The sequence below is a fragment of the Hyla sarda genome, chromosome 4 (genome assembly GCF_029499605.1).
Source record: "Hyla sarda isolate aHylSar1 chromosome 4, aHylSar1.hap1, whole genome shotgun sequence".
Taxonomy (NCBI): Eukaryota; Metazoa; Chordata; class Amphibia; order Anura; family Hylidae; genus Hyla; species Hyla sarda.
Genome location: NC_079192.1, coordinates 89,828,243 through 89,895,742, shown reverse-complemented (window position 1 = coordinate 89,895,742; position 67,500 = coordinate 89,828,243). Strand labels below are relative to the sequence as shown.

The window sequence follows — 67,500 nt, the reverse complement described above, 5'->3', positions numbered from 1 at the left end:
GTGTATATGTATGTATGTGTATGTATGTATATATGTGTGTATGTATGTGTATATGTGTGTATGTATGTGTGTCAGGGATGTGGAAATCCTATAGTCCGACGCCCGGGACAAGTAGTTTTGGGCGCCGGGCAGGTGAATTGTTTATAGATTTAGCCCTGTATCGGGCAGGGACAGACAGACTTCCCCCCCCCTTATTTTTCTTTAATGTCGGTGTGAGGCGCAGGAGCCGATGGAAGTCTACACCTCACACCGGCGCTCAGAGTGTATGGAGGGGGCGGCGGCCTCCAGCTGACTGCAGAGCCCCCTTATCTCCCCTCCCGGAGGATGGACGGAGCTCAGAAGACAAAGCAGGGGGAGAGAGAGGATGTAGACAGCTCCGTGCACAGCTCCATCCTCCGCACACAGCTCTATCCCTCCCCCTCCCCCTGTCTCCACAGGACCTAATCCACCACGGGGAGGTTGCTTGTTTGCACGGGGAAAACACAGAGCAGGGGGGGAGGGGGAGGACGGAAATCTGACCTCACACCGGCCGGGACTACAGCTCTGATGTCCACTCATGGCGGCTCAGGTGAGGAGACCGAGAATACAGGCGGCGGCGGCGGCAGGAAGGGTGGTTGTATATGTAGGGTGTGAGTGTATGTGTGATGTGTGTATGTAATGTATGATGGGGGGCAGGTGTATGTATGATGTATATGATGTATATGATATATGATATGTATGATATATATGATATGATATATATATGTATATGATGTATATGATATATATGTATGGTGTATATCAGTGTTTCCCAACCAGGGTGCCTCCAGCTGTTGCAAAACTACAACTCCCAGCATGCCCTGGGCATGCTGGGAGTTATAGTTTTGCAACAGCTGGAGGCACCCTGGTTGGGAAACACTGGTGGATATGTATGGTGTGAGTGTATGTGTGTATGATGTCTATGTGTGATGTGTATGTAATGTATAATGTGTGTATAATGTCTATGTGTGATGTGTATGTAATGCATGATGTGTGTATGATGTCTGTCTATGTGTGATGTGTATGTAATGTATGATGTGTGTATAATGTCTAAGTGTGATGTGTGTGTATGTGATGTATGATGTGGGGGGGCAGCGGCAGGTGTATGTATGATGTGTGCATATGTATGGTGTATATGTATGGTGTGAGTGTATGTAATGTATGATGTTGGGGGGGGGGGGTGCAGTGGCGGGTGTGTGTGTGGCGGGTGTAGGAGCGGACTGTCACGTCGGGCCATCTAATTTTATTTATTTTTAGTGGCACCCGCACTAAATTGCACCCCCAGAATCCCCCAGCTGCAGAGCCATAGGCTGCATCAGGGCATGCTGGGTGTTGTAGTTATTAACTGCAATTCCCAGTATTCCTTGACACATCCTATGGCTCTGCAGCTGACACAAACCAAAACTACAACTCCCAGCATGTCCCCCAATAACCTTAACTGTACTATACAGTGCAACATGCTGCAACACCCACAGAACCATAGGCTGTATCAGGGCATGCTGGGAGTTGTAGTTATCTAGTAACTAAATGCAACTTCCAGCATTTTCTGACACAAAATGCAGCACATAAACTGGAGAAGCAGAACCCCCCCCCCCCCCCCCCAGTAACACATAAGTCCCTATTGAGACTGAAAAATAGTGATTAAAATATTTTATAAAGTGCGTATACATGTGAATAAGCCCCTTTCCTAATAAAAGTTTCCAATTTTCTTTAAATAAAAATAATGTACAAAAATAAACATAAGTGGTATCGCTACATGTGGAAATGTCCAGACTATTAAAATATAATGTTAATTAAACCGTACAGTGAACGGTGTAAATGTAAAGAATAGTCCAGAATTGCTAATTTTTGGTCACTTCATATGAGAAATGTTTTATAAGGTGATCAAAAAGTTACATCTAGACTTTTCTGGGCTTGTCTGGGGTGTAAGAGGAGCTACAGCTCTCCCTCCGCTAATAGCCTGGCATGCTGCGATCACCTATTAACCCATTAGATCACCACTGTCAGCAGTGTCTAAAGGGATCTTATATCCATCCCTGGTGGTCTAGTGGGGGGGGATCAGACTATTTTGGTTGAAATTATTTCATCAACCAGGACAAGTAGATTTTCTTGAGGGACAAGTAGATTGTGTTCCGCTTTAGTCCCTTGGACCAGTAGTTTTTTTTATTTATTTCCACACCACTGTGTGTGTATATATGTGTGTATGTGTGTGTATGTATGTATATATGTGTGTGTATGTATGTGTGTGTATGTATGTATATATGTGTGTATGTATGTGTATGTATGTATATATGTGTGTATGTGTGTGTATGTATGTATATATGTGTGTATGTATGTGTGTGTATGTATATATGTGTGTATGTATGTGTGTGTATGTATGTATATATGTGTGTATGTATGTGTATGTATGTATATATGTGTGTGTATGTATGTATATATGTGTGTATGTATGTGTGTGTATGTATATATGTGTGTATGTGTGTGTGTATGTATATGTATGTATATATGTATGTGTGTGTATGTATATATGTGTGTATGTATGTGTGTGTGTGTGTATGTATGTGTGTGTATGTATATGTGTGTGTGTGTATGTGTGTATGTATGTATATATGTATGTGTGTATGTATATGTGTGTGTATGTGTGTGTATGTATACATGTGTGTGTGTATATATGTGTGTATGTATGTGTGTGTATATATATATGTGAGCAAGTGAATCTGTCTGTGTATGTGTATGTATGTATGTGTATGTATGTATATATATGTGTGTGTGTGTATATATATATATATATATATATATATATATATATGAGCAAGTAAATCTATGTATGTGTGTGTATATCTGTGAGTGATTGTATGTGTGTACCTGTATGTATGATGTGCCTATTGGCTATATCTTTTAGTATATATTCCATGTTGTATGTATGTGTCAGTGTCTCTATGTATGTGTGTATAATACCTATGTACTGTATGTGTGTATATTACCTATGTACTGTATGTGTGTATATTACCTATGCACTGTATGTGTGTATATTACCTATGTACTGTATGTGTGTATATTACCTATGTACTGTATGTGTGTATATTACCTATGTACTGTATGTGTGTATATTACCTATGCACTGTATGTGTGTATATTACCTATGTACTGTATGTGTGTATATTACCTATGTACTGTATGTGTGTATATTACCTATGTACTGTATGTGTGTATATTACCTATGTACTGTATGTGTGTATATTACCTATGCACTGTATGTGTGTATATTACCTATGCACTGTATGTGTGTATATTACCTATGCACTGTATGTGTGTATATTACCTATGCACTGTATGTGTGTATATTACCTATGCACTGTATGTGTGTATATTACCTATGCACTGTATGTGTGTATATTACCTATGCACTGTATGTGTGTATATTACCTATGCACTGTATGTGTGTATATTACCTATGTACTGTATGTGTGTATATTACCTATGCACTGTATGTGTGTATATTACCTATGTACTGTATGTGTGTATATTACCTATGCACTGTATGTGTGTATATTACCTATGCACTGTATGTGTGTATATTACCTATGCACTGTATGTGTGTATATTACCTATGCACTGTATGTGTGTATATTACCTATGCACTGTATGTGTGTATATTACCTATGCACTGTATGTGTGTATATTACCTATGGACTGTATGTGTGTATATTACCTATGGACTGTATGTGTGTATATTACCTATGCACTGTATGTGTGTATATTACCTATGCACTGTATGTGTGTATATTACCTATGCACTGTATGTGTGTATATTACCTATGTACTGTATGTGTGTATATTACCTATGCACTGTATGTGTATATTACCTATGCACTGTATGTGTGTATATTACCTATGTACTGTATGTGTGTATATTACCTATGTACTGTATGTGTGTATATTACCTATGTACTGTATGTGTGTATATTACCTATGCACTGTATGTGTGTATATTACCTATGCACTGTATGTGTGTATATTACCTATGCACTGTATGTGTGTATATTACCTATGCACTGTATGTGTGTATATTACCTATGCACTGTATGTGTGTATATTACCTATGCACTGTATGTGTGTATATTACCTATGTACTGTATGTGTGTATATTACCTATGCACTGTATGTGTGTATATTACCTATGCACTGTATGTGTGTATATTACCTATGCACTGTATGTGTGTATATTACCTATGTACTGTATGTGTGTATATTACCTATGTACTGTATGTGTGTATATTACCTATGTACTGTATGTGTGTATATTACCTATGCACTGTATGTGTGTATATTACCTATGTACTGTATGTGTGTATATTACCTATGTATTGTATGTGTGTATATTACCTATGCACTGTATGTGTGTATATTACCTATGTACTGTATGTGTGTATATTACCTATGCACTGTATGTGTGTATATTACCTATGTACTGTATGTGTGTATATTACCTATGTACTGTATGTGTGAATATTACCTATGTACTGTATGTGCCTTTATGTTATGTGCTTGTATTTATTGTATGAAGCACATTATTAGGGAATTAATAGAGGAATGTAAGCACAGTATATAGGGAATTTATGGGAGCACAGCATATATTTCATTATATTGGAACATTATATTTTTATGTATGCTGGCACTGTGTGTAGATCCTTAGGGTGCGTTCACGTGTGCCTATTTTTGCTGCAGATTTTGCTTCTCATTGACAATGGGAAGAGAAATCTGCTAAAGCAAATCTGCAGCAGATCTGCAGCAGAAAATACGCACGTGTGAATGCACCCTTAGTGGTGGCACAGTATAGTTAAATATTAGTGGCACAGTATATAGTTCATTAATGTTGGCACAGTATATAGGGAATTAATAGATGAATGGTGGCACAGTATATAGTTCATTAATGGTGGCACAGTATATAGGGAATTAATAGATGAATGGTGGCACAGTATATAGGGAATTAATAGATGAATGGTGGCACAGTATATAGTTCATTAATAGTGGCACAGTATATAGTTCATTAATAGTGGCAAAGTATATAGGGAATTAATAGATGAATGGTGGCACAGTATATAGGGAATTAATAGATGAATGGTGGCACAGTATATAGTTCATTAATAGTGGCACAGTATATAGTTCGTTAATAGTGGCACAGTATATAGGGAATTAATAGATGAATGGTGGCACAGTATATAGTTCATTAATAGTGGCACAGTATATAGGGAATTAATAGATGAATGGTGGCACAGTATATAGTTCATTAATGGTGACATAGTATATAGGGAATTAATAGATGAATGGTGGCACAGTATATAGGGAATTAATAGATGAATGGTGGCACAGTATATAGGGAATTAATAGATGAATGGTGGCACAGTATATAGTTCATTAATGGTGGCACAGTATATAGGGAATTAATAGATGAATGGTGGCACAGTATATAGTTCATTAATAGTGGCACAGTATATAGTTCATTAATAGGGGCACAGTATATAGGGAATTTATAGATGAATGGTGGCACAGTATATAGTTCATTAATGGTGGCACAGTATATAGGGAATTAATAGATGAATGGTGGCACATTATATAGGGAATTAATAGATGAATGGTGGCACAGTATATAGTTCATTAATGGTGGCACAGTATATAGGGAATTAATAGATGAATGGTGGCACAGTATATAGGGAATTAAGGGGAGGTACGGTATATAATTAAAGGGAAACTGACAGGCTGTTTACTCGCACTAAACCCAATACACTAGGTTACAGTGCAGTATACAAAAATTGGTCTTTCCATTTTCTAGGTATTGCCCCACATTGCTAGTATGCGAAGTCAGTCTTGTGCGCAATGGAGGCGGAGCTTCCCTGCCTCCATCCTGTATGCTGTGCTATGCCTCGCCATCTTTGTATATTTATAATTATTTTTTTTGCCAACTTTAGTATATTGTAGACTGTAAGCATATATTAGTGTGGTGTCCATCTCTTCAGTGTAAGAACCAGAGCTGTGTGGAGATTCCTGCGTAAGGTGGGTGATTGGTGATGGGTGCTGGGTGATGGGTGCTGGGTGATTGGTGCTGGGTGATTGGTGCTGGGTGATTGGGGATGGGTGATGAGTGCTGGGTGATTGGGGATGGGTGATGGGTGATTGGTGCTGGGTGATTGGTGCTGGGTGATTGGTGATGGGTGCTGGGTGATTGGTGCTAGGTGATTGGGGATGGGTGATGGGTGCTGGGTGATTGGTGCTGGGTGATTGGGGATGGGTAATGGGTGATTGGTGATGGGTGCTGGGTTCTGTCATATAGAGCTCAGGTGGGGGCATATAGGGGGAGATTTATTAAAACCTTTGCAGAGGAAAATCCTTCCGCAAAACGATCTGATTGGTTGCTATGGGCGACTGCACCGCTCTTTCTCTGCACAGGTTTGATAAATCTCCTCTATAATACAGTATATTATAGGGCAGCTGTCATATCTTTTCTGTAAATAAGACTGACAGCACAGCCAAAGTGTATATACACATGGCAGACCTTCATAGAAACTGTTCTTGACTCGATTTTACAAAAACACCAACTTTTATGGGGGCTAAGAATGTCGAGAAAGCCTGGCGGGAGGCCACTGTGTCCCTGGGCCGCAGCACATCTGCCCATTAAGTCTGGCAGACGTTTTTTAAATTATGAAAAGTGCCCTCTTTTTTACTTGAGCCCCTGCCCTCCAAAATGTCTGTGCATGTCCCTGGTCTGCAGGGCAAAGCACAGGGGGCATTATATGTGAAGAGCACATGACAGGGGGCCCCCTGTCCTGTGCCCTTCACATATAATGCCCCCTGTGCTGTGCCCCTCACATAATGCCCCCTGTCCTGTGCCCTTCACATATAATTTATATGTGTGGCACAGCACAGGGGGCATTATGTGAGGGGCACAACACAGGGGACATTATATGTGAGGGGCACAGCACAGGGGGCATTATATGTGAGGGGCACAGGACAGGGGGGCATTATATCATATAATGTCCCCTGTGCTGTGCCCCTCACCTAATGCCCCCTGTGCTGTGCCACACATATAAATTATATGTGTGGGGCACACAGCACAGGGTGCATTATATGTGTGGGGCACAGCACAGGGGGGCATTATATGATATAATGCCCCCCTGTGCTGTGCCCCTCACATATAATGCCCCCTGTGCTGTGCCCCTCACATATAATGCCCCCTGTGCTGTGCCCCTCACATATAATGCCCCTTGTGCTGTGCCACACATATAAATTATATGTGTGGGGCACAGCACAGGGGGCATTATATGTGTGGGGCACAGCACAGGGGGACATTATATGATATAATGCCCCCTGTTATGTACCCCACACTTATAATGCCCCCTGTGCTGTGCCCCTCACATATATTGCCCCCTGTGCTGTTCCCCTCACATATATTGCCCCCTGTGCTGTTCCCCTCACATATATTGCCCCCTGTGCTGTGCTCCTCACATATAATGCCCCCTGAGTGGACAGGACATGGGGCTTTATATGTGAAGGGCACAGCACAGGGGGCATTATATGTGAGGGGCGCATGATAAGGGCATTATATGTGCGGGACGCATGATGGGGGCTTTATATATGAGGGGCGCATGATGGATGCATTATATGTGAGGGGCAAAGAATGGGGGCATTATATGTGAAGGGCACAGCACAGGGGGCATTAAATGTGTGGGGCACATGACAGGAGCATTCTATGTGAGGAGCACAGCACAGAGGGCATTATTATGTGGGGGAACAGGACAGGTCATATTATATGTAGGGGCACAAGATGGGGCATTATTACTATATGTGAAGGCACAGAGTGTTTTGCCTTTCAGAAGTATAGTGTATATTGTGAGGAATTTCTGGGGTGGTACGTTTTTTAGGGGCCACAATACATTACGGTATTTTACTCAGAGGGTAGTTACAGCACAGCAAGTTAAATTCAGAGAATGCACTGTGTGGTAGTATTAGATTTAGAGGGCACAGTGTGTGTTAGTATTATATTCAGTGGGTACAGTGTGTGATAGTATTATATTTAGAGGGTGCAGCGTGTGATAGTATTATATTCAGAGGGTGCAGTGTTTGGTAGTATTAAATTTAGAGGGCACAGTGTGTGGTAGTATTATATTCAGAGGGTACAGTGTATGGTGGTATTATATTCAGAGGGTACAGTGTGTTGTCTATTCAGGGGGTACAGTATGTCAGAATTATATTAGGAGGGTGTGTGACAGTATTATATTCAAAGAATACAGTGTTTGGCAGTATTATAATAATTATTGTTTTCATATAGAGGATCAGAATGCATTGGCATAGTGAGGAGACGTCTGGGCATCAAGTTTTGCAGAGAGAAGATTTAGCTGGAACAAATCCTGGCGGTATGTACCATCTGAATTAGATAAGGAAAGACTATAGAGAAGACGTCACCTGTAATCACTGATATCATTGTGTATTCTCCTCACTATAGAGAAGACGTCACCTGTAATCACTGATCTCTATAGTGAGGAGAATACACAATGATATCAGTGATTACAGGTGACGTCTTCTCTATAGTGAGGAGAATACACAATGATAAGACGTCACCTGTAGTCACTGATATCACTGCGTATTCTCCTCACTATAGAGCCTTAGCACTTTCCCATTCTGTGGCAATTGGTATATATGATTATTTTTCTGACATATGAGCACGGCCTAAGAGTCTTAAACAAGGTTAGGACTGTATGATACATTTAATAATATTGTAAGTTCCGTAATCTTCTGTCCGCCAACACAAAATACTCTAATAGCGCCCCTCCCGAGACTCGACTCTGGATCCGCCCCTGCTCCCAGCATGCCCTGACAGCCGAAGGCTGAGAGTTGTAGTTTTGCAACAGGTGGGCAGCCACAGGGGATCGGTGTTGCAGTATGTCAATCTAGGGCCATGGTGTCTGATCTTGAACTGGCAGCAGGAGCCATGACCACTTTAAATCAATGGCTGCTGGGACGTATGACTAGTGACATCCTTCGTTCCAGACCGCAACGTCAGGGACGTCACTCGTCAGACGTCCCGGCGGCCAGCGCTGCTCATTGAGCCTACCGGAGTAGCATTGATCTATGTAAGAAACCTATGGGCCGAGGCTGTTGGGGCCACCAAATTATATTACTTATACAGAATGTCTGGTTAGGAGAAACAAATATAACGCACCCACAGGGAGTGGCGCCATTTTAATAAAATTTGTCAAAAACCTTAAATAACAGTCATACAGAATATATTAGAAAGCTTTTTTGATTTTCAGCCAATCAGAGAGCAGCACTACTGAAATAGAACTCCCAGGAGGTAACAGTGTGTCAAACATGTGATGTCATAACCATTGTCCACCAAAGAGCAGCACTGAGCAGAAATAACACTGCTCCTGTTCATTCTCCATCAGTGAGGGGCCGGTGCTGGACACTGTGTAGGGACGCGGGAATGCAAAGTCATACACATGACTGTGACTGGTAAGTGTTACATTGTTGTGTCCAAAAGATCTTTAGTGCAGTTCCATGTGTATTTCTATGATAAACATGTAAATAATCTATCTTTTTTTTCTTATCTTAGATGCACTATCTCCAGGACATGGAGTAGCATTTCCGGACCTACAGCAAGACGTTGGATGAAGGCATAGCCCCAGAAATAACACTGGTCCTGTTCATCAGTGAGGGGCCGGTGCTGGACACTGTGTAGGGACACGGGAATGCAAAGTCATGCACATGACTGTGACTGGTAAGTGTTACATTGTTTTGTCCAAAAGGTCTTTATTGCAGTTCCATGTGTATTTTTATGATAAACATGTAAATAATCTATCTTTTTTGTCCCCTATCTTAGATGCACTATTTCCAGGACATGGAGTAGCATTTCGGGACCTACAGCAAGACGTTGGATGAAGGCACAGGCCTAGGAATCATGCACATACACAGAAACATTTGCCCAAATTATAGAGGTAACCTCCTTTAGTATGCCCAGAGGAAGGGCCATACAGTAGCCATGGATTCCCTACAGGTTTCCTCCCCTCTGGAGGTTTTTCCTGTCCTGAGTATTAGTTACTGTACGCTCTTTGTGAGTGATGGGAGGTTACAAAAAATCCCCTACACAAACATTTTAATAAATAATAAATAAAGTTCCCCTTTTTTTAAACTGTTCTTTGACTTGTTCGACTCATTTATTTATTTCTGTGTGTGAAAATAGAGTTAGCAAAACATGGATGACCAAAGCTGCTCTCCTGCACGATCTGCATAATGTGGTGCAGAGAGAGGCAACTGGTGCTGGCTGGTGCAGTTTATGAGGCAAACGTAGAACACCCAGCAAGTTCCATGCACACGCCTTTTTCTGATGAATGGGACTCATGCAGGGAACTTGCTAGGGGTCATACGGTTGCAAAGGATCAACTTTTGGGTACATGAACTGTCCCTTAAAGGGGTACTCCGCCTCTAGATATCTTATCCCCTATGTAAAGGATAGGGGATAAGATGTCTGATCAAGGGGATCCTGCTGCTGGGACCCCAGCAATCTCCATGCAGCAACCAAAATTCTAAATAGTATGTTTAGATCACTGGTTCCTGTGATGGGATTCGTGACATCATGCCACACCTTCTTGTGACATCACACCACCTCCCATAGACATAAATGGAAAGGGCGTGGCAGGAGGTCACGACCCGCACCACGAGAACCCAGAGTTCTTAATATATTATTTGGAACGCCGGGTGCTGCATGAAGATTGCGGGGGTCCCAGTGATCAGTCATCTTTTGTCCTATCCTTAAGGTAGGGGATAAGATATCTAGGGGCGGAGTACCACTTTAAGGAATTAGAGAGTGTAGGCATGCCTTACAAGCAGGTAGAAAAAGAACAGCTGGGAGAAATGACAGGACACGAAGCAATATTTGGCTGGGACCGATTTTGGGTGTGTTCTGGCCAATTAAAGGAGAACTATGGCAAAAATTAACTTATCCCCTATCCATGGTTTATGTGATAAGTAGCTGATCGTGGGGGGTCCCCCTGCAATACCTGGGATGAGACCCGTCGCTCAGTGAGAAGCGCTCGCTGCAGACGTCAAATCTCAATTTCCCTGGACCCCCCCCCCTTCCTTCATGTCCACCACAGACGCCCCCAGACTGCTGTTTCTTACAGAGTTTTATGCCCAGAAATGGTTGGCTACTCACTTTGTCAGTAGATTCTCATCCTAAATATGAAGACAATCGGGGAAATGTACCTGTGGAGAGGAAATGTTGTCCAGTTGCTCTTAGCAACCAATCAGATCACTTCTTTTATTTTTCAGAGGTCTTCTCAAGAATGAAAGAAGTAATCTGATTGGTTGCTATGGGCAACATGATGAAAACATATTTTTTTTCTTTAACAACTACAGTACTACAACTCCCATTGTAGTGTGTCTTTTCAACCTGTGCCTCCTCCAACCCTGACCCTTAGGGGGGCACAGACTGACCACACTGGGGGTTGTAGTACTTTCATTTTTACAGTTCCCCTATAACTCTGCAGCTTCGGTAGAAGTATGAGGCTCAGCCTTAGAGTCAGTGTATCTGGCTGCTCCGGTGTTCTTCTATTTTACAGCCTGGACCCTTGACTTGGGGATATTATAGCTGCTAAAGCCTACCATCCACCAACCCCCAAAAGCCCCCTTTGTAACGAGGAATCCCTTACCTTAAACATGACAGACACAGTGTTGGTGGTAACAAGGCCACAGCAGCCCCTTTATTAAATATCAAACAATAAATAACAATAAAACATTGTAAGGCAACCTTGTATGAACATCATACATAACATTGAATAAAACATATATTTTTTTTTTTTTTCAAAGTAAAGTTTTATTAAGGTTTTCAACATACAAGGTAAAATGAAAATTACAACATGAGAAGTGTCTACACTGGTCAGGCAACAAAGCCCACATGGCTCAAGTAAACAAGGAGTCACTCAGTGAAGTTAAACATTACAGCAGTCCGAGCCTCACATCATAAATGAACTCCAGAGAACAGAGGTTGTGAGTAGCTAACAGGATTCAGAACTACGTATAAATTCGATAACTTTAGCGAAAATTCAAACATCGCCAGTAGTGAAGCAGAGAACCAGGACAGACAAAGGAAACACAACATCGGTAGAGGGAACTGGAAGATAGGAGAGGAGGGAGAGAGAGGAAAAGATACAGGGGGATAGAGGAAGGAGGGGGGGGTGTAGAAGAATCGAAGAGGGGGAGATAGGATGCAGCAGACTTAGTGTAATATGGCAGAGAGTCTTACCTGTTCGGACTGAACCTCTCCACCTGTCTAAGCAGTAAACAGCAACTGTGGGTGAGCTATTGCGGAGTTGGACAGAGGGGGATGAGCGTGCGTGGTGACAGATCCAGGTTATCATCAGTGAACTCCTGAAAGGCAACATAGGATAGCCAAGGCGACCAAACAGCATGGTATTTATCGAACTGTCGGGTAGAGTCTGCCCGGAGTTCTTCCATCCTACAAGTATAGGTAACTTCCCTCAGCCATGAGGAGTAGGTCGGGGGTAGTGGAGATTTCCAAAGGCGAGGGATCACAGCTCTAGCCGAGATAAGTAAATAGTGTGCTAAAGTGGCTGACAGACGGGGGCATGTGTTAGGGAATATGGACAGGAGGATAGGTCGTGGGTCCTTATCGATGGAAAGGGTCGTCAGCCTATTTACGGTAGATAAAACTTGTGTCCAAAACGTATTCAATGTCAGGCATGTCACCCAGATATGGGACATTGTCCCATTTGAGCGTTCGCACCTCCAACATGCATCAGAAGCCTGTGGGAACATCTGCGCCAAAAGAGACGGCACTCTGTACCATCTCGTGATGATTTTATAGTTAGTTTCTTGTGCCTTGCATGAGATACTAGATTTGTGACAATGTAGCAGGGCACGAGACCAGTCATTGTCAGGAATAGAACATTGTAGTTCCCTTTCCCATGCCACTCGATAGGGCAGGGGAATTTCAGAGCGTTCCCCTATGATCAGGGCATAGAGAGTTCCAATTGCATGGGGGACAGGAGCGGAGGCCGCACAAAGGGTTTCAAAGGGGGTCAGTTGTCTATGAAGACGGAGTGCGGCTTTGTTGGTGTTATAGAAGTGTAGAAGTTAACTATATTGGAACCTATGTATAGTTGAAGGCTGAGTTCCACCCAAAAGGTCGTAGAGGGATTTCAAGCCTGTGGGTTGCAGTAAGGAAGAGAATAGGACATAATCAGACTTTTTACGCGTTAAGAAAGTGGCAGAAGTCTGCGCTGGAGGGAAGAGCACATTGCCAAACAGGGGCATAAGGGGGCCATCCGGGAAATAGTGAGATGTATTTTTCAGGTAGGACTGATGTGCTCGCAGTATTGAATGTGTTACCGGGGGTAAATGGTCAGGTGGGTGCAAGGGGGCGGGCAGTCTTTTGGTCCACAAGGTAGACCTAGCATCCACACCACAGAGATTTCTTTCAAAGACAACCCATTGCTTAGCAGTCTGACTGTGGTAGCAGTCTAGTATTCTGGCTAATATGATCGCCTTGTAATACGATAGGCAGTCTGGCAGTGCGAGGCCACCCTCCCTCTTGCGTCTATAAAGCACCTTCCCTGCCAAGCGGGGATGTTTCTTACTCCAAACAAAGTGAGACTGCATTGCAGAGAGGTCCTTAAAGAAAGAACGGGGGATATGACAGGGGATACAGGCAAAGAGATAGAGTAAGCGGGGTAGGATGTTCATTTAAAAAATATTTACCCTGCCAATCCATGAGAAGTTTTTATTGTCCCATTTCGACAAGTCAGTTCTCAGGGTGTGGAACAATGGGGGAAAATTTAATTGAAAAGTGCTAGCCAGATCACTAGGGACTAGGATCCCAAGATATTTCAGTGATGACCTCTGCCATTTCAAAGGGTAAGTGAAAGAAATGTGAGTGATCATTTGGGAGGGCAGTGTGATATTCAAAGCTTCGCTTTTGGATGGGTTCAGTTTATAGTTACTATAAGCCGAATATTGTGCTATGGTGGAGAGGAGGGAAGGGAGGGTAGTGAGCGGGGAGGAGAGAAATAGAAGGACATCGTCAGCGAACGCTGAGCATTTGCAACTGCACGAGGGAGAGGAGAGGCCTCTTATATCTGGATTCGAGCGTATTGCATTGAGCAAGTGCTCCATGCATAGGACATAAAGGATAGGTGATAATGGGCAGCCTTGCCTCGTACCGTTGCGAATGCTAAAGGGAGCCGACAGCTGTCCATTGATTCTGATTCTAGCCTGGGGTGAGGAATACAGCGACATGATTCTGGCAAACATATGGGGGCCCAAACCTATTTGTCTCAGAGTCGATCCCAAAAAGGAGGAAGATGAGATAGCATTAAAAGTCAGCAGGAGTGTGGAGGACAGGTCATCCCTGAGGGTCTTATAGAACTTGGCAGTATAGCCATCTGGTCCCGGACTTTTACCAGCAGGTAGGGCCGATATCGCCAGGTGGAGTTCCTCAGGGGTGAACTGAGCCTCCAAGTCCGAGATAGATTCAGCAGTTAGGATGGGCAATGCCGTTTCATGTAAGTAATTCTGTAAGGAGGGTTGAGTGTCAGTGTGAGAGGAGAGAGCGGTAGGTTAAGGGAGGTTATATAGGTCTGTATAATATTTCTGAAAAGTTTCCAGTATTTCCGGCGTGAGGGAAGAAGGGGTGCCTGATCGAGTGCGAATGGAGGGGACATAGAGGGTCGAGCGTGTCGCCCTAAGGGCCCTCGCCAGCATCTTCCCCGATTTATTACTCCACTCGTAGAACAGTCTACCCGTTAGTTGTCTATAGTGGCAGTGTTTTTTGTTGAGCGTCTCTAACAGATCACTCCTGACTCTGATAAGTTCACGGTAAGTTGAGTCCTGTTGGTGTTGTTTGTGCCGTGTCTCTAGGATGTGCAGCTCTCGGTATAATGTCATCAGCTTAGCTGAGGCTTCCCTTTTCAGCCAAGCCCCATGCCTCATCAAAACTCCCCTCAAGACACATTTCAATGTTTCCCACTTGATTAGCGGTGACGACGGATCCCACTTCATTAAGCTTCCAAGAGGCATGTGGCTTGACCAAGGTCGGAAGCGTAAATGTACCCTGAACTGGGGCATGATCAGACATAGAGACAACACCAATCGTAACAGAAGTAAAAGAGGGGAGGAGGGAGTGTGAACAGAGAATGTAGTCTATTCTACTGTATGTTTGTCTAGGGTGTGAGAAGAAGGTATAATCTCGTCCTTGTGGATGGAAGGCTCTCCAGGTATCAATTAACTGTAATAGATGTAGCTTATGCCTAAGGGCCCTGAGTTTACTATGAGAGATGTATGAGTGTCCTGATGAGGTGTCCACCTGAGGGAATAGAGGTGTGTTAAAGTCTCCACACAGGAGAATCTGACCCCTGGCAAAGGAGGAGAGTCTCTCCAAAGTCTTCAGTAAGAACTGAATTTGGTTATGGTTCGGAGCGTATATAGAGGCAACCGTCAGATTACGTCCCGCAAGGAGGCAATTGGCGAAGACAAATCGAGCGTCTGTGTCAACTAGGGAGGTCTGGATCGTAATGGGAAGCGTCCTGTGAAAAACTATGGATACACCCTTAGTCCTGGAATCAGGGTTAACACTATGTATCCATTTATAGTAGTGCCTGGTTGGTATGGTAGGGAGGTGACCTTTTTTAAAATGTGTTTCCTGTAGAGCTATGATATGGGATCTTTGCTTATGAATGGAGAACAACGTCTGGGCACGCTTTTCGGGGGTGTTGAAACCCTTGACATTAAGGGTAGTAATGTGAAGGTCAACCGCCATCAGATGTAATGTGTAAATGCCAATATTCACCACACCGTTGGTAGACAGGTGGAGGGTCCAGCCCATCAGTCAGGCAAGTGTCCGAGGATTCAAGTCTGCGTATAGAAGAGAGCACAAGTAAGTGGGGAGGAAGGGAAAAGGGAGGAAAGCAAGGGAAGAGAAGCTTCTGCACAGACACAGAAGCAAAGGGACTAAAGGAATAGACCATAAGGGTCAGAGGTACCAACGGAACCAGTCCGATGTACATACTAGTGGGGTAACGTGATAGACAAGCCAGAAAGGACAGCATTTAGTGGTCCTGGGTTGGACTTATGAGTAACAGGTCAGAGCTTCATCCCCGCTTAAGGGGATGAGGCGAGTATGAAACGGGCTAAGTGTGACAACAGTAGCAACTAAATTAGGGGAACAATGGTAGTTGGTAGGTTATGGGCATTATGTGTGCAGGTAGTAAATTATATTTAGGAAGAGTGGGTACCATGGGAGCAAAGGAGACATAAAATAAACAAGTAAAGAATATAAGACTAACAGGCCAGGAAACAGTGACCATATGAGGACAAGCTATAAAAGACAAGAAATATCAGTAATCTATCTGCGGTGACATAATGCAACCACATTTGACAGTGTTAAACTACATATGAGGTAATACACTAATATCTCAGATAGGCAGCTCAGGTTTTACGTTTCGATCTTTGCTGCAGCGGGACACTTGTGGTGACCTCGGATGGACGGTCTCTCGGAGATCGATCAGGACGGTTTTGCGGTGCAGCAGGAAGGGGAGATAAGAACAAGGCTTCCCACTCAGGCAGACTGACATGGGGGATACGGAAGGCTTCAAGGAAGGCAGGCAAATCTTCCGGTCTCTTGAGCGTAGAGATATTGGATCCATACTTTGCATTCAGAGAGAAGGGGAAGCCCCATCTGTAAACAATTTTAGCATTTTGTAACAGAGTCAGCAACGGTTTCAAGGAGGCTCTCAAACGGAGGGTCCGTAGAGAAAGATCTGGGTATATCTGTATAGGGGAACCATTATAGGAAAGGTTTTTAACCTGTCTAGCACCTCTCAGGATTGCCTCTTTCTGGAGAAAATGATGCACTCTGCAGACAACATCACGGGGCTTTTTCGGATCAGGATGTTTCGCTCTGAGAGCCCTGTGAGCACGATCCAGTTCTATGTTCGAATACGGCGGTTTCTTTAGTAGTTCATTAAAGAGACGTTGCAATGTATCTGGCAAGTTCTGAGGTAGAACTGTTTCCGGAAGGCCCTTGATCCTAAGATTATTGCGCCGATTCCTATTATCAAGATCGTCCAAGTGATCAATTGTGTGGATTTGCTGTAATGTCAATTTCTCTGTGGCTTCCTGTAGTTTCTGGAGGTGGGTTGTAGTAGTAGAGCAAAAATCCTCCAGTCTCTGGACCTTCTTATGTAAGTTAGACACCTCAGCCTTAACGGGTTCCAGGTCACGGTTCCAAGCAAGTTTGAGATCGGTCGCCAGCGTTGCCAAGTCAGCTTTAGTGGGGATCAGGGTCAAGAGTGCTTGCAATTCAGGGTGTCCCTGCAATGTCGAGAGCGCCATCTCAGGAGTAAGTGGAAAGGTAGGAGGCGGAACATGTGACTGAAGCGTGGCAGTTATGGCTGGCATCTGCTGTCTAGAGGGTGCAGACCTATGAGGGGCATCCTCCGTTGGAGTATGAGAGTCCTCAGAGGATGAATGGTCACGGGAACGGCGTTTATTATGTCTCACTTTCATCAGGGTCTTGAATAATTTTTTCTTTGCAGGGGGACTTTTACCCCAGTACTCAGGGGCGTCACTATCCACAGATGAGTCTTGAGAGTCTCTATCAGAGTTGGAGCCATCAGAGTACATTTCATTGGCCCAGTCAGTTATGTCGCATGCCGGAGGGCCAGGAACCTTTTCTGGGAGCACAGGTAGCTGGGGTGGCGCAGCCGCTCCGCGTACAGGTGGTGTACGTAAAGTCCCTTGCGATTTATGTCGTTTCTCAACCAGCCTCCAATAGCCATCTTGTGACTGTTGGGCATTCCCCGAGTCCTGGCAGGTAGGTAATAAAGGTGTCATAGATGCAGGATTCGTATACTGGATCTCACGTGAAACGTGTTGGCCAGTGGCAGGAGACGGCAAGGATGGCGAGGGGCCAGCAGCCTGTGGATTCATTGCGGCAGGACCGGCAGCCATGGAGGAGGCTATTGTGTCGGGTGATGTATTATTGGGAGTTGGGGACTCAGGCTGCAAGCCCTGGCGAAATTCAGGTGCAGGAAGTACCTGATGTTCAGGTTGTGGCATCAAGCTGTGGTCAGGAGCCGGGGAGGCAGGTATTGCAGACTGCCCTACTGGGTTGTCATCAGTAGACTGTGAGGATCCCATCCCTATCTGTGTCACATAGAGGTTGGTGGATATAGGCTGTATGGCAGGGCCTAGCTTCTTAGCGGGTTGATGCCCGGGCATTGGTGGTCTGATAAGCACTCAGGTAGGGATGTGGAGGTAAGTGGGGAAGGAGTCTCTAAGTTAAGTGCAGTTCCGCACCAGTAGGTGACCGGGTGCTGGACGGCACAGGTCTGTGCCGGACGCTGTGGCGCAGCAGGAGATGGCAGCAGTGGAGGCGGTGAGGTAGCCGAGCACTGGTGCTGGAGGGAGGCGCGGCACTTACTTCCAGTATCGCGCACGGCGCGTTGTCAAAGCCCGGAGCAGAGTCCTGTGTATTGTCGCCGGTCTCTCTCTGTCTGCAGGCCGTGTGAGCTGCACTGTCAGCGGGGTCACTTGCTGCAGACGCCGCTTGGAGCGCCTGCTCACTCCTTCTCCCCGCCTCGCACTGCTGTTGTTGGGGAATGGCGTCTGAAGGCCGCACCACAGGTTGGTCGGTCCGATCGGATTTCTGAGATGCGAAATAGCGGGCGATACCGCTCAGAGGAGGCACAGTGGGTGCAGGTTGCTTCTTCTTCCGTTTGGCAAGAGATCTACCACCCATAACCTTCACATTAGCCCGTTTTCAGTCCAGTCCGGCGGGAGCTCTCACACCATGCTTCCTCTCTCTAGCGAGTCCAGTCACGCCCTGAATAAAACATTCTTAACATAAGTTAACCAATTAACATGTCCCTAACACAGGAGGAGGACCTGAAGGCACTGTTACCGAGCCCAAGCTAGAATGGGGCCTCACTTGCTCCTAGCCGTTAGCGCCTGCACAGGAGAACCATTTTGTCAGGCCCCCCCAACAATCCTGGGAACCCATGTTCCCTTGCAGAATTTTCCATCGGGCTGGGACCGCTCCCAGCCCACCTCCACACTGTATTCCATCACCTCCATGCCATCCACTTGTACCTCCAGGTCTCTCTCCTGCCACCGCCACAATGGCGACAAGTGACTCCTCACTTGTCCCCGTTCCACCACAGACTAAGTGCTCGCTCCACTACCTCCCGAATCTCCAAGATCCACAGATCCATACCAAAAATATTCAGATGAACGCCATCATCATCCAAGAACTCCGAAGAGCTCCCCTCCAATTCTCTATGACGCACCACCAGGCCCCCATTACGGGCCACGAATTTGCCCACCACCTTATTGAGTTTAATCCGTGCTCTATTAATGGCAACCACAGACCTGGCCTGCCTCCATTTCCTCCTGGCCACCATTTCAGACCACACGATGATCAGGCCTGGAAAGGACGACCACAATCGCATCAAGTCCAGCTTGATGTCCCAGGTCAGATCCCGGGATCTCCTCACACCCAAATCATTCCCTCCTAGGTGTATGACAAGGTCGTTGGGGGCTCTGTCCAAGTGTACAAAAAACTGAACCCTGGCCAACAATTCCGCATTCCGCTCTTCCCCAACCAGTGGACCTGACCTGTCGAACTCGTCAAGCCCAACTGCCGGCCCGCTGGACGAACACCAGCCCGCACCCCACCCCTCACCACATAGGAGTGGCCGATAATCCGCACAAGTCCCGGGCCGCCACCTGAAAGACAAAAAACAATAACAAAATACAAACGGCACTCCCCCAACACACAACAATCACAGCAAATGAGGACGAACATACAACTGAAACCTCTCTGACTCCCACTTCCCAATCCGCCTAATGATCTCGGGTCCCAAGCCCCAACGAGACGCCTCGGTAGCCGCCCCAATGCGGAACGCATGCAAGCTATAATCCCGTGCCACACAACCCACCACCGCCAAACACTTCCAAAAAAAAAAACACGAATTGAAAACGCAATAAAAACTCCCGTCTGCGTGTACCAATAAAGGACCCACAACCCCCACCCTCACCTCCAAAAAAGCCGCATAGCAAAAAACCGGACACATAGCCGAGCCCCGTAAGGCCGCCAAACGCACAGTAACCCCACGACCCTCCTGATCCGTTTTGGAACGGCGCAGCAAAGAACGCAAAACCCCACCTTCCAAACTAACATCCGAAATGCCCCAAAAAACGCCAAAACAAACGCCAATCAAAACAAACAACGCTCGTAATTCGAAATAGAAATCCCATCCAACGCCGTCCCCAACCGACACAAAAGCGGAAAAGTCACCGGACGCCTCGAATCCCTGGACACCGCCCCCCTCCGAAACCCCCGCAGTGCCTAACGCACCAAAAACGACTTAGAGACGTCCGGCAAACCACGAACTTTGAACCAGAACGCAAAAGCCGACATCCGACGGCCAATCCCCGCCGGAGACACGTCCTCGCAAAACGGCCTACCAACATAATACAATAGGGCCGCCTCCCAATCTGCAGGGGCGCCCATAAACGACAACTGTCCCAGTAGCGTCTCCCAGTCCGACCACCAGCGTCGATAAGAAGCCCAAGTAGCCTGGCTTACTGACCGACAGACTAAAGCGAGCGCCAACTCTAAACCAGATGCCACAGCCATTCCGGACACGGAAGGCCGGTCACCTCGGCCTCCGGCGCCAGTTCCCGGAAACGGTCCCACTGTAAGCGAGAGAGAGCGTCAGCCACCGAATTATCCACCCCTGGCGCATGCAACGCCACCACCTGAGAATTAAGCTCTAGCACCCTCAACACTAATCGCCTCAGCAACGTGACCACTGGCGGAGGACTCGCCGTCTGGTTGTTGATAGCCAAAACCACCCCCAGGTTGTCACAATGGAAGCACACATTCCTATTGCGAAACAGCTCCCCCCATACAAACACTGCAACCACGATCGGGAACAATTCCAGGAATGCAAGGTTCCTAGTCAGCCCAGTCTCCCGTCATACCTCCACACACCACTGACCCTGAAGGTAAGCCCCAAACCCGCAGGCCCCAGCCGCATAGGTATACAGATCCAGGTCAACGCTCGATACCGGCCTCCCCATCACCACAGAGCGCCCATTATACCGACCCAAAAAATCCTGCCACACCCTCAGGTCCTCACGCAACCCCACCGGCAACCGCACATAGTGATTAGGCCGAGAAACACCCACCGTGACCGCCGCGAGACGTCTGCAAAAAACCCTCCCCATAGGCATGATCCGGCACACAAAATTGAGACGCCCCAGCAAAGACTGGACCTCCCGCAGCTGCAGCTTCCGAACCCGACACGCCCTCGCCACCTCCTCCCTCAGATCGCCCAGCTTATCTTCTGGCAGCCGGCACTCCATGGCCACAGTGTCGATCACTATGCCCAAAAACTTCACCGACGTAGACGGGCCCTCAGTCTTGTCAGGCGCCAACGGAACGCCAAACCAGCCCGACACCCTCTCCATTTCCTGTAGTAAAATAGCACACACCCTAGACCCCGCCGGGCCCAAAATCAGGAAGTCATCAAGGTAGTGCAAAACCGAATCCAAACCCGACTCTACCCGCACCACCCACTCCAAAAAGGAGCTAAACTGCTCAAAAAACGCACATGAAACTGAGCAGCCCATGGGCAAACACATGTCTACAAAAAAACGCCCTCCCAAACAGCACCCCAATAACGCAAAACTGTCCGGGTGTACCGGCAACAGACGAAAAGCGGCCTCAATGTCCGTCTTGGCCAACAAGGCCCCCTGGCCGTACCTCCGGACCCACGCCAATGCCGCATCAAAAGAAGTATAAGTCACAGCACAGATAGCTGGGTCAATGCCGTCATTCACCGACCCTCCAGAAGGATGTGAAAGGTGGTGAAACAGGCGGAACTTATTAGGCCCACCAACGGAGGCGAGTCAAAAGGACCAGCCATCCGACCCAAAGACACCTCTTTCATCAGTTTCTCCTCCACCAAATCTGGCCGGACAAGAGCCGAGACCAAATTCCTAACCTCCCCATTCCCATCCAGAACCCCCTCAAAGGTGATACGGAATCCGTCCGTAAACCCCGCCCTCAAAAATTCCGCCGCCGCCCTATTTGGGTACTTGGCGAGGAAAGGCTCCATCCTTGCCACCTGCACCGGGGTCGCCCCTCTTCGCATCAACCTCCCCCAATTTGCCTTTACCTCGCCGGAAACAGCGCGACAGCCCGTGGCCACCCACTCCGCACCCGGAGCATTCGTGCTTAAAACGGCACTCTGCTCCGAACTTGCAATTCCCTTTATTGAATTGCCAGCAAACACCCTGACCCCGGCCCTGCACCTCCGGCGCTGTCCCGAAAGGACTGCAGGCCACCCCCACTGCGTGGAGCCGCCATAAGCCGCATCCACAGCCCTATGTCCTTATGGTCCCACCTCAAATCATGGCGCACCGCCATCCGCTGCCTAAACTGTTCATCGTACCAAAGCCACGCCGAACCCCCATACACCCAATACGCCTCCCCAACAGCGTCTAAATAACAAAAGAGACCAGAGCAATGCTCCGGCGACTTTTCTCCCACAACGCTGCCCAAAATAGCGAACGCCTGAAGCCAGTTGGAGAAGGTCCGCGGTATCAGCCGATACCGCCGGCGCTCCTCCTCCTCCTCAACCTTCTCCATACGCTTCGACTCATCCGGCCTAACCCTGTCCAGATTAAATTTTTCAAGCAGGAGTAGCGAAAAAATATCCACACACTCCCGCTTCCAAATCCTTTCCCGCACCTCAGCCTTAAGGTGCGCGCCCAAGGGGCCCTCGAAACACACGTACACCTCCCCCCGAGCAGAAGCAGCCAAACGAACCCCCCCACCGGATCCCGACGCCCCCACCACCGGGGGTGAGCTCGCCCGAGCAACCCCAGGACCCCGACTATATCCACCAGCCCCTTGGACAAAGTCGCTGCGCCCCACACAGGTACCGGCGACCCACCCGCAGACAACCCGCTACTGCGCAGCAACGCTTGCAACCCATCTACGAAATATTGCAAACCCTCCAACCCCCCCACCCCCCCTGAACCCGCAGCAGTGGAGACAGTGGTGTACTCACCCGACCTTACCGGCTCTGGACCAGCGGCCGTAACTCCAGCTGCGGGACGGCTTCGGACATCACGGACTCGGCTACCATCGACGACAGGAGGCTGGACCCGAAGAACCCCCTCCATGCGGAATGCAGCAACACCAGTCAAATCACCCCCAACAGCGGCATCATAGTAACATAGTAACATAGTTAGTACGTTCGAAAAAAGACATATGTCCATCAAGTTCAACCAGGGAATTAAGGGGTAGGGGTGTGGCGCGATATTGGGGAAGGGATGGGATTTTATATTTCTTCATAAGCATTAATGTTATTTTGTTCCAGGAATGTATCTAATCCTGTTTTAAAGCTGTTAATTTTTCCTGCTGTGACCAGTTCCTGAGGTAGACTGTTCCATAAGTTCACAGTTCTCATGGTAAAGAAGGCGTGTCGCCCCTTGAGACTAAAGTTTTTCTTCTCCAGACGGAGGGAGTGCCCCCTCGTCCTTTGGGGGGGTTTAACCTGGAACAGTTTTTCTCCATATTTTTTGTATGGGCCATTAATATTCTTATATACGTTTATCATATCCCCCCTTAAACGTCTCTTCTCAAGACTAAACAATTGTAACTCCTTTAATCGCTCCTCATAGCTAAGATGTTCTATGCCCCATATTAGTTTATTTGCGCGTCTCTGCACCCTTTCCAGCTCCGCAGTGTCCCTTTTATGTACAGGCGACCAAAACTGAACAGCATACTCCAGGTGAGGCCGTACCAATGCTTTATAAAGGGGGAGTATTATGTCCCTGTCCCTTGAGTCCATGCCTCTTTTGATACATGACAATATCCTGCTGGCTTTGGAAGCAGCAGCCTGACATTGCATGCTATTCTGTAGTCTGTGATCTACAAGTACACCCAGATCCTTCTCTACCAGTGACTCTGCCAGTTTAATCCCCCCCTAAGACATATGACGCATGCAGGTTATTAGTACCCAGATGCATAACTTTACATTTATCCACATTGAACCTCATTTGCCAAGTGGATGCCCAGACACTTAGTCTATCCAAGTCATCTTGTAACTTATGCACATCCTCTATAGACTGTACCGTGCTACAAAGCTTGGTGTCATCTGCAAAGATAGAAACAGAGCTGTTAATACCATCCTCTATATCATTGATAAATAAATTAAACAACAGCGGTCCCAGTACTGAACCTTGGGGTACACCACTAATAACCGTGAACCAATCAGAGTACGAATTATTGACCGCCACTCTCTGGGTACGATCCATGAGCCAGTGTTCAATCCAGTTACAAACTAAAATTTCCAAACCCAAAGACCTTAACTTACCTGTCAGACGTCTATGAGGGACAGTATCAAATGCTTTAGCAAAATCCAGAAACACTATATCCACAGCCATTCCTCTGTCAAGGCTTCTACTCACCTCTTCATAAAAGCAAATTAGATTGGTTTGACAACTTCTATCCTTAGTAAACCCATGCTGGCTATCACTTATAATACTATTATCCCCTATGTATTCCTGTATGTAATCCCTTATAAGTCCTTCAAACGTTACTCGGCTACCATGGATAGGAAGAGGGCGGGGGTAGCTATTTTGGTGTCTAGGTCCTGCCCATTACAAGTCTCTTCCTCTCTTCTTGATCCTAAGGGGAGGTATGTCATACTGGAGGGTTCCCTGGGCGGGGTCTCCCTTTTGCTTTGTAATGTCTATGCTCCTAACACTTCGCAAGTTCCTTTTCTGCGTAGGGTCCTTACTAAACTCCAGAGGTATCCCCCGTCAGCATGGTTAGTGGGTGGAGATTTTAACCTCATCTTTTCCCCCTCCTTGGACCGCCATTCAGTCACCGGCGCTCCCCCTGTGCCTGCGCAGCTGCGTCTTGCCTCAATTTTTCGGCGTCTCATCTGTAACTCCTCGCTCTACGATTTGTGGAGGATTGGCCACCCGACGGAGCGCTCTTTTAGTTTTTATTCGCACCCACACAAGTTGCATACGCGTATTGACTTTTTTTTTGGGAATCTTCCGATGGTGCGCATGCTCTCTGATACCTCTCTGGATCCTATTTCTTGGTCTGACCACTGTCCAGTTCTCCTCTCTTTCTCCTCTTCCCCTTCCTCTCTGAGATCTTGTCATTGGAGATTGAATGACTCCCTCCTTAAAACGTTACCTTCCCGAGAGTCGATTCAGCGGTGTATTACTGACTACTTTGCCACTAATGAAGGCTCAGTGTCCTCGCAGGCTATCCTTTGGGAAGTTCACAAGTCTGTGATCCGCGGCCATTGCATTGCTTTGGGCGCTGGTCTTAAGCGTAATGCTCTGAGTCGCTCTCGGGAACTTCGATTGGAGATTGCTCGTCTGGAAGCTTGCTTGCTGTCTTCTCCTTCTGTTTCAACACTGAGGGGCTTGGTTGCGGCCCGGGCGCGATTGGGCGACCTGGCTCTACATAGAGTTGAGAGGCAATTGCTCTATGCCAAGCAACGCTTCTACGAGAAAGGCAATAAGGCTCACACAATGCTGGCGAGGCGTTTACGTGACCGGGCTGCTGCTCAATCCCCCTCTGCTTTGAAGGACCCTAATGGGGTTCTCCATTACCACCCTGCTGATATCTCCCGTCTTTTTGTTGACTATTACACTGGTCTTTACTCACTTCCTTCCCAGTTGCCGTCCGACCCGGGGGAGAGGGCAGCCACCTTAGACACCTATCTCTCTCGGTGTGGATTGCCTTCTCTTTCAGGTGCCGACCGGGATGTTCTAAATGCCCCTATTACGGGAGAGGAGGTCTTGGAGGTCCTTAAATCTCTCCCGACTGGTCGCTCTCCTGGGCCGGATGGTTTCCCATATCTGTATTATAAGACATTCTCCACTCTGCTGGTGCCTAAACTCATTTCTCTCTTCAATTCCTTTCTGGACGGGGAGGCGATTCCGCAGTCTTTCTTACACTCCCTTATCACCCTTATACCCAAGCCCGGCAAAGATCCTCACGATTGCTCCAGCTATCGGCCCATTGCCCTCCTTAACTCTGACCTTAAGCTTTTTTCTAAGGTATTGGCTGTTAGACTTTGCTCCTTCCTCCCGGCTCTCATTCATAAAGACCAGGTTGGATTTATCCCTTGTCGCCAAGGTGGAGACAACACAAGGAGGGTGGTGGACCTGATTGATTTGATCAATCGGAGATCTGAGCAGGCCTTAATTCTTAGTTTAGATGCTGAAAAAGCTTTCGATAGGCTGGGGTGGCCGTTTCTTTTTGCTACTTTACAAAAATTTGGGATTTCGGGGAAGTTTTTGACTGCACTGCGGGGTCTCTATTCCTCCCCTACAGCCTCATTCAAGCTTCCTCACTCGCCGTCTCCTATTTTTTCTTTATTTAATGGAACTCGTCAGGGTTGCCCGTTATCCCCCCTGATCTTTGCGCTATGTATTGAACCCTTAGCCGCTATGATCAGAGGTGATCCGGACATTACTGGTATTTTCTTACATGATAGGGAATTCAAGGTTTGTCTGTTTGCTGACGATGTTCTTCTTACACTTTCTCGCCCTCTACTGTCTCTTCCTTCTCTTTACAAGGTTTTGCATGACTATGGGGTGGTTTCCGGCTATAAGGTTAACCTTGCTAAGTCGGAGGCCCTTCCTCTCAATCTCCCTTCTTCGTTTTCTGCTCTTCTACGCTCTGACTATTCTTTCCGGTGGTCTCCCTCTGCTATTAAGTACTTGGGGGTCTGGATCTCTTCTAACTATTCCTCACTTTATTCCACCAACTATCTTCCCCTCTTTCGGGAGCTCCGTGCTCTTATGGAAAAATGGCGCTCGCAATACATCTCTTTTTTTGGTCGCATTGCTGCGGTGAAAATGACTATTCTCCCGAAGCTTCTTTACTTTTTTGAGACCCTGCCGGTTCGGGTCCCACTGTCAGCCCTGCGCTCTCTACAGGCGGCTATTTTTCGATTTATTTGGGATGGAAAAAGACATCGGCTCCCGATGTCCGTGATGATGGCCGGGAGGGCGTTTAGTGGCTTGGCGGTCCCGGATGTGGTAAAGTACTATTGGGCTTCCCACTTGCGCCATCTAGCGGCGTGGTCTACCTATCATGCCTATAGCCATTGGATGGAGCTAGAGAAGCTATGGTTAGCGCCTGTCCACCCTAACGCTCTCCTTTGGACTCTTCCTGCCTCTGCTCCTTCTCTCTCCCCTCTCCTGGGCCCTATGGCACTTTCCAGATATGTGTGGGGTTACTGCTCTGTCAAATTTAAACTACTGTCTCCCTCCTCCCCTCTTCGATCTTTCCTTTATCATCCTAGTTTTCCCCCCGGCCGGACTTCTCTTATGGTGGGGGAGTGGGGGTCTGGAGGCCTTTTTTGCTGGGCAGATGTGGTTGATCCCTTGTCGCGAACTCTCTTGCCTTTTTCTCAGTTGCAGTCTCGTTGGGATCTCCCCTCGTCTGAGCATTTTCATTATTTACAGCTACAGCATTTTATGTCCTCCACGCTCGGTTCCCTTGTGGTGTCCTTGCCTACAGGCTTTGAAAGGCTGTGTCGTGGTGGACCTCAGGCGAGGGGTCTTCTCTCCGATATTTACTCATTGCTTACCCGGCCTATGGGGGATGTCCAGGTATCCCACCGGTATATGTCTCGTTGGGAGGAAGCGCTTAATATGTCTATTACCCTTCCTCAGTGGAAAATAATATGGGAGAGGGCTGTACTGCTTACAAGGAGACTCAATACAAACTGATTTTGGGTTGGTACCATACCCCGGAGTTATTGAATAGACTGAATACCAGTGTCCCCCCCCCAGTGCTGGCAATGTGGGGTGGGTTTGGGTACGTTGTTTCATATTTTTTGGTCTTGCCCGCTCATCACGGGATATTGGGAGTTAGTGAGTCGCTTACTTTCGGATGTTTTTGGAGTATCGGTCCCTCCTAACCCTCAGGTCTATCTTTTGCACCTCTCGCACTCGGCTCTACCCAAGAGGTTGTTTAAACTGGCTATGCACATTTTTTTGGCGGCTAAGACCTTAGTTGCTAAATGCTGGAAGAGGACTCTTCCTCCCTCTGAGTCAGACCTACTCTCCCGTATTAGTGAAATACGCTCTCTAGAATACCTCACAGCCTCTCTGAATAATACTATCCCCACCTTCCTTTCAGTTTGGGAGCCGTGGGATCGTTTCTCTGACAGGCAACCTCCTTAAGGCGCTACCGAAAACTCTCCCTATCCCCCCCCCCCTTCCCTCCCTTCCTTCCTTCTCCCCTAATGTGTTTGTGCTGCGGTGTCTTTGTCTCCTTCTGTCTTCTGTTTGTCTTCTCTCTCGGTCCTTCATGTTGGAGAATTTTTTAGTTCTCTCCTTTGAGTAATTCACTATATGGCTTCTTATCTTCTGTATATTTGCTGGGTTGATGGTTTGTCTGCAGTCGGGGCTAATTGTCCCGATGTACAACTGTTTTATTTGTCCTGCTCTCTATATTGGATTGTTACTTACCCCTATTGTGATTGTGCTGGGCTGCGCCCCGGACTCTGATTTGCCTAAGTCTTAGCGGACTCCTGTTTTCTTTTGTGAAAATCTTTAATAAAAATTACAGTTGAAAAAAAAAAAAAATAAGTCCTTCAAACAATTTACCCACAATGTACGTTAAACTTACCGGTCTATAGTTTCCTGGGGAAGACCTAGAGCCCTTTTTGAAGATTGGCACCACATTCGCCTTGCGCCAGTCCCTTGGCACAATACCAGACACCAGAGATTCTCTAAATATCATGAACAGGGGTACAGATATTACTGAACTTACCTCTCTAAGAACTCTTGGGTGCAATCCATCTGGCCCTGGAGATTTGCTTACATTTATATTACTTAACTTACCTTGTACCATCTCTACATTAAGCCAGTTCAGTACATTACATGATGTGTTACCAGCACTGACCTGGCCAATGTCAGCTCCTTTTTCCATAGTGTATACAGAACTAAAGAACCCATTCAGTAGCTCCGCTTTCTCTTGATCGCCCGTGACAACCTCCCCATTATCATTATTAAGGGGTCCTACATGCTATGTCCTTGATTTTTTTGTATTTATATATCTAAAAAAATATTTAGGATTAGTTTTGCTTTCTTTGGCCACCTGTCTCTCGTTTTGAATTTTTGCTGTTTTTATTACATTTTTACAGATTTTATTAAGCTCCTTGTACTGTTTAAATGTTATAGCTGACCCATCAGATTTGAATTTTTTGAAGGCTATTTTTTTGTTGTTTATTGCTCTTTTAACCTCTTCAGGACATAGGGCGTATGGATACGCCCTGAATCCCGAGTCCTTAAGGACCGAGGGCGTATCCATACGCCCGTGGGAATTCCGGCCCCCACCGCTAGCCGGTTGGGGACCGGAGCCGGATGCCTGCTGAAATCGTTCAGCAGGCATCCCGGCATATCGCCCAGGGGGGTCATTATGCCCCCCCATGTCGGCGATCGCCGCAGATCGCTGGACAATTCAGTCCAGCGATCTGCGGCGATTCCGGGTCAATCGGGTCTCCAGTGACCCGATGACCCGGAATTACTGGCTGTTCGGGGCCGTCTCTGACGGCCCCGAACAGCCAGAGCCTGCAGGGGTGAGGTGGCACTGGTGCCACCTCACGATCGCCCTGATTCGTCGGCCGGATTACCGGCCGACCAATCAGGGCGCCTGCTGCGGGTGTCACTCCCGCACCCGCTCCGCCCCTCTTCCGGAGGACGTGAGCGGGTGCGGGACGTGCACCCCGGGTGCTGGGGACCCCGATCCCCGGCGCCCCTGTTGGGATCGGGGCCCCAGGAGCAGCTGCGGCGGCGGGACTGACCTGTGCGGCGAGGATCGTTGGAGGTGAGTGACAGCCTCCTGCTGTTGCTTAGCAACAGCTCCCAGCATGCAAAAAGGGCATGCTGGGAGCTGTAGTTATGCAACAGCAGGAGGCAGACCACCACAACTCCCAGCATTCCCTTATGGGCATGCTGGGACTTATGGTTTTGCAACAGCTGGAGGCACATTCTTTCTATGGAAAAGTGTACCTTCAGCTGTTGTATAACTACAACTCCCAGCTTGCACAAACAGCTAAAGTGCATGCTGGGAGTTGTAGTGGTGCATCTGCTGGTTGCATAACTACAACTCCCAGCATGCCCGTTGGCTGTCAGTGACTGCTGAGAGTTGTAGTTTTGCAACAGCTGAAGGCACACTGGTTGTGAAACTCAGTTTTTTTTTACCTAACTCAGTGTTTCACGACCGGTGTGCCTCCAGCTGTTGCAAACTACAACTCTCAGCAGTCACCGTACACCATGCACCGTACATGCTGGGAGTTGTAGTTTTGCAACAGCTGGAGGCACACTGGTTGTGAAACACTGAGTTAGGTCACAAACTCAGTGATACATAACCAGTGTGCCTACAGTTGTTGCAAAACTGCAACTCTCAGCAGTCACCGACAGCCAACGGGCATGCTGGGAGTTGTAGTTATGCAACAGCTGGATGTCCCCCCCCCCCCCCCCCCCCCAATGTGAACGTACAGGGTACACTCACATGGGCGGAGGATTACAGTAAGTATCTGGCTGCAAATTTGAGCTGCCGCAAACTTTCTGCTGCAGCTCAAATTGCCAGCGAGAAACTACTGTGAACCCCCCGCCCGTGCGACTGTACCCTAAAAACACTACACTACACTAACACAAAAAATAAAATAAAAAGTAAAAAACACTACATATACACATACCCCTACACAGCCCCCCTCCCCTCTCCAATAAAAATGAAAAACGTCTGGTACGCCACTGTTTCCAGAACGGAGCCTCCAGCTGTTGCAAAACAACTCCCAGTATTGTCGGACAGCCGTTGACTGTCCAGGCATGCTGGGAGTTTTGCAACAGCTGGAGGCACCCTGTTTGGGAATCACTGGCGTAGAATACCCCTATGTCCACCCCTATGCAATCCCTAATTTAGGCCTCAAATGCGCATGGTGCTCTCACTTTGGAGCCCTGTCGTATTTCAAGGCAACAGTTTAGGGTCACATATGGGGTATCGCCGTACTCGGGAGAAATTGTGTTACAAATTTGGGGGGGTATTTTCTGCTTTTACCCTTTTTAAAAATGTTAAATTTTTGGGAAAACAAGCATTTTAGGTAAAAAAAATTTTTTTTTTTTACATATGCAAAAGTCGTGAAACACCTGTGGGGTATAAAGGTTCACTTAACCCCTTGTTACGTTCCCCGAGGGGTCTAGTTTCCAAAATGGTATGCCATGTGGTTTTTTTTTTGCTGTCCTGGCACCATAGGGGCTTCCTAAATGCGGCATGCCCCCAGAGAAAAATTAGCGTTCAAAAAGCCAAATGTGACTCCTTCTCTTCTGAGACCTGTAGTGCGCCAGCAGAGCACTTTTCACCCCCATATGGGGTGTTTTCTGAATCGGGAGAAATTGGGCTTCAAATTTTTAGGGGTATTTTCTGCTATTACCCTTTTTAAAAATAAAAAATTTTTGGGAAAACAAGCATTTTAGTTAAAATTATTTTTTTTTTTTTTACATTTGCAAAAGTCGTGAAACACCTGTGGGGTATTAAGGTTCACTTTATCCCATGTTACATTCCCCGAGGGGTCTAGTTTCCAAAATGGTATGCCATGTGGGTATTTTTTGCTGTTCTGGCACCATAAGGGCTTCCTAAAGGTAACATGCCCCCCAAAAACCATTTCAGAAAAACGTACTCTCCAAAATCCCCTTGTCGCTCCTTCCCTTCTGAGCCCTCTACTGCGCCCGCCGAACACTTTACATAGACATATGAGGTATGTGCTTACTCGAGAGAAATTGGGCTACAAAAACAAGTAAAAATTTTGTCCTTTTACCCCTTGTAAAAATTCAAAAATTGGGTCTACAAGAACATGTGAGTGTAAAAAATGAAGATTGTGAATTTTCTCCTTCACTTTGCTGCTATTCGTGTGAAACACCTAAAGGGTTAAAACGCTGACTGAATGTCATTTTGAATACTTTGGGGGGTGCAGTTTTTATAATGGGGTCATTTATGGGGTATTTCTAATATGAAGACCCTTCAAATCCACTTCAAACCTGAACTGGTCCCTGAAAAATACTGAGTTTGAAAATTTTGTGAAAAATCGGAAAATTGCTGCTGACCGTTGAAGCCCTCTGGTGTCTTCCAAAAGTAAAAACACGTCAATTTTATGATGCAAACATAAAGTAGACATATTGTATATGTGAACCAAAAAAAAATGTATTCGTAATATCCATTTTCCTTACAAGCAGAGAGCTTCAAAGTTAGAAAAATGCTAAATTTTCAAATTTTTCATCAAATTTACGGATTTTTCACCAAGAAAGGATGCAAGTATCGACAAAAATTTACCACTATGTTAAAGTAGAATATGTCACGAAAAAACAATCTCGGAATCAGAATGATAACTAAAAGCATCCCAGAGTTATTAATGTTTAAAGTGACAGTGGTCAGATGTGCAAAAAACGCTCCGGTCCTTAAGGCCAAAATGGGCTCCGTCCTGAAGGGGTTAACATCATTTGTCAGCCATGTAGGATTTAGTTTTAATCGTTTATATTTGTTCCCCTTTGGTATATATTTAGCTGTATAGTTATTTAGAGTTGATTTAAAGATGTCCCATTTACCTTCTGTATCAGTATTTGAGAACACCACCCCCCAGTCTATGTCCTGTAGTGCAGCCCTCAGCCCAGGGAAGTTTGCCTTTTTAAAGTTATATGTTTTTGCCTTCCCCGCCTGTCTTTGTTTTCTCCATTTTAAGTCAAAAGTAACTATATTGTGGTCGCTATTACCAAGGTTTTCCCGCACAGTTACATTACCAACCAGCTCTGCTTTGTTGGAAATGATCAGATTCAACAAGGCATCACTTCTTGTTGGGTCCTCCACAAACTGGCCCATAAAATTATCCTGCAATAAATTTAGGAATTGTCGCCCCTTTGTAGTTTTAGCCAACCCCGGACCCCAATCTATATCTGGATAGTTAAAATCTCCCATTATTACCACTGTACCTGCCCGGGCGGCCCTCTCTATTTGTTTATGCAGCCGACCTTCTATCTCTTCAGTGATATTAGGGGGTCTGTAGATTACACCAAATATTATTTTTTCAGTATTTCCCTCCTTTTGTACCCACAGTGATTCCACCTCCTCAGAATCATCACACACTATGGCATCGTTCACACTGACTTTCATACCACTTCTTACATACAGACAGACTCCACCACCTTTTCTGTTCATTCTATCCTTGCGAAACAATGTAAACCCCTGCAGATTGACAGCCCAGTCATGCGAGGAGTCCAGCCATGTCTCAGAGACCCCAACTATATCAATATGTTCCTCCAGTATCAAGGCCTCAAGCTCCCCCATTTTATTTGCTAGGCTTCTGGCATTTGTGAACATACACTTTACATTTCCATCCTTTATGTTATTGGGGTTAATGGGATTCAAGAGTGTAAGTTTTATTTTCCTATGAAGCCTATTCCTATTAACTATTCTAACCCCTCCCTCCGCTCCACCCCCAGGTACATTTATAATTCCCACCTCTCTATCTACACTATCTTCCCCCTCTTTGCTGTAGGTTCCCTCCCCCCAAGTCCCTAGTTTAAACACTCCTCCACCCTTCTAGCCATCTTCTCCCCAATCAAAGCTGCACCCTCCCCATTGAGGTGCAGCCCGTCCCTACGGTAGAGCCGGTAACCGACAGCGAAGTCAGCCCAGTTCTCCATGAACCCAAACCCTTCCTTCCTACACCAGCTTCTGAGCCACTTGTTTACCTCCCTGATCTCCCGCTGCCTCTCTGGTGCGGCTCGTGGTACTGGTAGTATTTCAGAAAACACTACCTTGGAGGTCCTTGCCTTAAGCTTGCCGCCTAAGTCCTTGGAATCATTTTTAAGGACACTCCACCTACCTCTTACTTTGTCATTGGTGCCAATATGTACCATGACTGCTGGGTCCTCTCCAGCCCCGCCCAGCAACCTGTCAACCCGGTCTGCGATGTGCCGAAGAACTCCGGCCCCCGCTAACCTCCGTGCCTGCGACCCCGAGGGGAAGCAGGGGATTGGCCAACGGGTCCAGGGCAACAGCAGGACCATCAGCCAGCAGCAGCTCATCACCGCTGGCATCGCTAGGGGCGGGGCTAATTTCATTCCCCCCGTACACTGCAGCTCCCCCTGCAGCAGCAGCAGCCTGCGACAATCTAGTATGCCGCCTGCCCCCTCTAGAGGAGGAGGCCGCAGGTGCAGCATGAATCAAGGCCTGGGTGACTGCCAGGCCCGCAGGAGCCCGCCCCCCCGACTGGGGGGCGGGGTCAGCTGGGGCACGTGTCGTCCTCCTCCCCCTGGCCTGCTCCCCCATCACCGTCACTCCCATGGAGCAGGCCGCCGCACCACGCTCCCGTTGCAGTGAGCGAGGCGCGCCGCCCGCACGCCCCGCGGTCCCCACTAGCGCAGCATCCGAACCGGCAGGCGTTCCCCCCCGACAGCACACCGCTGGCCGCCACGGACCTCAGGCCAGCGGCAACGGCCGAAGGGCTCACCCGCCGGCGTCTAGCAGAGGGAGAGGCCGCAGGTGAAAGGCGCTCCGGAGGGCGAGAGCGCCGGCTGCTGGACCAGGGCCCGATCTCCCCCACCGACTGCGCCGCGAATCCCGGAAACTGCTCCGCGAACCACTGGGGCCCACGGAGCAGCGCCTCCTCCCTCACTCGCCTCAAGATCGTGTCCATGTCCTCCATCAGGTAGGGAGCTCTTCTCACGTTCCTCCTCGTGTCCCGACTGGCCCTAACTACCTGCCTACCTACTTATGACCCCTGTACCTAGCTCCTCCCTTTCCTCCTTGAACCTCCCGCTCTAACCCATTAACCCTTTCCTCGCTGCCTAATCCCCCTGTCATGTGCCCCTACAGTCCAATGCTTTCCCTTCCAGGGCATTCTGTTCTCCTCCACACTGGTCCCTGTGGTCCGGTCAGATGGTTCTGGACTGGGGCTGAACGGTTGCTTGAGGGATTTAGTGGCAGATTTTTTTGGGACTTCAGTTGTTGGATGACCTCTCTCTTCAGTGGCTGCTGATATTCGTAGTGCAGAATTTACAGGTGTTACGTAAAAGGGGTACTCCGGGGGAAAACATTTTATTTTATTTTTTTTTTTTTTAAATCAACTGGTGCCAGAAAGTTAAACAGATTTGTAAATTACTTCTTAAAAATCTTAATCCTTACAGTACTTATCAGCTGCCGTATGCTATAGAGGAAGTTGTATAGTTCTTTTCGGTCTGACTACAGTGCTCTCTGTGAGTAGGAGCAAATCTCCATAGTAAACTTCTCCTACTCCGGACAGTTCCTGACATGGACAGAGGTGTCAGCAGAGAGCACTGTGGTCAGACTGGAAAGAAATCCAAAAAGAAAATAACTTCCTCTGTAGATTACAGCAGCTGATAAGTATTGGAAGGATTAAGATTTTTAACCCCTTAAGGACCAGGCCATTTTATACCTTAAGGACCGGAGCGTTTTTTGCAATTCTGACCACTGTCACTTTAAACATTAAGAACTCTGGAATACTTTTAGTTATCATTCTGATTCCGAGATTGTTTTTTCGTGACATATTCTACTTTAACTTAGTGGTAAAATTTTATGGTAACTTGCATCCTTTCTTGGTGAAAAATCCCAAAATTTGATGAAAAAAATGAAAATTTTGCATTTTTCTAACTTTGAAGCTCTCTGCTTGTAAGGAAAATGGATATTCAAAATATATTTTTTTTGGGTTCACATATACAATATGTCTACTTTATGTTTGCATCATAACATTTATGAGTTTTTACTTTTGGAAGACACCATAGGGCTTCAAAGTTCAGTAGCAATTTTGAAATTTTTCACAAAATTTTCAAACTCACTATTTTTCAGGGACCAGTTCAGTTTTGAAGTGGATTTGAAGGGTCTTCATATTAGAAATACCCCATAAAAGACCCCATTATAAAAACTACACCCCCTAAAGTATTCAAAAAAACATTCAGTAAGTGTATTAACCCTTTAGGTGTTTCACAGGAATAGCAGCAAAGTGAAGGAGAAAATTAAAAATCTTCATTTTTTACACTCGCATGTTCTTGTAGACCCAATTTTTTAATTTTTGCAAGGGTTAAAAAGGAGAAAATTTTTACTTGTATTTGAAACCCAATTTCTCTCGAGTAAGGACATACCTCATATGTCTATGTTAATTGTTCGGCGGGCGCAGTAGAGGGCTCAGAAGGGAAGGAGCGACAAATGGTTTTTGGGGGGCATGCCGCATTTAGGAAGCCCCTATGGTGCCAGGACAGCAAAAAAAAAACACATGGCATACCATTTTGGAAACTAGACCCCTCAGGGAATGTAACAAGGGGTAATGTGAACCTTAATACCCTACAGGTGATTCACGACTTTTGCATATGTAAAAAAAATATATATTTTTTTTACCTAAAATGCTTGGTTTCCCAAAAATTTTACATTTTTAAAAAAGGTAATAGCAGAAAATACCCCCCAAAATTTGAAGCTCAATTTCTCCCGATACAGAAAACACCTCGCATGGGGGTGAAAAGTGCTCTGCTGGTGCACTACAGGTCTCAGAAGAGAAGGAGTCACATTTGGCTTTTTGAAAGCAAATTTTGCTCTGGGGGCATGCCGCATTTAGGAAGCCCCTATGGTGCCAGAACAGCAAAAAAAAAAACCATGGCATACCATTTTGGAAACTAGACCCCTCGGGGAACGTAACAAGGGGTAACGTGAACCTTAATGCCCTACAGGTGTTTCACGACTTTTGCATATGTAAAAAAAAAAAAAATGTTTTTACCTAAAATGCTTGTTTTCCCAAAATGTTTATATTTTTAAAAAGGGTAATAGCGGAAAATACCCCCCAAAATTTGAAGCCCAATTTCTCCCGATTCAGAAAACACCCCATATGGGGGTGAAAAGTGCTCTGCTGGCTCACTACAGGTCTCAGAAGAGAAGGAGTAACATTTGGCTTTTTTAAAGCAAATTTTGCTCTGGGGGCATGCCGCATTTAGGAAGCCCCTATGGTGCCAGGACAGCATAAAAAAAAACACATGGCATACCATTTTGGAAACTAGACCCCTCGGGGAACGTAACAAGGGGTAATGTGAACCTTAATGCCCTACAGGTGTTTCACGACTTTTGCATATGTAAAAAAATATATATTTTTTTTACCTAAAATGCTTGGTTTCCCAAAATTTTTACAATTTTAAAAAGGGTAATAGCAGAAAATACCCCCCAAAATTTGAAGCCCAATTTCTCCCGATTCAGAAAACACCCCATATGGGTGTGAAAAGTGCTCTGCTGGCGCACTACAGGTCTCAGAAGAGAAGGAGTCACATTTGGCTTTTTGAAAGTGAATTTTGCTCTGGGGGCATGCCGCATTTAGGAAGCCCCTATGGTGCCAGGACAGAAAAAAAAAACACATGGCATACTATTTTGGAAACTAGACCCCTCGGGGAACGTAACAAGGGGTAATTTGAACCTTAATACCCTACAGGTGTTTCACGACTTTTGCATATGTAAAAAAATATATATTTTTTTTACCTAAAATGCTTGTTTTCCCAAAAATTTTTGGGTAATAGCAGAAAATACCCCCCAAAATTTGAAGCCCAATTTCTCCCGAGTACGGCGATACCCCATATGTGCCCTAAACTGTTGCCTTGAAATACGACAGGGCTCCAAAGTGAGAGCGCCATGCGCATTTGAGGCCTAAATTAGGGACTTGCATAGGGGTGGACATAGGGGTATTCTACGCCAGTGATTCCCAAACAGGGTGCCTCCAGCTGTTGTAAAACTCCCAGCATGCCTGGACAGTCAACGGCTATCTGGCAATACTGGGAGTAGTTGTTTTGCAACAGCTGGAGGCTCCGTTTTGGAAACAGTGGCGTACCAGACGTTTTTCATTTTTATTGGGGAGGGGGGCTGTGTAGGGGTATGTGTATATGTAGTGTTTTTTACTTTTTATTTTATTTTGTGTTAGTGTAGTGTAGTGTTTTTAGGGTACAGTCGCACGGGCGGGAGTTCACAGTAGTTTCTTGCTGGCAGTTTGAGCTACGGCAGAAAATTTGACGCAGCTCAAACTTGCAGCCGGATACTTACAGTAATCCTCCGCCCATGTGAGTGTACCCTGTACGTTCACATTGGGGGGGGGGGGGGAACATCCAGCTGTTGCAAAACTACAACTCCCAGCATGTACGGTCTATCAGTGCATGCTGGGAGTTGTAGTTTTGCAACCGCTGGAGGCTCCGTTTTGGAAACAGTGACGTACCAGACGTTTTTCATTTTTATTGGGGAGGGGAGGGGGGCTGTGTAGGGGTATGTGCATATGTAGTGTTTTTTTTACTTTTTATTTTATTTTGTGTTAGTGTAGTGTAGTGTTTTTAGGGTACAGTCGCACGGGCGGGGGGGTTCACAGTAGTTTCTCGCTGGCAGTTTGAGCTGCGGCAGAAATTTTGCCGCACCTCAAACTTGCAGCCGGATACTTACTGTAATCCTCCGCCCATGTGAGTGTACCCTGTACGTTCACATTGGGGGGGGGGGGGGGGGGGAACATCCAGCTGTTGCAAAACTACAACTCCCAGCATGTACGGTCTATCAGTGCATGCTGGGAGTTGTAGTTTTGCAACAGCTGGAGGCACACTGGTTGTGAAACACCGAGTTTGGTAACAAACTCAGTGTTTTGCAACCAGTGTGCCTTCAGCTGTTGCAAAAGCTACAACCCCCAGCATGTACGGACAGCGGAAGGGCATGCTGGGTGTTGTAGTTATGCAACAGCTGGAGGCATACTACTTTGGCTGGGGATGCTGGGGATTGTAGTTATGCAACAGCTGGAGACACACTGGTTTGCTACTTAACTCAGTGTGCCTTCAGCTGTTGCAAAACTACAACTCTCAGCAGTCACCGACAGCCAACGGGCATGCTGGGAGTTGTAGTTATGCAACCACCAGATGCACCACTACAACTCCCAGCATGCACTTTAGCTGATTGTGCAAGCTGGGAGTTGTAGTTACACAACAGCTGAAGGTACACTTTTCCATAGAAAGAATGTGCCTCCAGCTGTTGCAAAACTACAAGTCCCAGCATGCCCATAAGGGCATGCTGGGAGTTGTGGTGGTCTGCCTCCTGCTGTTGCATAACTACAGCTCCCAGCATGCCCTTGTTGCATGCTGGGAGCTGTTGCTAAGCAACAGCAGGAGGCTGTCACTCACCTCCAACGATCCTCGCCGCACAGGTCAGTCCCTCGTCGTCTCCGCCGCCGCCGCTGCTCCTGGGGCCCCGATCCCAACAGGGGCGCCGGGGATCGGGGTCCCCAGCACCCGGGGTGCACGTCCCGCACCCGCTCACGTCCTCCGGAAGAGGGGCGGAGCGGGTTGCGGGAGTGACACTCGCAGCAGGCGCCCTGATTGGTCGGCCGGTAATCCGGCCGACGAATCAGGGCGATCGTGAGGTGGCACCAATGCCACCTCACCCCTGCTGGCTCTGGCTGATCGGGGCCGTCTCTGACGGCCCCGATCAGCCAATAATTCCGGGTCACCGGGTCACTGGAGACCCGATTGACCCGGAATCCGCCGCAGATCGCTGGACTGAATTGTCCAGCGATCTGCGGCCATCGCCGACATGGGGGGTCATAATGACCCCCCTGGGCGATATGCCCCGATGCCTGCTGAACGATTTCAGCAGGCATCGGGGACCGGCTCCGCTCCAGATGGTTGCGGGGGGCCGGTAAAACACATGACGTTCTCATACGTCATGTGTCCTTAAGGACTCGGAAATGGAGACGTATGAGAACGTCATGTGTCCTTAAGGGGTTAAATAGAAATAATTTACAAATCTGGCAAATTTCCCTAACCTCAAGGTTAGTGTTTAACCACTTAAGGACCTAGGGCGTATGGATAAGCTTTGACGTCCTGGTACTTAAGGACCCAGGGCGTATCCATACGCCCGTGGGAATTTCAGTCCCCGCCGCGCGCCGGACGGGGACCGGGCCGGGGTGACTGCTGATATGAATCAGCAGGCACCCCGCACAAATGCCCAGGGGTGCATTTGTGATGACCCCCCCATCGGTGATCGGCGCAAATCGCAAGTGAATTCACACTTGTGATTTGCGCCGATTCCGGGTCATACGGGTCTATTGTGACCCGGTGACCCGAAATAGAAGGGAGATCGCGGTTGTCTAAGACACCCACGATCCCCCTGTAGGCATAGGAGTGGGGTGGCAGGGTTGCCACCCCTCCTATCCCTGCTATTGGTCTGCTATTGATCGTCAGAGGGGACGACCAATAGCAGACCGGGGGCGGGGGGGTTAACTTTCATTTTCCCCGTCTTGTCCACCCACAATAGGCGGGGCAGAACGGGGAACCAAAGGGGACCGGGCGCCGACGTCCACTTACCCGTCACTTGCTTCTGAAGAGGACGGCTCCCGGGATGGTATGGAAGCCGGTAAGTTGATCTGGAGGGCTACAGTCTGAGACTGTGGTCTCTAACTGTAGCCCTCCAGATGTTGCAAAACTACAACTCCCAGCATGCCCAGACAGCTGTTTGGGCATGCTGGAATATGTAGTTTTGCAACAGCTGGAGGGCTGCAATTTGAGACCACTATACAGTGGTCTCTAAACTATATCCCTCCAGATCTTGCAAAACTACAACTCCTAGTATGCCCACATAGCTGTTTGTTGTCTGGGCATGCTGGAAGTTGTAGTTTTGCAACATCTGGAGGTCCACAGTTTGGAGATCACTGTGCAGTGGTCAAAAAACTGTAGCTCTCCAGATGTTGCAAAACTGCAATTCCCAGCATGCCCAGAAAGCAAACAGCTGTCTCGGCATGCTGGGAATTGTAGTTGGGTATCTCAAGCTGTTGCATAACTACATCTCCCAGCATGCCCTTCGGTGATTAGTACATGCTGGGAGTTGTAGTTTTGCAACAGCTGGAGGCACACTGGTTGGAAAATACTGAGTTAGGTAACATAACCTAACTGAAGGTTTTCCAACCAGTGTGCCTCCAGCTGTTGCAAAAGTACAACTCCCAGCATGCACGGTCTGTCAGTACATGCTGGGAGTTGTAGTTTTGAAACAGCTGGAGGTTTGCCCCCCATGTGAATGTACAGGGTACATTCACACGAACAGGTTTACAGTAAATTTCCTACTTAAAATTTTTCCCCGCAGCGCAAACTCCTAGCGGGAAATTAACCGTAACACGCCAGTGTGAATTTACCCTAAAAACACTACACTACACTAACACCTAATAAAGGGTAAAACACTGCATATACACCCCCTTACACTGTCCCCCCCCCCCCCAATAAAAAATTAAAAACGTCTTGTACGGCAGGGTTTCCAAAATGGAGCCTCCAGCTGTTGCAAAACAACAGCTCCCAGCATTTCTGGACAGCCACTGACTGTCCAGGCATGCTGGGAGTTTAGCAAAAGCTGGAGGCACCCTGTTTAGGAATCACTGGCGTAGAATACCCCTATGTCCACCTCTGTGCAATCCCTAATTTAGTCCTCAAATGCGCATGGCGCTCTCTCACTTCGGAGCCCTGTCGTATTTCAAGGAAACAGTTTAGGGCCACATATGGGGTATCTCCGTACTCGGGAGAAATTGCACTACAAATTTTTGGGGTCTTTTTTTCCCTTTACCGCTTGTGAAAAGGAAAAGTTGGGGGCTACACCAGCCTGTTAGTGTAAAAAAATAAAAATGTTTACACTAACATGCTTGTATTGCCCCATACTTTTTATTTCCACAAGCGGTAAAAGGAAAAAAAGACCCCCAAAATTTGTAATGCAATTTCTCCTGAGTAAGGAAATACCCCAGATGTGAGCGTAAAATGCTCTGCGGGCTCACAACAAGGCTCAGGAATGAGAGCGCACCATGTACATTTGAGGCCTAAATTGGTGATTTGCACAGGGGTGGCTGATTGTACAGCGGTTCTGACAAACGCAAAAAAAATAAAAATACCCATATGTGACCCCATTTTGGAAACTACACCCCTCACCGAACGTGACAAGGGGTATAATGAGCCTGAACACCCCACAGGTGTTTGATGAATTTTCATTAAAGTTGGAAGGGAAAATGAAAAAAAAAATTTTTTTTCACTAAAATGCTGGTGTTACCCTAAATCTTTCATTTTCACAAGGGTAAATAGGAAAAAAGCTTCCCCCAAATTTGTAACCCCATCTCTTCTGAGTAAGAACATACCCCATATGTGAATTTAAAGTGCTCTGCGGTCGAACTACAATGCTCCGAAGAGAAGGAGCGCCATTGGGATTTTGTAGAGAAAATTTGTCCGGAATTGAAGGCCACATGTGTTTACAAAGCCCCCATAGTGCCAGAACAATGGACCCCTCGACACATGTGACCCCATTTTGGAAACTACACCCGCCACATAATGTAATAAGGGGTACATTGAGAATTTACCCCCACAGGTGTCTGACAGATTTTTGGAACAGTGGTCCGTAAAAATGAAAAATTAAATTTTTCATTTGCACAGCCCACTGTTCCAAAGATCTGTGGGGTGTAAATACTCACTGCACCCCTTATTAAATTCTGTGAGGGGTGTAGTTTCCAAAATGGGGTCACATGTGGGGGGGTCCACTGTTCTGGTACCACGGGGGGCTTTGTAAACGCACATGGCCCTGACCATTCCAAACTAATTCTCTTTCCAAAAGCTCAATGGCGCTCCTCCTCTTCTGAGCATTGTAGTTCGCCAGAACTTTCACAGAAAGAAAGCCGTTCACTGCGGCATCTTGGTCATTAGATCGGTCAGCCTGGTCCCAACCGGAGTGGTTGTGGTGCAAAACTGTGCAGCTAGGAAAAAAACGCCAGTAAGTGCCGGCTGCATTCACCAGCACAGAAAGCCATATATGCCAGCGGAAAGCCGCCACATAAATGCTGCACGTGCTGTATGCCGCAACTATGCAAATATATCTAGCACATCCTGCAGTCTGTTCACACCTATTGTGAAAACATTCATTTCAGCTGGGATTACACTTGGCGTGTTTGTCACAAAAAACACCATGCTCGCTGCGGGCACATGTTAGGTTGGAATCAATAGGGTAATATGAAACACCAGACACTAATGGGGGTTTCTTCATCCTTTTATGGTGTTTTTAGGCTATCAAATCTGTGGGATGCCGAGAGCATGTTTTTTTTTTTTTGGGGGGGGGGGGTATTTTCTCACAATTTTTTTTTTTAGAAATCCTTCAGTCAAATGATGAAAGAATCACATGACTTGTAAAGAGAAAGGCCAGAGGGAAAAAAAACACTAAAGAAAAAACACTTCCCATAATAATAATAATGATGATGATGATGATAATAATAATACACATTGGGACAGATGTATGAAAACCTGTGCAGAGGTCAAGTGGACCAGTTGCCCATAGCAACCAATCAGATCACTTCTTTCACTTTTCAGAGGCCTTTTTAAAAATGAAAGAAACTACCTGATTGGTTGCTATGGGCAACTGGTCCACTTTCCCTCTTCCCTGGTTTTGATAAATCTCTAAGACAACCCCTCCACCTTCCCCCCCCCCCCCCCCCCGCCCCAGTGCTTTTAGCAAAAATAACACAAAGATAGCTGAGAAAAGAAATGAGGGGGAAGATTTTGATGTTTGTTTTTTTTTGCATAAAAAAAACAAAACATCAAACAAGAATTGTGTTTGTTCCTAGGCTTAGGCTGTGATTAAAAACAACATATAAATGGTGTTTTTCAAAGCCCACATTGCTTTATTTCTGGTGCTTTTTCCCCCCTTTCGACAGACGTCTGTCCAGCTATTGCAAAGCTACAACTCCCAGCATGCCCTGACAGCCAAAGGCTGAGAGTTGTAGTTTTGCAACAGGTGGGCAGCCACAAGGGATCGGTTTTGCAGTATGTCAATCTAGGGCCATGGTGTCTGATCTGGAACTGGCAGCAGGAGCCACGACCACTTTAAATCAATGGCTGCTGGGACGTATGACTAGTGACATCCTTCGCTCCAGACCGCAACGTCAGGGACGTCACTCGTCAGACGTCCCGGCGGCCAGCGCTGCTCATTGAGCCTACCGGAGTAGCATTGATCTATGTAAGAAACCTATGGGCCCAGGCTGTTGGGGCCACCAAATGATATTACATATACAGAATGTCTGGTTAGGAGAAACAAATATAACGCACCCACAGGGAGTGGCGCCATTTTAATAAAATTTGTCAAAAACCTTAGATAACAGTCATACAGAATATATTAGAAAGCTTTTTTGATTTTCAGCCAATCAGAGAGCAGCACTACTGAAATAGAACTCCCAGGAGGTAACAGTGTGTCACACATGTGATGTCATAACCATTGTCCACCAAAGAGCAGCACTGAGCAGAAATAACACTGCTCCTGTTCATTCTCCATCAGTGAGGGGCCGGTGCTGGACACTGTGTAGGGACGCGGGAATGCAAAGTCATACACATGACTGTGACTGGTAAGTGTTACATTGTTGTGTCCAAAAGGTCTTTAGTGCAGTTCCATGTGTATTTCTATGATAAACATGTAAATAATTTATCTTTTTTTTTCTTATCTTAGATGCACTATCTCCAGGACATGGAGTAGCATTTCCGGACCTACAGCAAGACGTTGGATGAAGGCATAGCCCCAGAAATAACACTGGTCCTGTTCATCAGTGAGGGGCCGGTGCTGGACACTGTGTAGGGACACGGGAATGCAAAGTCATGCACATGACTGTGACTGGTAAGTGTTACATTGTTTTGTCCAAAAGGTCTTTATTGCAGTTCCATGTGTATTTCTATGATAAACATGTAAATAATCTATCTTTTTTTGTCCCCTATCTTAGATGCACTATTTCCAGGAGATGGAGTAGCATTTCGGGACCTACAGCAAGACGTTGGATGAAGGCACAGGCCTAGGAATCATGCACATACACAGAAACATTTGCCCAAATTATAGAGGTAACCTCCTTTAGTATGCCCAGAGGAAGGGCCATACAGTAGCCATGGATTCCCTACAGGTTTCCTCCCCTCTGGAGGTTTTTCCTGTCCTGAGTATTAGTTACTGTACGCTCTTTGTGAGTGATGGGAGGTTACAAAAAATCCCCTACACAAACATTTTAATAAATAATAAATAAAGTTCCCCTTTTTTTAAACTGTTCTTTGACTTGTTCGACTCATTTATTTATTTCTGTGTGTGAAAATAGAGTTAGCAAAACATGGATGACCAAAGCTGCTCTCCTGCACGATCTGCATAATGTGGTGCAGAGAGAGGCAACTGGTGCTGGCTGGTGCAGTTTATGAGGCAAACGTAGAACACCCAGCAAGTTCCATGCACAAGCCTTTTTCTGATGAATGGGACTCATGCAGGGAACTTGCTAGGGGTCATACGGTTGCAAAGGACCAACTTTTGGGTACATGAACTGTCCCTTAAAGGGGTATAGATATCTTATCCCCTATGTAAAGGATAGGGGATAAGATGTCTGATCAATGGGATCCTGCTGCTGGGACCCCAGCAATCTCCATGCAGCAACCAAAATTCTAAATATTATGTTTAGCTCACTGGTTCCTGTGGTGGGATTCGTGACATCATGCCACACCTTCTTGTGACATCACACCACCTCCCATAGACATAAATGGAAAGGGTGTGGCGTGAGGTCACGACCCGCACCACGAGAACCCAGAGTTCTAAATATATTATTTGGAACGCCGGGTGCTGCATGAAGATTGCGGGGGTCCCAGTGATCAGTCATCTTTTGTCCTATCCTTAAGGTAGGGGATAAGATATCTAGGGGCGGAGTACCACTTTAAGGAATTAGAGAGTGTAGGCATGCCTTACAAGCAGGTAGAAAAAGAACAGCTGGGAGAAATGACAGGACACAAAGCAATATTTGGCTGGGACCGATTTTGGGTGTGTTCTGGCCAATTAAAGGAAAACTATGGCAAAAATTAACTTATCCCCTATCCATGGTTTATGGGATAAGTAGCTGATCGTGGGGGGTCCCCCTGCAATACCTGGGATGAGACCCGTCGCTCAGTGAGAAGCGCTCGCTGCAGACGTCAAATCTCAATTTCCCTGGACCCCCCCCTTCCTTCATGTCCACCACAGACGCCCCCAGACTGCTGTCTCTTACAGAGTTTTATGCCCAGAAATGGTTGGCTACTCACTTTGTCAGTAGATTCTCATCCTAAATATGAAGACAATCGGGGAAATGTACCTGTGGAGAGGAAATGTTGTCCAGTTGCTCTTAGCAACCAATCAGATTACTTCTTTTATTTTTCAGAGGTCTTCTCAAGAATGAAAGAAGCAATCTGATTGGTTGCTATGGGCAACCTGATGAAAACATCTTTTTTTTCTTTAACAACTACAGTACTACAACTCCCATTGTAGTGTGTCTTTTCAACCTGTGCCTCCTCCAACCCTGACCCTTAGGGGGGCATAGACGGACCACACTGGGGGTTGTAGTACTTTCATTTTTACAGTTCCCCTATAACTCTGCAGCTTCGGTAGAAGTATGAGGCTCAGCCTTAGAGTCAGTGTATCTGGCTGCTCCAGTGTTCTTCTCTTTTACAGCCTGGACACTGTTCTCCTCCACACTGGTCCCTGTGGTCCGGTCAGATGGTTCTGGACTGGGGCTGAACGGTTGCTTGAGGGATTTAGTGGCAGATTTTTTTGGGACTTCAGTTGTTGGATGACCTCTCTTCAGTGGCTGCTGATATTCGTAGTGCAGAATTTACAGGTGTTACGTAAAAGGGGTACTACGGGGGAAAACATTATTTTATTTTAGTTTTTTTAAATCAACTGGTGCCAGAAAGTTAAACAGATTTGTAAATTACTTCTTAAAAATCTTAATCCTTACAGTACTTATCAGCTGCCGTATGCTACAGAGGAAGTTGTATAGTTCTTTTCGGTCTGACTACAGTGCTCTATGTGAGTAGGAGCAAATCTCCATAGTAAACTTCTCCTACTCTGGACAGTTCCTGACATGGACAGAGGTGTCAGCAGAGAGCACTTCCTGTGGAACACAGCAGCTGTTGGGTGTGTCTGACTTCCAGAGTTTTCCAGAGAGAGAGGATTGAAGCAGTGTTTCCTACAGCCTTTTCCCCAGGAGGGTGGCAGCTTCCTTGGGAGAGCCTCCTGCTATGGAGCCCCAGACTTCCACCCCTCGAACTAGGACGGCGGGGGGTGGGAGTGAGAGAGCTACGGCCGATTCCCAGGACAGGGTGAGAAGATCCAGCAGGCTCCGCAGTAATGTGGAGCCCACTCCCCCGTCCGTCGCTGGAAACCGCAAGGCGTCCGGTAAGAAGCTTATGGTTATGTCTTCGGGGACTGTGTCTGATACTATGGAACCCCAGCAATGGGGGGTGAAGGGTCCCAGGGAGTCGCTAGCTACTTTCGGTTCCCGCATGCAGGCAAATCTAGTAGAATATGAGTAGCTGGGAAAAAAGCTGAAAATCATAAGGGAAGACCTGAAGTTTGCTCGCTACCAAACAGATAACTCTGCCAAGGCCATGAGGGCAAGGTTCGCTGCCAGGGTGTGTCAGCTGAAGGCAGAGGAGCAGGAGGTGGTGAGAGCCCGAATGCTGATTGTAGAGGGTGCAGGCATGTTTAAAGAAAAATTAAAGAATGAAGACCGCTATAAAACCATGCGTACCCCTGTGAAGGAGGAAGAGGATAGTCAGGGGGAGGAAGAGTGCTTGTGTGTCACGGAGGAGAAGATGGAGGAAGGTGGTGAGGGAGATGGCGGCAGTGAGGGAGATGAGAGTGAGGGGGATGTGTGTGATACCCCGTATACCCCTAAGACCTCTGTCACCCCGAGTGCAGATTACATCAACCCTGCCCAAGTCGCCTTACCAGCCACCTCTGAGGAAAGTGACAGTAGTGATGGCGGTGACAGTGGACTGGTCTGTGGGGGGCTTCTGCGGGCCATAGTGATGCAGGAGTCACCCAACCGTCTGGAAAATTGCAGTTTTGGCCAGGACCTGGGCCCTGAGGGGAGGAAGAGGAAAAAAAAGAAGAAGAAGAAAAAGGCTGAGGAGCAGATAAAGTTTGTTTTCTCTCCAATCCAGCAGTCTGGGCCACCTGAAAAGTTGATTCAGGCTGCTGGGCCTCCCACTCTGCCAGATCCCGCTTCTGCTGTGGAACGGGACCAGCACGGGGGGTACAGTGGTGCATCCAACATGGCCGCAGGTGCTACAGTCACGCGTCCTGCTGGTAGGGAAGAACAGGACGGGCTAATGGTGGGCAATAGTTATGCGGCAGTTTGCAAGGGGAGCGGTTCCCCGAGTATTGTGGGCAATGTTACTAGCCCTGCGGGGCACTTCCCTGAGAGGGGGGGGGAGTGTCCAGGCGCCTGAGGTGTGTGGTGAGATCTTCTGCTCGGGGGGCGGTCCCCTGGGCGCTGCTAGTAGTGTCGGTGCTGCGGGGCACTCCCCTGAGAGAGGGGGGGGAGCGTCCAGGTGTCAGAACCTGCTGCTGAGCCCGTGCGGTTGGGCACAGTGTTTGGCGCGGACACTGCAGGGATCTCCCCTGTGAGAGAGGGGAGTCCCTGCACATCAGTGGCACGAGGAGGGGTGAAGTTGCGCCCGGAGGGGCAGCCTCAGCTTCGGGAGGTGATGTCGGCGGTAACATCTCGAATGGAGGAGGAGTCAGCGTCGCCGACAATGGCAGCCGCCGGTGACTTGAGAATGTACAAAAAGGCCAAGCTAAAGCATGTCCAGGCCAGCCCAGAGGTAGTGGGTGAAGCAGCTGCTGATCCCAAAAATACTGTCAATAAAAGCAATGTTAATACAAGGTGTTTGAAAGATGGGAGTGGTAGTGCTGTGGATGAGAGGGGTGTATGTGGCAGTGGTAGTGGTGCAAATGGGAGGAGTGGTAGTGGTGCAGATGGGAGGATTGGTAGTGGTGCAGATGGGAGGAGTGGAAGTGGTGCAGATGGGTGGAGTGGTAGTGGTGTAGATGGGAGCAGTGGTAGTGGTGTAGATGGGAGGAGTGGTAGTGTTGTGGATGGGAGGAGTGGTAGTGGTGTGAATGAGAGTGGTGATAGTGGAGTGAATGAGAGGAGTGGTAGTGGTGCAGATGGGAGGAGTGGTAGTGGAGTGATTGGGAGGAGTGGCAGTGAAGTGAATAAGAGTGGTGATAGTGGAGTGAAGAGGAGGGGTGGTAGTGGTGTGAATGAGAGGAGTGGTAGTGGTGCAGATGGGAGGAGTAGTGGTGTGAATGAGAGTAGTAGTAGTGGTGTGGATGGTAGGAATAAGAGTGGCTTTTGTGGCAGTACAGGTGGCCTAGGCGGGGATGTAAGGACGGTGTATGGTCCGGCTGCCCCCCCCGGTCGTCAGGAGTTATGCAAGTGTGGCGGCTGGGGGTTCAGTAGGATCTTTACCTCCTGTATCTGGTGAAGGTCAGTTGCAACGGCGCCTCCTGGAGGCACTAAAGAGAGGAGAAAGGACGCTCCAGGTAGAGGGAAAGGAGATGGACCTGTCTTTTTGGGTGGAGAGACATGGTCTGGGAGCGTTCCGAGAGAGGAATGGGTAGGCCGTATGGTCCCTCCAGACACCCGGGCAGGAGGTAGATCGCAGGAATGTGGCCCGTTGGGTCTGGAAAGGCGAAGATGCGTGGTGGTGGTGGAGCTTCTTTTCCAGATGGGTTTCAGGGCTGGGGACATCTTTGACCTGATTCACCCCTTCGGCTCCTCCGAGTTTGACGTCAGCTTTGTTAGGCCGGAAGGACTAGATCTCTTTTGGTCTAATTATGAGCTGATGAAAAACGAGCCCGGATGGCGAGATTTCGCTGTAAAAGCGGTATCTCGCCAGAGTATGGTAAAGAAAGTGACCGTTTTGACCCGTAACGAGTCACTTTCTTGTTATGACAATATGACCTTGCTAGGCAGGTACGGGGAGGTGACGGACGTCCCCCGGAAGATCTTTGACGAGCACAATATATGGTCTGGGGCCTGGACGTTTTCCGTTCGTCTCAGGCGTTCAGGGAACACGGTCACCCACATCCCTTTGGCCGCCTTTCTGGGACGCGACAGGATTCAGATCTTCTACCAGGGGAAGCCGAGGCTGTGTCACAGGTGTGGTGACCAAAACCACTTTAGTGCCAACTGCACTCAGCAGATATGCGCCCTCTGCTGTGGGGTGGGACCTCTGGCGGCCACCTGTGGGCAGATTCGGTGTAACTTGTGTGGTGACCTAGGTCACCCGTTCAGCCGGTGTCCACGCTTGTTCTCTAACACTGTGACCGCCCCGGCTGCGGAGAGCCTAACGGTTGCCCCAGCGGGGGAGGGGACTAGTGGAGGAGAGGGGGCACCAAAGCCAGTGAAGGAAAAACATAAGACCCCCTCTATGCGGAGGCGAGAGGAGAAGCGCAGGTTGGAGAGGGCCCTTGAGAATGCCCAGGTGCCAGGGGTGGCTCGGGGTCCCACTCCAGACACTGGCTCAGAAGGAGGTCAGAATAACTCTGAGGCTTTGGGTGGGGCCGAACTGGATGAGGAGATAGGGAGACTGCGTAGGGAAGAAGGTCAAGATGCTCCTTCCTCCAGTCATGCCTCTGAATCCAAAACTGTGGATGAGCAGGAGAAGGAGGGGCAGACAGTAAATGGTGGCCAGGAAAAGAAGAAGAGGAGGAAGAAGAAGGATAAGAGTAAGGCTGCGCCGTCCTCCTCTTCAGTTGTAGCCTCAGACCATAGAAGGAACAACTCAGTCTCTGACCCTCTGATCGTCCTTTCAAATCGATATGAGGCCCTTGGGGATACCATCTCCCCTCCTCTTCTCGAGGGTCCGGAGGCAGTGCGGCCTCCAGGAGGTGCCGAGCCTCCTTCCTCTGGGGCAGTTTCCTCAGGGGCTGAGGTAACACCAGATGCTGGAGGTAAAGATCCTAGGATGGATATATCCCTGAGTTTAAAAAGAGGCATAGGGTCTTCCTCCGATTCAGATGGGGGTGGAGGGAAGGAGAGGAAGAAGGTTTAAGGGGTGAGGCCATCTAACTCAATCACGTTGGCATCCATTAACTGTGCCAGCATAAAATCAGATACGGCTAGATTCGCAGCCTTTGATTTTCTCGGCCGTGTTGAAGCTGACATTTTCTTTTTACAAGAGACTAGGTTGTCAGATCTAGCCTCCCTGGTAAAAGCCAGAAGAGAGTGGAGGCGCGGTCCCTCCCACTGGTCTCTTGCGGCTGAGCCGTATAGTGGGGTGGCGGTCCTTTTTACTGCTCCTGTTGAATGCAGACGGGTTATTGAGTTAGAAATGGGGAGGTGCCTGATCTTAGATGTCTTCATGAAGGGACAAGAGCTCCGGCTCATTAACATCTACGCCCCGCAAACTAAGCGGGGCCGTAAAGATCTCTTTATGAGGATTAAGCCCTTTCTTTTTACGAGTCGGCAAGTGATCTTTGGAGGGGACTTCAATAATGTCACGAGGTCTCAAGATAGGAGAGGCTCCAATGGTCCGCTGACTTGCGATAGTGTTGCACTGATTAGCATAGCTAGAGAAGCTCGCCTAGAGGACGCCCACATCCGGAGCCCCTCAGGCCACACGGGTTTCCCCTATCATCAAGGTAGTCGCAGGTCTAGGATAGATAGGTTTTATTTAAAGGAGGAAGCCGTAGCTTCCGCAGTGTCCATGGTTGAGGTGGAGTTCTCCGACCACTGTATGATTTTGTTTTCCCTGAATGTTTCAGAGACCCCCCCGGATGGGAAAAGGTTATTGGAAGCTGAATTTGTCCCTCCTGGAGGAAGCGGAGATAAGACAGTCCTTTGAGGATTTTCTTCAGAGTCAGGTACCTTTACTGGGCCTATGTAGTAGTAAGTCAGAGTGGTGGGAGATATTGAAGAAGCGGGTTGAGGGGTTCTTCCGCCAGCTCTCGAGCCTCAGGTCCCTGAACAGGTATCGCCTGTATCAGGGTCTGAGTAGGAAACTCGAGCTTCTTGTCTCGACTGGAGGTAGCCGTGAGGATATCTCCAGAGTGAAATCCTTGCTGATGGGGTGTCAGTACGATAGGCACGCATCTTTGGTTTTTGAGAGGGATTTCGGGAAGTACCGCTCGCCCGACCCTTACACAAACTGTAAGATGTCAGTGAGTAGTAAAGTCATTTCAGGACTGATTGATAGTACAGGATCTCTGAATCGGTCCAGATCAGGGATCTTGGAGGTCGTCAGATCCTTCTACTCGCACCTCTTGGGAAGGAAGGATCTAGATCAAGACAAGATGTCGGCTTTCCTGGCTGAAACCATTCCTGAGCCAGGGGTAGACCCCTCTCTTGATGTTTTGGCAGAAGAAATCAGGGAAGAGGAAGTGAGACTAGCGATCGAGGGGCTCGCCCCTAAGAAGTCGCCAGGTCCGGATGGCTTAACATCCGAGTGGTACAGGACCTTTAAGGAGTCTTTAGCTCCCCTCTTGACTGAGGTATTCAATGAGTGTCTCTCCTCGGGCACTCTGCCGAATTCAATGAGGAGGTCAGCCCTGATTCTTCTGTCAAAGGGTAAAGATCCCAGCCGTATTGAGAATTGGAGGCCCATAGCTTTTCTCAATACGGACAGGAAGCTTCCGGCTAAGATACTGTTTAATCGGCTGGTGAAGTTTGCACCCCGGCTCCTTTCGGGGGCTCAGCACTGCTCTGTTCCAGGCCGAAGCACCTTAAGTGCGGTCCTTAGTGTCAGGGAGGCAGTGGAGCGGAGTAGAGCGGGTTTCTGGAAGGGGTACTTGCTGTCCCTGGATCAGGCCAAAGCGTTTGATCGGGTGAACCACGAGTACCTCTGGTCCGTCCTCCTGAGATATGGCTTACCGAGTACTTTTGTTAATTGGCTTAAGATCTTGTATGCAGGGGCAGAGAGTTTCCCACTGGTGAACGGTTGGTCTGGCCGCTGTTTTGAGGTGGGGTCCGGAGTCCGTCAGGGTTGTCCTTTGAGCCTGCTTTTATACGTGTTTGCGATCGATCCCTTCGTCCGGAGGGTAGATTGTGGGCCGTTGGCGGGAGTCAGGATGAGTCTGGCGGAGCTGGATGTCGCCCAGAGAGTGGTGGCGTACGCTGACGATGTCACTATTTTTGTCTCCTCGCGAGAGGAGGTCGATGTGGTGATGTCGGAAGTGGACCGCTACTCGGAGGCATCTGGGTCTAAGATCAACCGGGATAAGTGTGAGAGTCTCTGGCTGGGAGGGGGAGATCCCAAGTTTGATCTCCCGGACACTCTTCCCGGGCCCCAAGAGTCAGCAAAAGTTTTGGGCATCATATTCGGCCAGGATGATTATCCAACCAAAAACTGGGATGGTAAGCTCCAGGATGCCGCTCAGAAGGTGGACCAATGGAAGGGTTGGTCTATGACCCTCAGGGAAAGGGTACACCTGATCAAATCGTACCTGCTCCCCTTGTTTATCTATCTGCAGCGTATGTATCTTGCCAGAAGCTTACTACATTAGAATCTACAGCCTGTTTTTCCAACTGTTATGGGGAAACAGGATGAACCTAGTCAAGAGGGAGGTTACGTACCGCACGAGGAGACTAGGGGGTTTATCTATGGTAAACCCTGTGGTGTTCTTAACCAACACCTTCTTGAAAGCTAACATCTCAAACCTCTGGTCAGAGAGGGCTTCTCCGTGGGTACTCTACTGCAGGGAATGGTTTCGGCCTTTCTTCCAGGAATGGGAGACAGGAGGGCAAGTGAAGGACCTCCGTACGCCCCATGGATATCTTCCGGCTTACGCTACCCCGACTCTGAAGGCGATACGTCGGTGGGGTCTGGGAGTGTGGGAGAGCAGGACCCAGTGAAGGCAGTTCCTTGACAAACGGGTTCTGTTGACCCACTTCCAGAAGCCTCTGGCGCTCAGGGACTGCCCAGGTCGGGATCTGAGGGTGGGGTTGTACCTTTTAAACATGAAAAGGATCCCCCAGAAGTTTTGGGACTTGGCCTGGCGCTGCTTTCAGGGGAAGCTATATGTGAGGGACAATTTGAAGTGTAGGAACTCTGATGACCGGGGTGTGGGTGAGGGTACAGTTTTAGTGTAGGGTTTTTCCTAGGGTTTTCTATTGATTTTGTAGGTGTTTTCTGTAGTGCATATATTTTGTTTATTTTATATTTAATTTATATAGTAAATTTAGTAATTTTGTACCTATATTGTGTTATATCTATATTGTTTCATATTGTTTCATGTTATAGCGTTATGGTAGCCGGACCAGTTGTTGTGTTGATATGTGGTTTATTTTGTTTATTTCAGTTATTTGGTCTGTTTTATGTTTTCTTTGGTATTTTCATTAGTCCCGGATAGAGGATCCAGTTACTTTGGACGTTTTGTAAGTGAATGTATGTGTGATATGATTATTTTGATTATTATTATTATTATTATTATTATTATTATTATTACAATATACATTTTTTTTGTAATTTTTTTTCAAATTTATTTATTTATTTATTATTTTAATATATGAGAAAAAAAAAATATATATAGATTAAAAAAATATAAAAAATGTAAAAAATAAATTAAAAAATATATAAAAAAAATAAAATGTAAAAAAACATACAATAATTATTTTTTATTTTATTTATTTATTCATTTTTCTTTTTTTTAGGTGTGCTTGCTACTTTTCTGTTTAGTTTTCTTGTTGCGTGTTCCCAAGTATGGATGGTTTTGAGTTATAGTCGGGTAATGATAACTTTTATGTTTATATTTTGACAAGCCAAGTTGTGCTATTTTATTTATTTATTTATTTTTCTTATGTTCATTTTCGGTAAGCGTGTGAGTGTTTGATTAGATATTTTGGGCATATTTTAACCCCTTCAGGACCAAGCCCATTTTGGCCTTAAGGACCAGAGCGTTTTTTGAACATCTGACCACTGTCACTTTAAACATTAATAACTCTGGAATGCTTTTAGTTATCATTCTGATTCCGAGATTGTGTTTTCGTGACATATTCTACTTTAACATGGTGGTAAATTTTTGTGGTAACTTGCATCCTTTCCTTGTGAAAAATCCTAAAATTTGATGAAAAATTTGAATATTTTGCATTTTTCTAACTTTGAAGCTCTCTGCTTGTAAGGAAAATGTATATTACAAATAAAAAAATATTTTATTCACATATACAATATGTCTACTTTATGTTTGCATCATAGAAGTGACGAGTTTTTACTTTTGGAAGACACCAGAGGGCTTCAAAGTTCAACAGCAATTTTCCAATTTTTCCCAAAATTTTCAAACTCACTATTTTTCAGGGACCAGTTCAGGTTTGAAGTGGATTTGAAGGGTCTTCATATTAGAAATACCCCACAAAAGACCCCATTATAAAAACTGCACCCCCCAAAGTATTCAAAATGACATTCAGTCATCATTTTAACCCTTTAGGTGTTTCACAGGAATAGAAGCAAAGTGAAGGAGAAAATTCCCAATCTTCATTTTTTACACTCGCATGTTCTTGTAGACCCAATTTTTGAATTTTTACAAGGGGTAAAAGGAGAAAATGTATACTTATATTTGTAGCCCAATTTCTCTTGAGTAAGCACATACATCATATGTGTATGTAAAGTGTTCGGCGGGCGCAGTAGAGGGCTCAGAAGGGAAAGAGCGACAAGGGGATTTTGGAGAGTATGTTTTTCTGAAATGGTTTTTGGGGGGCATGTTGCATTTAGGAAGCCCCTATGGTGCCAGAACAGCAAAAAAAAACTCACATGGCATACCATTTTGGAAACTAGACCCCTTGAGGAACATAACAAGGAATAAAGTGAGCCTTAATACCCCACAGGTGTTTCACGACTTTTGCATATGTAAAAAAATAATTATTTTTTTTCACTAAAATGTGTATTTCCCCCCAAATTTCACATTTTTCCAAGGGTTAATAGCAGGAAATACCCCCCAATATTTGTAACCCCTTCTCTTCTGAGTATGGAGGTAACCCATAAGTTGACCTGAAGTACACTACGGGCGAACTACAATGCTCAGAAGAGAAGGAGTCATATTTGGCTTTTTGAGAGCAAATTTTGCTCGGGGGGCATGTCGCATTTAGGAAGCCCCTATGGTGCTAGAACAGCAAAAAAAAAAAACACATGGCATACCATTTTGGAAACTAGACCCCTTGAGGAACGTAATAAGGAATAAAGTGAGCCTTAATACCCCACAGGTGTTTCACGACTTTTGCATATGTAAAAAAAATATATATTTTTTCACTAAAATGTGTGTTTCCCCCCAAATTTCACATTTTCCCAAGGGTTAATAGCAGGAAATCCCCCCCAATATTTGTAACCCCTTCTCCTCTGAGTATGGAGGTACCCCATAAGTTGACCTGAAGTGCACTACGGGCGAACTACAATGCTCAGAAGAGAAGGAGTCATATTTGGCTTTTTGAGAGCAAATTTTGCTCGGGGGGCATGTCGCATTTAGGAAGCCCCTATGGTGCCAGAACAGCAAAAAAACCTCACATGGCATACCCTTTTGGAAACTAGACCCCTTGAGGAACATAACAAGGAATAAAGTGAGCCTTAATACCCCACAGGTGTTTCACGACTTTTGCATATGTAAAAAAATAAAAAAAAAATTTCCACTAAAATTGTATTTCCCCCCAAATTTCACATTTTTCCAAGGTTAATAGCAGGAAATACCCCCCAATATTTGTAACCCCTTCTCTTCTGAGTATGGAGGTAACCCATAAGTTGACCTGAAGTACACTACGGGCGAACTACAATGCTCAGAAGAGAAGGAGTCATATTTGGCTTTTTGAGAGCAAATTTTGTCGCATTTAGGAAGCCCCTATGGTGCCAGAACAGCAAAAAAAAAAAAAAAACACATGGCATACCATTTTGGAAACTAGACCCCTTGAGGAACGTAATAAGGAATAAAGTGAGCCTTAATACCCCACAGGTGTTTCACGACTTTTGCAAATGTAAAAAAAAAAAAAAAATTTTCCACTAAAATGTGTGTTTCCCCCCAAATTTCACATTTTTGCAAGGGTTAATATGTGAAAATACCCCCCAAAATTTGTAACCCCTTCTCTTCTGAGTATTTAGGTACCCCATAAGTTGACCTGAAGTGCACTATGGGCGAACTACAATGCTCAGAAGAGAAGGAGTCATATTTGGCTTTTTGAGAGCAAATTTTGCTCGGGGAGCATGTCGCATTTAGGAAGCCCCTATGGTGCCAGGACAGCAAAAAAAACCACATTGCATACCATTTTGGAAACTAGACCCCTTGAGGAACGTAAAAAGGGGTACAGTGAGCATTTGCCCCCCACTGGTGTCTGACAGATCTTTGGAACAGTGGGCTGTACAAGTTTTCATTTTCACGGACCACTGTTCCAAAGATCCGTCAGACACCTGTGGGGGGTAAATTCTCACTGCACCCCTCACTACATTCCCTGAGGGGTGTCATTTCCGAAATGGGGTCACATGTGGGTTTTTTTTTTTTTTGCGTTTGTCAAAACCGCTGTAACAATCAGCCACCCCTGTGCAAATCACCTCAAATGTACATGGTGCGCTCTCCCTTCTGGGCCTTGTTGTGCGCCCCCAGAGCACTTTGCGCCCACATATGGAGTATCTCCGTAGTCAGGAGAAATTGCGTTACAAATTTTGGGGGGCTTTTTTTACCTTTTACCTCTTGTGAAAATGTAAAGTATAGGGCAACATCAGCATGTTAGTGTAAAAAATTAAAAAATGTTACACTAACATTCTGGTGTAGACCCCAACATTTCCTTTTCATGAAGGGTTAAAGAAGAAAATACCCCCCAAACCTTGTAACGCAATTTCTCCCGAGTACGGCGATACCCCATATGTGACCCTAAACTGTTGCCTTGAAATACGACAGGGCTCCAAAGTGAGAGCGCCATGTGCATTTGAGGCCTAAATTAGGGATTTGCATAGGGGTGGACATAGGGGTATTCTACGCCAGTGATTCCCAAACAGGGTGCCTCCAGCTGTTGCAAAACTCCCAGCATGCGTGGACAGTCAAGGGCTGTCCGGCAATACTGGGAGTTGTTGTTTTTCAACAGCTGGAGGCTCTGCTTTGGATGTTCTTATTGGGGGAGGGGGGCTGTGTAGGGGTATGTGTATATGGCACACAGGTTAGGAAACACTGAGTTAGAAACAGACAATGTTTCCCAACCAGTGTGTCTCCAGTTGTTGCAAAACTACAACTCCCAGCATGCCCAGACAGCTGAAGGGAATGCTGGGAGTTGTAGATCGGCAACATCTGAAGGGCCAGATGTTGCTGAACTAAAACTCCCAGCATTCCTGGACAGTCAGTGCATACTGGGAGTTGTAGTTTTGCAACAGCTGGAAGAGCACAGATTGGAGACCATTATACAATGGTCTCCAAACTGGGGCCCTCCAGATGTTGCAAAACTACAACTCCCAGCATGCATGGTCTGCTAGTGCATGCTGGGAGTTATAGTTTTGCAACAGCTGGAGGCACACAGGTTAGGAAACACTGAGTTAGAAACAATGTTTCCCAACCAGTCTGTCTCCAGTTGTTGCAAAACTACAACTCCCAGCATGCCCAGACAGCTGAAGGGCATGCTGGGAGTTGTAGTTCGGCAACATCTGAAGGGCCAGATGTTGCTGAACTAAAACTCCCAGCATTCCTGGACAGTCAGTTCATGCTGGGAGTTGTAGTTTTGCAACAGCTGCAAGAGCACAGATTGGAGACCATTATACAATTTCAGTAGTTTTCAGACTCCTAGAAGCAGCAGTGAAGATATTCACTGCTGCTTCTGAGGACCATGTACTTACCTGCCGGTCCCGTCGCTGCTCGTCAACGTGGCCGGTCCCGCGTTGCTCCTCGGTCCCACCGCTGGTCCGGGTTAACTGAATGTCATTTATAAACGTCGGGATGCGTGAACGCACTGCACAACCCGGCGTTTATATATGACATTCTGCGGGAAGGGGTTAATATCTTAGTATTTTAGTATCTTAGTAAAGCTGGGCTGGCCGGTTAGGCAGGGTTTTGTTTATGAGGCTTTGTTTTTGGTTCTAGAGTATTTCTTATTTATGTTATAGCTGGTTAAGCTTGCTTTGTGTTTTGTATTTGATAAGTTTTGTATTTTTCTAATAAAAAGAGTGTCAGCAGAGAGCACTGTGGTCAGACTGGAAAGAAATCCAAAAAGAAAATAACTTCCTCTGTAGAATACAGCAGCTGATAACTATTGGAAGGATTAAGATTTTTAAATAGAAATAATTTACAAATCTGGCAAATTTGGAGGCGCACTGGTTGGAAAATACTGAGTTAGGTAACAGAACCTAACTGAAGGTTTTCCAACCAGTGTGCCTCCAGCTGTTGCAAAAGTACAACTACCAGCATGCACGGTCTGTCAGTACATGCTGGGAGTTGTAGTTTTGAAACAGCTGGAGGTTTGACCCCCCATGTGAATGCACAGGGTACATGCACAAAGACAGGTTTACAGTAAATTTCCTGCTTCAAGTTTGGGCTGCGGCAAATTTTTTGCCGCAGCGCAAACTCCTAGCGGGAAATTCACCGTAGCACGCCAGTGTGAATGTACCCTAAAAACACTACACTACACTAACACATAATAAAGGGTAAAACACTACATGTACACCCCCTTACACTGTCCCCCCCCCCCCCCCCCCAATAAAAAATTAAAAACGTCTTGTACGGCAGGGTTTCCAAAACGGAGCCTCCAGCTGTTGCAAAACAACAACTCCCAGCATTTCTGGACAGCCACTAACTGTCCAGGCATGCTGAGAGTTTAGCAACAGCTGGAGGCACCCTGTTTGGGAATCACTGGCGTAGAATACCCCTATGTCCACCCCTGTGCAATCCCTAATTTAGTCCTCAAATGCACATGGCGCTCTCTCACTTCGGAGCCCTGTCGTATTTCAAGGAAACAGTTTAGGGCCACATATGGGGTATCTCCGTACTCGGGAGAAATTGCACTACAAATTTTGCGGGTCTTTCTTTCCTTTTACCGCTTGTGAAAAGGAAAAGTTGGGGGCTACACCAGCCTGTTAGTGTAAAAAAATTTTAAAAAAATTTACACTAACATGCTGGTGTTGCCCCATACTTTTTATTTCCACAAGCGGTAAAAGGAAAAAAAGACCCCCAAAATTTGTAACGCAATTTCTCCTGAGTACGGAAATACCCCAGATGTGAGCAAAAAAATGCTCTGCGGGCTCACAACAAGGCTCAGGAATGAGAGCGCACCATGTACATTTGAGGCCTAAATTGGTGATTTGCACAGGGGTGGCTGATTGTACAGCGGTTCTGACAAACGCAAAAAAATAAATACCCACATGTGACCCTATTTTGGAAACTACACCCCTCACCGAACGTGACAAGGGGTATAATGAGCCTGAACACCCCACAGGTGTTTGACAAATTTTCTTTAAAGTTGGATGGGAAAATGAAAAAAAATATATTTTTTCACTTAAATGCTGGTGTTACCCTAAAATTTTCATTTTCACAAGGGAAAATAGGAAAAAAGCCCCCCAAAATGTGTAACCCCATCTCTTCTGAGTAAGAACATACCCCATATGTGAATTTAAAGTGCTCTGCGGGTGAACTACAATGCTCAGAAGAGAAGGAGCGCCATTGGGATTTTGTAAAGAAAATTTGTCTGGAATTGAAGGCCACATGTGTTTACAAAGCCCCCATAGTGCCAGAACAATGGACCCCCGACACATGTGACCCCATTTTGGAACTACACCCCTCACGTAATGTAATAAGGGGTACATTGAGAATTTACCCCCACAGGTGTCTGAAAGATTTTTGGAACAGTGGTCCGTAAAAATGAAAAATTAAATTTTTCATTTGCACAGCCCACTGTTCCAATGAGCTGTGGGGTGTAAATACTCACTGCACCCCTTATTAAATTCTGTGAGGGGTGTAGTTTCCAAAATGGGGTCACATGTGGGGGTCCACTGTTCTGGCACCACGGGGGCTTTGTAAACGCACATGGCCCTGACCATTCCAAACTAATTCTCTTTCCAAAAGCTCAATGGCGCTCCTCCTCTTCTGAGCATTGTAGTTCGCCAGAACTTTCACAGAAAGAAAGCCGTTCACTGCGGCATCTTGGTCATTAGATCGGTCAGCCTGGTCCCAACCGGAGTGGTTGTGGTGCAAAACTGTGCAGCTAGGAAAAAAACGCCAGTAAGTGCCCGCTGCATTCACCAGCACAGAAAGCCATATATGCCAGCGGAAAGCCGCCACATAAATGCTGCACGTGCTGTATGCCGCAACTATGCAAATATATCTAGCACATCCTGCAGTCTGTTCACACCTATTGTGAAAACATTCATTTCAGCTGGGATTACACTTGGCGTGTTTGTCATAAAAAACACCATGCTCGCTGCGGGCACATGTTAGGTTGGAATCAATAGGGTAATATGAAACACCAGACACTAATGGGGGTTTCTTCATCCTTTTATGGTGTTTTTAGGCTATCAAATCTGTGGGATGCCGAGAGCATGTTTTTTTTTTTTTTTGGGGGGGGGGGGGGGGGGGGTATTTTCTCACAATTTTTTTTTTATAGAAATCCTTCAGTCAAATGATGAAAGAATCACATGACTTGTAATTAGAAAAGCCAGAGGGAAAAAAAACACCAAAGAAAAAACACTTCCTATAATAATAATAATAATAATAATGATGATGATGATGATGATGATGATGATAATAATAATACACATTGGGACAGATGTATGAAAACCTGTGCAGAGGTCAAGTGGACCAGTTGCCCATAGCAACCAATCAGATTGCTTCTTTCACTTTTCAGAGGCCTTTTTAAAAACTGAAAGAAACTACCTGATTGGTTGCTATGGGCAACTGGTCCACTTTCCCTCTTCCCTGGTTTTGATAAATCTGTAAGACACCCCCCCCCCCCCCCCCCCCCCCCAGTGCTTTTAGCAAAAATAACACAAAGATAGCTGAGAAAAGACATGAGGGGGAAGATTTTGATGTTTGTTTGTTTTTTTGCAAAAAAAGAAAAAAACATCAAACAAGAATTGTGTTTGTTCCTAGGCTTAGGCTGTGATTAAAAACAACATATAAATGGTGTTTTTCAAAGCCCACATTGCTTTATTTCTGGTGCTTTTCCCCCCTTTCGACAGACATCTGTCCAGCTATTGCAAAGCTACAACTCCCAGCCAGTGGCGGATCCAGGGGGGGGTGCAACGGGGCAATTGCCCTCCCCCACCCCCCCCGAGTTTGCTGCCCCCCCGCTCCCTAGCATGGTGGAGCCGAAGCTGTAAGCTCCGGCTCCACCATTCACTAACCCAGTGTTTTTCAACCACTGTGCCACGGCACACTAGTGTGCCGTGACATAGTGTAAGATGTGCCGTGGGAAAAACACCCGCCGGGTGTTTTTGCCGCGGGACACCTCTGTGTCCCGAAAGATGCTTTTGGGACACAGGGATGCCTCTAAGTCCCTGCGGCCCCGAGTTTACTTTAAAAACGCGGGGACCGCCGGGAGGTAGCGCACGCAGGGATGTCACTGACGTCCCATGCGTGCGCCCATAGCAACAATCGCAGAGGACCGGAGCAGCGAGGAGGACGCGCGCTGTCAACTTGGTAAGTGTTTCCAGCGGCGCGTCACCTTTGGTGTTCCGAGCACCGCTCCTCCGGTCCCGGGACCTACTTGTATAGCCGGACCAGAGGAGTGGTGCTCGGAACACCGAAGTGGGGCAGTACACAGGCATACAGCCTTCAGTAATACACTGTATGGCTGAAGGCTGTATGTTTGTGGGGGAACTGCACCTAATGTGGGGGGACTATACTGGGCCTAATGTGGGGGGACTATACTGGGCCTAATGTGGGGGGACTATACTGGGCCTAATGTGGGGGGGACTATACTGGGCCTAATGTGGGGGGACTATACTGGGCCTAATGTGGGGGGACTATACTGGGCCTAATGTGGGGGGACTATACTGGGCCTAATGTGGGGGGACTATACTGGGCCTAATGTGGGGGGACTATACTGGGCCTAATGTGGGGGGACTATACTGGGCCTAATGTGGGGGGACTATACTGGGCCTAATGTGGGGGGGGGACTATTCTGGGCCTAATGTGGGGGGGACTATACTGGGCCTAATGTGGGGGGGACTATACTGGGCCTAATGTGGGGGGGGACTATACTGGGCCTAATGTGGGGGGCTATACTGGGCCTAATGTGGGGGGACTATACTGGGCCTAATGTGGGGGGACTATACTGGGCCTAATGCCTAATGTGGGGGGACTATACTGGGCCTAATGTGGGGGGACTATACTGGGCCTAATGTGGGGGGACTATACTGGGCCTAATGTGGGGGGACTATACTGGGCCTAATGTGGGGGGACTATACTGGGCCTAATGTGGGGGGGGGACTATTCTGGGCCTAATGTGGGGGGGACTATACTGGGCCTAATGTGGGGGGGACTATACTGGGCCTAATGTGGGGGGGACTATACTGGGCCTAATGTGGGGGGGCTATACTGGGCCTAATGTGGGGGGACTATACTGGGCCTAATGTGGGGGGACTATACTGGGCCTAATGTGGGGGGGACTATACTGGGCCTAATGTGGGGGGGGGACTATACTGGGCCTAATGTGGGGGGGACTATACTGGGCCTAATGTGGGGGGACTATACTGGGCCTAATGTGGGGGGACTATACTGGGCCTAATGTGGGGGGACTATGCGGGGCCCTAATGTGGGGGGACTATACGGGGTCTAATGTGGGGGGACTATGCGGGGTCTAATGTGGGGGGACTATGCGGGGCCTAATGTGGGGGGACTATACGGGGCCTAATGTGGGGGGACTATACGGGGCCTAATGTGGGGGGACTATGTGGGGTCTAATGTGGGGGGACTATACTGGGCCTAATGTGGGGGACTATACTGGGCCTAATGTGGGGGGGGACTATACTGGGCCTAATGTGGGGGGGACTATACTGGGCCTAATGTGCGGGGGACTATACTGGGCCTAATGTGGGGGGACTATACTGGGCCTAATGTGGGGGGACTATACTGGGCCTAATGTGGGGGGGACTATTCTGGGCCTAATGTGGGGGGGGACTATACTGGGCCTAATGTGGGGGGGGACTATACTGGGCCTAATGTGGGGGGGACTATACTGGGCCTAATGTGGGGGGGACTATACTGGGCCTAATGTGGGGGGACTATACTGGGCCTAATGTGGGGGACTATACTGGGCCTAATGTTGGGGGGACTATACTGGGCCTAATGTGGGGGGGGCTATACTGGGCCTAATGTGGGGGGGACTATACTGGGCCTAATGTGGGGGGGACTATACGGGGCCTAATGTGGGGGGACTATACGGGGCCTAATGTGGGGGGACTATACGGGGCCTAATGTGGGGGGACTATGCGGGGCCTAATGTGGGGGGACTATGCGGGGCCTAATGTGGGGGGACTATACGGGGCCTAATGTGGGGGGGACTATGCGGGGTCTAATGTGGGGGGACTATGCGGGGCCTAATGTGGGGGGACTATGCGGGGCCTAATGTGGGGGGACTATGCGGGCCCTAATGTGGGGGGACTATGCGGGGCCTAATGTGGGGGGACTATGCGGGGCCTAATGTGGGGGGACTATGCGGGGCCTAAAGTGGGGGGACTATGCGGGGCCTAATGTGGGGGGACTATGCGGGGCCTAATGTGGGGGGACTATGCGGGGGCCTAATGTGGGGGGACTATGCGGGGGCCTAATGTGGGGGGACTATGCGGGGCCTAATGTGAGGGGACTATGCTGCCAACCTAATGTGGGGGGACTATACTGCCAAACTAATGTAGGGAGACTATACTGCCAACCTAATGTGGGGGGGACTATACTGCCAACCTAATGTGGGGGGGACTATACTGCCAACCTAATGTGGGGGGACTATACTGCCAACCTAATGTGTGGGGACTATACTGCCAGCCTAATGTGGGGGAAAATAAGATATATGCAAGATAAGATATATGCAGTGTGCATAGGAATTTGTTCATATGTATATATATATATACATATATATATATATATATATATATATATTTTTTTTTTTTTACTATAGTCCGGTCCTCCAAGGAGACAAGTGCAGTAAGTACTGAGTGACAGTGAGACAGATAAATAGATATAGTGCAGTGCGTTTTTTCCCTCTTTTTTTTTTGCTCGTCAACCTCGGTAGCGGTGCCCCGCGAAAAAATTTTTTTACGAGGTGTGCCACGACCCGAAAAAGGTTGGGAAACACTGCACTTACCTTACACACACGCTGTGAGTACACAGCGTGTGAGCTGCGGGGACGAGATCCACTAAAGGCCGGCGTGATGACGTCACATCATCGCGCCGGCGCCTGGAGGACCCGTCCCTGCGGCCTGCATACTGTAAGTAAGGGTATGCTCAGGGTCCAGGGGATTATGGAAACAGGATATGCGCCACTGTTAGGAGGAGGGGGGTCAGAGAAAAGGGAATATTTAATGAGGGTCTGCAGCAGGGACGTGCACACATAGGAGTGAAAGGGGGCTGGAGCCCCTGCCCTTTTCCTCACCTGCCCCTCTAGTGCCCTCACAAAAGGAGGTGCAGACTCAGGCTGACAAGTGAAGTAAAAAGGATCCATTGCTGGAGATTTGTATGTGGTTTAATGGAGGGTGCTGTGCCCTCCCTGCAGCAAGGGGGCGCCACTCACCCTGTCATTATCTGCCATTTCTTTGCTTCTCTCCACACGGAGGAGACAGGAGCAGAGGAGGCAGAGGGAGGCAAATGGAGGCCCCGCCCACAACATGTCCGGCCACAAACCAGTCTAAGCAGCCCTTACTGTAAGTAACTGTAAATATATGTGAGTGATTGTATGTCAGTGTGTGTGTATATATATATATATATGTGAGTGATTGTATGTCAGTGTGTGTGTATATATATATATATATATATATATATACACACATATATGTGTGTGTGTCTATCTCTATGTATGTGCAGAGAGGGATGGATGGGGCCTTACTGTAAGTAACTGTAAATATATGTGAGTGATTGTATGTCAGTGTGTGTATATGTATATATGTGAGTGATTGTATGTCAGTGTGTGTGTGTATATATGTGAGTGATTGTATGTCAGTGTGTGTGTGTGTATATATGTGAGTGATTGTATGTCAGTGTGTGTGTGTGTGTATATATGTGAGTGATTGTATGTCAGTGTGTGTGTGTGTGTATATATGTGAGTGATTGTATGTCAGTGTGTGTGTGTGTGTATATATGTGAGTGATTGTATGTCAGTGTGTGTGTGTGTGTGTGTATATATGTGAGTGATTGTATGTCATTGTGTGTATGTATATATGTGAGTGATTGCATGTCAGTGTGTGTTTATGTATATATGTGGGTGATTGTATGTCAGTGTGTGTATATGTATATATGTGAGTGATTGTATGTCAGTGTGTGTATATGTATATATGTGAGTGATTGTATGTCAGTGTGTGTGTGTGTGTATATATGGGAGTGATTGTATGTCAGTGTGTGTGTGTGTATATATGTGAGTGATTGTATGTCAGTGTGTGTATATGTATATATGTGAGTGATTGTATGTCAGTGTGTGTATATGTATATATGGGAGTGATTGTATGTCAGTGTGTGTGTGTGTATATATGTGAGTGATTGTATGTCAGTGTGTGTATGTATATATGTGAGTGATTGTATGTCAGTGTGTATATGTATATATGTGAGTGATTGTATGTCAGTGTGTGTGTGTGTGTATATATGTGAGTGATTGTATGTCAGTGTGTGTGTGTGTATATATGTGAGTGATTGTGTGTGTGTGTGTATGTATATATGTGAGTGATTGTATGTCAGTGTGTGTATATGTATATATGTGAGTGATTGTATGTCAGTGTGTGTATATGTATATATGTGAGTGATTGTATGTCAGTGTGTGTATATGTATATATGTGAGTGATTGTATGTCAGTGTGTGTATATGTATATATGTGAGTGATTGTATGTCAGTGTGTGTGTATATATGTGAGTGATTGCATGTCAGTGTGAGTATATGTATATATGTGAGTGATTGTATGTCAGTGTGTGTATATGTATATATGTGGGTGATTGTATGTCAGTGTGTGTGTATATATGTGAGTGATTGTATGTCAGTGTGTGTGTGTATATATGTGAGTGATTGTATGTCAGTGTGTGTGTGTATGTATATATGTGAGCAAGTGAATCTATGTGTATATGTATGTATGTGTATGTATGTATATATGTGTGTATGTATGTGTATATGTGTGTATGTATGTGTGTCAGGGATGTGGAAATCCTATAGCCCGACGCCCGGGACAAGTAGTTTTGGGTGCCGGGCAGGTGAATTGTTTATAGATTTAGCCCTGTATCGGGCAGGGACAGACAGACTTCCCCCCCCTTATTTTTCTTTAATGTCGGTGTGAGGCGCAGGAGCCGATGGAAGTCTACACCTCACACCGGCGCTCAGAGTGTATGGAGGGGGCGGCGGCCTCCAGCTGACTGCAG

General features: G+C 47.0%; 2 long non-coding RNA genes across 2 annotated transcripts; both read left to right on the top strand.

Moving 5' to 3' along the window:
• Positions 1 to 9,416: 9,416 nt before the first annotated feature.
• LOC130368195 (uncharacterized) lies at positions 9,417 to 9,990 on the top strand. The gene is made up of 3 exons (XR_008892343.1): positions 9,417 to 9,528; positions 9,629 to 9,793; positions 9,896 to 9,990. It is a non-coding gene; the product is annotated as an uncharacterized LOC130368195 (long non-coding RNA).
• A 34,468-nt stretch (positions 9,991 to 44,458) lies between these two features.
• LOC130368203 (uncharacterized) lies at positions 44,459 to 45,232 on the top strand. The gene is made up of 3 exons (XR_008892355.1): positions 44,459 to 44,570; positions 44,672 to 44,836; positions 44,940 to 45,232. It is a non-coding gene; the product is annotated as an uncharacterized LOC130368203 (long non-coding RNA).
• Positions 45,233 to 67,500: the final 22,268 nt, after the last annotated feature.